Source organism: Xenopus laevis, chromosome 4S (genome assembly GCF_017654675.1).
Source record: "Xenopus laevis strain J_2021 chromosome 4S, Xenopus_laevis_v10.1, whole genome shotgun sequence".
Lineage (NCBI taxonomy): Eukaryota > Metazoa > Chordata > Amphibia > Anura > Pipidae > Xenopus > Xenopus laevis.
Window position 1 is genome coordinate 32,040,515 of NC_054378.1, and position 60,948 is coordinate 32,101,462.

Below are 60,948 nucleotides of genomic sequence, written 5' to 3' on the forward strand. Positions count from 1 at the left end.
CCTATAAGTTTGAATTTTAATGTCTTTTGTGAAACAAAACTATATAGTCAGTACTCTTAACAATAGTTAAGAAATTGTTGTGAGAAAAGCAAATTGAATTCAAACGTTAAAAATAAATTCTTTGTTTAGGAAATGCATATTTTTGAAAAATAATATGTATAATATATATGTATATTTATATGTACAATTCTTGACTAATTTACTTCTATACCAATATTTCCTTTATCTGTAATTATTTTGTGCACTGAGGGGGTCAGTATGAAATGTTGTACCTTCTAGAAGAACTCTGGTCAAAGGACTGACCATCAAGTGGGGCTTTAATTGAAAAAGTTTGACAACCACTGCTGTTGAACTATCACTGAATGCTGGGCCATACAATAATGGATTTTAAATCCAACAAGTTGGAAACAAATTGAAAACCAGTTCTTATCTGAAGTTAGTAATTTTAAGTTTCCATAATTGTATAATTTGTCCTATTTACAAAACAAAAAACAAATAGCAAAACAAAAATTCATCATTGCAATGTCTGGTGCAAAAAACAAATATACACTGGGGCAACAAAACCCATGAATTTCAGAAAAGCTAATTTTAGTGCCTTGAGTGATTGGGGCATTATGTTTTCAGCTAAAAACCCAGAACAGAAATATGTGTCATTTAAAATGATATTAAATCATTACTGTTCTCAATTTATTCCCTAAGGAGTAAACGTAGCAGCATTACAAACCACCCTACGTGGCTTAATATAGAAGCAAATAAGTAAATAGGAAAGAAGAGAAGCTTCTGGGAGAGAAGCTGCATTTAATGAATATGCACACTATAATGAATATTGTAAAACAGCAATCTGGAAGGCAAAGAAGGAAACAAGAAATGCATTGCAGCAGAGGTTAAGACTAACCCCAAAAAGTTTTTAAGTATATTAATAGTAAAAAGATGTGACTTGAGAGTGTTGCTCCTTTAAATTTTGTAACAGATACAGAAAAGACAAACGTGATTGCCTTTTATGATAAGGTAAGTAAAGGTGGCCATACACGGGCCGATAAAAGCTGCCGGCAGTTTATTGGCCCGTGTATGGGGCCCCCCATACGAGCCAAACGAGCGGATCTCTCCATGTATGGCCACCTTAAGATGCTGGACAGTTGGGGAGCAGTAGATGTGATCTATTTGGATTTTGTCAAAGCGTTTGATACTGTGTCCCACAAACGACTGCTTTCTAAACTAAGGTCTGTTGAGCTTAATGAAGTTGGTTGCACATGAATAGGAAACTGGCTACAGGATCGGGTACAGACGTGTTTGTTAATGGTACATTCTCTACTTGGATTATAGTTCTTAGTGGGGTCCCTCAGGGCTTGGTATTGGGTCCACTTTTATTTAACTTGTTCATTAATGACTTAGGGGATGGTATTGTAAGTAATGTATCAGTGTTTGCAGATGACACAAAATTATCCAGCCCAATTAATTCCATCCAGGATGCGGCATCCTTACAACAGGATCTTGACAAAATGGCAATCTGGGCAGCTAAGTGGCAAATAAGATTCAATGTTGATGTAAATTCATGCTCCTGGGATGTAAAAATATCCAAGCCACTTATACCCTTAGTGGGTTTGCACTAAGCAAATCCATAATGAAAAAGGACCTTGCAGTCCTTGTAGATGATAAACTTGGCTGTAGCAAGCAATGCCAGTCAGCGGCATCAAGGGCAAATAAGGTCTTGAGCTGTATTAAAAGGGGCATTGATTCACAGCAGGAAGGGATTATTCTTCCACTGTATAGAGCACTGGTAAGGCCCCATCTAGAATATGCTGTACAGTTTTGGTCTCCAAAAGATGGAATGCTATAACAATGAATATGCGTATTCGAGAACAATACGAATATATATCTAGAGATATACTGAAATTGAAATGCTGTATAAATGTGGGTGGTTACTTTTCCAAGGGAGCTCTATAACTTTTAATAATTAGTGATGGGTGAATTTTTTCACCTACCATGAATTCACAGTGAAATTCTGCATTTCACCATCTGCAATTTTTTTTCCGAGAAACTGTGGCAAAAATTTGCCCCAGAAAACTTGCAGCAACAAAAAAGTCTCCAAGAGAAATGGCCATAAAAAAAAAAATTCCCATTTTGCGTAGTTTTGCTAATTTTTCAGCAAAACAAAAAGGGACAGATTAGCTCATCACTATTAATAATTTGATACATTTCCCCTACTGATTTCACAGTGTAAGACATTGCAGGTGATAATATGCAGGTAATAGATGCATTTTCTAAAAATATTACATTTGATTAGAATTCTGTAATCTTACTTACTTTGGCTTGCCTTTGCTTTCACATCTTACTTTATGTCATCCACACAAAAAATGATAAAAAATACTGATCTGTTTTAAGGAAACTAGACCTTTCAAATAAGTGGTTGAGTTATTTAGCCTTTAAAAGCTACAAATAGTTTATAGGGGTTAGAAAATGACTCCCATGGCTGAGAACTCAGTTACAATTCATGCTCAACAGAGCATGAATTGAATTTATGCATATTGTATAGCGTCATCTTGGGCCCTGTCTAAATAAACAAATCTGGTTTTATGAGAAGAGCATTCTTGCAGCCAACAGGTGTCATTTTGAAGCCCCAAAGAGTCTGTTGAGAGGCTGAACAAGGCATACCTTGGCAAACCATTACATCTTTGTACCAATCTCATTATTAGGAACCTTTTGTAGTGAACCTTTGGATGCACAGGTGATCCCGACGCCCTTTTGGGGCCCCGGGCTTTCTGCTGCGGCAGCCAACAAGGAAGTGTGTAGCAAGAACGTAAACGAGGTACCGACAGGGACAAAGAGAAAGCATAGTCAGAGTCAGTCGAAGAGTTCAAGGCAGGCGGCAATAATTGTAGTCAAAAGATCTGGCAAAAGTCAAAACCAGTAAACCAATAACATGAATATGCTTGAGCAGGAACAGATAAACTGAAGCCTAGCTTGGGCACTTTAAAAATGGAGATTGGGCTTTTTATGAGAGATTTGGTGCCAAAGTTTGAAATCTGCACCCAAAGATGACGTCATGAGCGTAAGCGTCCTGACGCTCAGCGGCGAATGCCAGTGACATGATGCTGGAGACTATTAGCTCTTGATGACAGCGCTTGATGCCTGCATCAAGAGACGAGCGGAGACGCGCAAGAAGGTAAGAACAGAGGTAGATCTCACGGCGCGTCTTACAATCTTCTTAGAAGCAGAAATGGCTCAGTTACTCCTGTGGAATTTGTAGACACCCTTTATAGTATCAATAACACCAGAAAGAAAATAGTGTATACAGTTTGTATTGACATTAACTTAAAATGATACTGACAGTAAAAAACTACTTTTTAAAATATGAATGTACATTAAAAGTTACCTATAAGTCATGTTGATGGTTTTTTGCTGAGAGGTTTGTTTTTTACTTGTTAAATGAAGTTTATAAACCTGACAATTTTGCCAATATGACTGTCCCATCTCAGCCTGTCAGTTAAAGTTTCTAATGTTAACGGACTCCTGCTGCACAAATATGGCAGCCCCCTCATACAGGAACATAGGGCATCAGACAAGTAATGTAAAAGCATCCTGCAAATACTTCATGGCAAAGTTATAAGTAGCTTTCAAAGGCAATATTATGATAGTTGTAAAAAGAGTTTAATTTCTGGTGTCCATACCTCTTTAATATCTGATTTCTCCAAAAATGTTATAGATTGATCAATTACTATTGATTTAAACCAATTTGGATTTTTCAAACCAAATAACCCATCTGATCGAATCAGATCAATTTAAAATATCTGTAATAATATCTCAATATTTTTCTTATTAGCAGGAAATAACTTCCTTCTATAGAGGAGGGTGTTGTAAGTAATGCATCAGTATAACAGATGAAAGATGGCACTAAACTATGCATAGTGCAGCAGGATCTTGATGAACTGGCAATCTGCGCCATAATGAAAAAGGACTTTGGAGTCCCTGTAGATAATAAACGTGGCTGTATTAAAAGGGTCATAGGTTTGTGGGAGGAGAGGGGTCATTCTTCCACTGTACAGAGCGCTAGTAAGACCCCATCTAGAAAATGCCATGCAGTTTTGGTCTCCAGTGATCAAATCGGACATTACTGAATAAGAGAGGAACCAGAGAAAAGCAACTAAGCTGGTAAAAGGTAAGGAAAAGAGGGTTCGGGAATGGAGGAACAGCTTTTAAAGTCACTCGCTCTGTTCTAACTCGTTCCCTGGCCCCTAGGCAATAAGCAGAAGCGGCCCCTTTGGCACGATTGCCCAGGGGCCCCGAGGCAGCAGCAGACACATGTGATCTACGTGTCTTGCCACTGGATCCACTTCCTGGCCCTCCAACTCTGCCCCTTTTACTGAATACCGCAATGAAGATGCTGCCAGCTCTGCTTCCAGCCCTCCTGGTCGATCCTGAGCCTGCCACCCCAGGTTAGTGCCCCCACACACAAACACAAACTTATTTTAAACACACACATACAATTTTGGGGGATCAGGGGGGTCACAAACATTTACAGCACTTGCACGAGTGCACAACACGCAATTTGGCAATCGCATTATCTGTTTTTTGCCTGAAAAAAACTGTTTTATTGCCATTGCGAGTAGCTAATTGTACTGCGTAATACCCTTTGTATGTTATTTCTATGATTATCTTGCAATTTCGGTGATTCATTTTATTTTCAGCTCTGCGTAGGTGTTGTTCACTTGCAGTATTTCTGTCTGTAAAACCTATTTGGCCATGCTAAAATACTCAAACTGTGATTCTGACGGCTGATTACACTAGGTGACAAAAGAAACCATTGATTTTTGAGGTTTTGTTGGATTTTAGTGATTTTATTGCATTTCACTTTGTTCTTTGTTACTTAATTTTTCCCATGGAAATTTTGTCTGCTATATATCCATATGGGGGTCTCTGTATGCCGCCTAATAAATTTTTTCATATCATGCATCAAACTGTTCAGTATACACCTAGCATTCATATTTAGAATGCCTTTTGCTAGTACGTTACGAAAAATGGGGTATATAATTGGGTAAAATGCAAGCTTTGTGATAATTTTTTTGAAATTTCAAAAAAATCAAAACTTTTAGGGTAGCATCGCTGCTTGGTGCTTTGTCATACAAAGATACATTTACCCATTTTAGATTTTTCAGAATGTGTATTTTCTGAAAATAGGATATTTTCTTGGGACGATTTACTTATTTGCCAGTTTTACTACACACTAATTAGGCAGTATATTTTTTATGATTGTACAAATGTATGCCATGAAATGTGTATGCACTAACTTCATTTTGGGGCCTCTAAATACCAGATACTTTGGTAAACCTATGCACAATGTGTGTCAAACTGTTTGGAGGAACCCTGACAATCATATTTACGGTGTTTTTTCTTGGTATGTAATCAGGACCACCATCAGGGGGGTACAGGGGGTACAAGTGTACCGGGCCTGGGCCCGAAGGGGAGCCCGGTAGTGCTGCACTTTTCAAAAGAGCCAGGCCCCCCTTGACAGCCCTGTGCCATGCTGCCCTTCCGAAGTCCTGAACAGCCGCAATGCAGAAGTGCCAAGTCAAACAGCCGAAGTCCCGAAGGGCAAAAGACCCGAAGCCACGAAAATAGCCAAAGTCCCAAACCGGCGAAAAGACCCGAAGTCACGAAAACAGCCCAAATTGAAGTCCTGAAGTAGAGTAAAGACCTAAAGCCACGAAAGGAGACAAAGTTGAAGTCCGGAAGCCACAAGTTCAAGTCTACTGAACACTAATGTGTGTTTTTTTTGTTTTTAATCCCCTGGCCACCAATGTATTATTTTAATACTCTATAGTCCCCTACCACCAATTTTTTTTTAAAAAAATTTCTCTGGGGCCCCATTTTTTTTTTAACTTGGCCTTGGCGCCAATGTTTTTTTTTAAATATTCTCTAGGGCACCAATTTTTATTTTAACTTGTAAGGGGGGCCCTGGCACCAATGTTTTTTTAAACAATATTCTTTGGGCCCCAATTTTTTTTACTTGTAAGGGGGGCCCTGGTCACCAATTTTTTTTTACTTATAAGGGGACCCTGACCATCAATAACATTTTATAAAAATGTATGTGGGGGGTTACCTTTTATTAGCGCTGATGTCTGTGTGGTCTTTTAACTGTGGTGTAGCGTGGGGGGGATCTGGGTTGGGGCTTGGGTGAGCGGGGCCCAGGGGCGGCCCTATACATAATGATACATGGGCGATATGATGCTGGAAAGTTGAAGCTTTGAGGCAATTTTGAGGTATTTCCATAAAACAGCCAATTTTAGGAAAGCCTTGCAACTCAAAAGTTTGGAGCAGAAAGGCATGTACCCATTTTAGATTCTATACAATGTTTACTTCACAAAAATATATGGTTTTGGGGGGTAAACTTATATTTCTGTGTTTTTACCCCACAAAAAATGCAGTAAATGTTTTTGGATGTGCTTATTTATATTGGGGTCTCTAAATGCCACATACTTTGGTAAACCTATACACAATGGGCATCAAACTGTTCAGTGGACCCCTGGTAATCATATTTAGGGTGCTTTTTCTTGATACCTAATTCAGTGTGGGATATGAGGAACAGCAAAATAAAACCTCTGAAGTGATTTTTCAGAATCTTAATACATTTTTATAAAAACTGCTATGTTCAGACAAGCTTTGATGTTTGGTAGTTAGGAATAGAGAGACATAGTTACCCATTTTGGAATGAGCAGACATACGTTACAAAAATATATGATTTTCTGGGGTAAACCGACAGTTTTTTTGGCCTTGGAATCTAAAGTATGCCGATTTCTGTCTTAGTGCTTTCAAAATATACTGCCAGGAGTTTTTGCTGTATAGAAGTCCTAAATCTCTCTAAAAAATACATATCTGTTATTGGCACATTTATGAGATATGAGGCTTTCCAAATCAGTTGGATTTTCATGCATACAATTGAATATTTTTCTGGTATTAATTCATATATTGTGAAAAATAGGAATTTTTCTTTTTTTTTGGTATTTAGCGCTATAAATCTTTTTGAAGAGGTGGAAATACATAAAAGATTTAGAAATCTCAGGTTCTCCCCAAAAAAAAACCAAAATATAGTTTTCCTAGGTAAACTATAGGTTTCCCCTCAGAAAATGCCCCTAAAGGGAGAGAGCACAAAATGTTTCAAAAACATCTGGCACTTTGTGCAAATGAAATGCAAAATTCTGCTGGCACTTAAAGGGTTAAAGGGGTTGTTTACATTCTAAACACTTTTTTTCAGTTTAGTTGTTTTCAGATTGTTCACCTGAAGACATTTTTCAATTGCTTTCCATGTTTTACTAATATATACATCAAATATGACACACATGAAATATGATTACTTGTCATTTTTACCTATTTTATATACCGTATGTGCCTGCCCATATGTTGAATTAAACCAGCAATAGTCTATAAATAAACCAAAACTTAACTTACCTATTTTCTTTATATGTAAAAATTATGTTTACAATAAAATAAAACAGTCATGAAAATGTAAGTAGCAAAAAAATATGACAAATGTACGCTACTGACTAATTGGTTTCACTTGGGATATTTGCTATTAAATTGCTATGCTTTGATATATGATTTTATTAAATACATGTTAAAACTGCTTCATTTTAATGGACTTTGATATTTGCTGAAAGGTAGGCTTTATATAAAGTGTTTGAGGTGGGTTTTATTGCTAAATTATCTAATTAAATGATTTGAAAAGGAATCAACTCTGTAATAGCTGGTGAATTGTGCAGCTCTTGTTTTTTATATTTGCAAGAAAGTAAAGAAGAAAACAATTCAGAAATGATAGATACATTTGAACAACCCGCAATCTGAATTTTTAGTGGGAAAAAAAAACTCAAATTTTTTTACGAGATTTATTATACCCTGAGAATGGAAAAAGTATGAATCCAAAAATCTGGCAACTCAGACCTGCTGAGGTTGTATATAAATCAATGGGAGAGGTCCCTATCCTATTTGGAAGTTTCTGTGGTCTGCGCTGGAAGTAGCCTGAAAATCTGATCTAATTTCTTCTTGGCCGTAAGCGCAAGCAATTTGTTTTATACATACTTTTTAGAATTGTGTGCGCACTGATGTGCACACATCAAAATTATGCGTTTTCACAAAAAAAGTCTTTGTGTGCATCACAATTTATTGTGTATGCTAGCATTAAAACTTGTGTGCATATGCATGAGCGCACAGGTTTTTAAGGGAACAGTGTTTGTGATCCTTATGTGTTTTCTTTTACAGACTTTTTTTGTCATTTCTCATGAAACTGCAAGTTTTTTCAAATGATGGAGAATTTTCCTTCGAAAAACAGCTGTCCGTTAAAATCATAATTCTAATGCTTATGGATTTTACGCTCTGGAGGTAGATTGTTAGCTCTTAGAGGAAAAAAAACATAGCCTTTCAGGTCAGAAAATAATAGAAGTGTTGATAACTTCTATAAAGTGTAATAAAGCAGCCAGTTTCCTCCTCTTTCATTTGTCCTGGACACCCCCGCTATGTAAATAGTGTTTGTATGCAGAAGGATTACCAGCTCCTCACACAGCTTGCAAAATTCCAGCAGGAGATTCTAGCTAAAGAAAACAAGTGCAAACACAGAGTGATTCAAGAGGGAATAGTACATATTATTCCATAGGGGATGTATTATCAAAGTAGCAGCTTTGGTCTTTTTATATTTTAATTGCTTTTGGGAAAAGTTTTTTTTTAAGAAGTGACACATTTGTGCAACAATTGAAGAGAATGTCTTATGTTTCGGGTTTCTGAAGCAGTAGTTAACTTTTAAATAAACTTTTATAATGAGATTCTTTGCATTTTATAATGAGATTCTTTTTGTATTTTTTAATTATTCAGCTTTTTGTTCAACAGATCTTGAGTTTGGCGTTTCATCAGTTGTCTGGTTGCTTGGGTCCAATTAGGTTGTAAGGTCTTTACGGCAGGGCTTTCTTTACCTCTTGTATCAGTAATTGTTTTTGTATATATGCGTATGTTCAATGTATGCACATTGAACATACACATTTATTATGTGTCCTCTGCCAATTCTCCAAACCACCCCCAGTATTTTGCCAGGTTTGTCCAGAGCTATTTTAGTAAAAAAGTCAGATTATTATTAATAATAATAATAATAATAATAATAATAATAATAATAATAATAATAATAATAATAACACATATTAACCAACATACTCCTCAGTTTTGTACAACAACTAGTGCTTATGCTATTTGTAATGTATCTACTGTAGACCAATTTTCTTGTACTTGAATGAAAACACAGTGGGTCTCTCTGCATGAACAATTATCACCTGACCAGCTACAAGTAGTGCCAATTTAAAAATATTTTAAAATGGGGGCGTGGCCTTACCAGCGATGTCGCTAGATGTGGCAGCGTAGAGCTCCTTTCTAAGTGACCTCCGACAAACAAATTCTGAGGCTAAATCTTCCATTTTTCACACCTCACTGACCACCTGTAACAGTGGAGGACCACTCAAGCCCAATATCTCCTCCTAAAAAACAGGATATACGAGACAAACTTAAAAAGGCCAGAATGCACGAAGAAGATGTCAAGCGAGTGAAAGCCCCAGTATAAGAAACTCACAGGAAGAAGAAAGAAAGGCCAGCATACATCGCTTTCTCCAGCCGCAGGAGCAGACCTCAATATGGTGCTGGAAGCCATTAAAAACTGTCAAACTTCGGATGCTACCACTCTCACAACTACCTTTACAGCCAAAATCGAAGAGGTCAAAATAGACATCTCATTGCTTCGCCAAGTCTTAGAAAACATCCGAGCAAGAGTGACCGAGGCAGAAAACACTGGTAGGCCTTCCGCAGTGAGCAGAAGGGGACCACCTGGAGACCTTCCTGGAACAATTCCTGACTAATAACTTTGGCAGAGACGCCTTCTCTACAGCATTTGCAGTGGAACGTGACCACCAAATCTCCCCTAAACCACCGGTATCTGAGGACCCCCCAGAACCTTTATCTCCAAAATGCTCAACTACCGAGACCGGGATGCCATCCTACACCTGGCCAAAGAGAAAGGGCCCATCAGAGACTTCAGAAACACAACGTCTCCTACGCAATGCTGTACCCAGCAAAGCTTCAGGTCACCCACAATGGAAAAGCTTCATTCTTCACTGAAGATGTTCACAACTGACTCAAGACTACTTACAAAATGGCAAAGTCTCCCAGGAGGTTGTGATTATGTTATATTACATTGGCTAAAAATAACTTAGCCTCAACTCAAAATAACAGCTGAAAGCTAATGAGAGATATACCAGACTCTACTACACAAATATTACCAGCTGCCTCTCTTGGTGATCACAAGGAATATACCCCCCAACTGATATATACTCAGTTGATATTTACCTTGGTTCGGGTATAAGGCTGCACTGGTTTGTTAGTGTGCAGCAGAGTGGCAATTGGGAATGGGAACCCCCAGTTGGAAAGTTATTGGCAGCCTGTTCCCAAATACCTTACCCCCCATAAATTGTTACTGGTTAAATTGCTATGCCAAGATGGTGACAAACAGATATCGAGCAAGACATATAAGAATTTTTGACTTTTTGCCTGGCAAAATGGCACATGAACCAAATAGTATAGTCCCTCAACAGCTACGAGTGATGGGGCGTAATGTTAGGGGCCTCAATGACAAGGTTAAAAGAACCGTGGTATTCAAATTTGCAACACAGCACTCCCCTGACATACTCTGCCTTCAGGAGACCCAAGTCACTGGCAACAAGATTCTAGCTCTTAAACATCCCTGGGTGAGATGGACATCTAATGCTAGTTTCTCGTAGTAGGGGAGCCACGATTTTGTCTGGAGAACAGTACAATTCCAACTATCCTCGATACAACAAGACCCACATGGCAGATACTTGTTCCTTAATTGTGTGCTAAATTCTCACCCTTTACTAATACTGAACGTGTATATACCACCACCATAACATCCTGAAGTGATCCAGAAAAGCTGGAAAACATCCCTTTTGCCAGATTGATGACCAAGCTGGGCCTAGCTGACCCATGGCGCCTCACTAACCCGAACACACACCTATACACCTGTCACTCTGCAACATATAGAACCCTATCAAGATTGGACTATGTGGTCGTGGACAAACTGGCACACCCGCTCATACTCAGGATCAAGCATCTGCCAAGGGGTATTTCCAACCATTCCCCTATACTAATAATACTAAAATGGCATGAGATGAAGCCCTTGCTGGCTTGGAAATTTAATGCTTTTTGGTTAACTTTGTTTCCTGAACAGGAAGTGCTAGAACAAGAGTGGGAAATGTTTTTTAATGATAATAACCTTAACACCAATTGACGGTTAGTGTGGGACACATTCAAAGCATACCTTAGTGGGCTTCTTGATTGGAAAGGTATCAGCCATTAAGCATGAGAGTCAGGCCCGGATTTGTGGTGAGGCCGCATCTAGAGGAGTATTGGGAGCCACACTCGTATGCTCTTGGGGCCAGCAGTCACTAGGACCTGGTGGCCGGCACATGCACTCCGAGGGGCGTGCGTGCACACAGGCGGACGCTTAGGACCCAGGCGTCTAGGGGGGGGGGGCAGAAAAGGAAATCCGACCCTGATGAAAGTAAAGCCACTGAGAATAAGTGCCCAAGTCATGTAAGCTGAGGCTGTGCACGCACTGACCCACACAGGTCCACCTAAAGCTGTGTGATAGAGAACTGTGTAACAATTTACATGTAAAGGCTAAATGTAAACTATTCTTTGTAAAACAAAATTACATAGAACATGGAGACAGCACAGGTACATTGCTAGCACACGTGGCTAAAACATAAACTGCTCCCCCAGTGATCCCTCAGATCAAAGATGAAACAGGGGCCATTCTTACAGATCCCCTACAAATAAATTAATGCTTTTGGCAATTTTATCAAAGACTATACTCCACTACCTCTCCCATCTCCCAAACGGATGCTCAAATTTACCTGAGTGAGATAAATTTGCCTAAATTTACACTGGAGCACAGTGTAATAACTAATAACTTTGGAAGAGGTTAAAATAGGCATCTTTGCACTTCCCAATTATTATAGTCCCAGGTCTAGATGGGCTCCCGTCCGAAATCTACAAATGCCACATAGACTATTTGGCACCCAATCTACTAGAGCTATGCAAAGATGCTAAGCTATAAGGTTCGCTGTTGCCCTCCATGTCTGAAGTGCTAATTGTACTTATACCCAAACCTGGAAAAACAGACTGGACTGCGGCTCCTAACACCCTATATCATTGCTTACAACAGATGTTAAAATTCTAGCTAAGATATTAGGAAATAGACTTTCCTCTGCAATACATATAATACATGTAATACAGTATAATGTACATTATACTGTACATCCCAATCAAACGGTTTTTATGCCAGGGAAATCAACCACACTTAACATACGCAGGGTTTATGAAGTTATACAAACTCACTATGACTATGAGGATAGGGCCTTGGTGGCACTAGATGCGCCGAAGGCCTTCAATCCTGTAGAATAGCCCTTTCTCTGGGCAGCACTGGAGCAAATAGGCTGTGGAGCAGCGTTTATAGTCTGTCTCCAGTTGCTTTACTTTTTCCCACAAACCAAGAATGAGAGCGGCATAGCGGTGCATGTGCAGTTGGAGCAATTTTCTGTTTTGCTACAACTGCACATGTGCCAAAACTCATGAAAATTGCAGAAGCGCCAGTCTCATTCCGAAGATAACCGAATAGGCTGAAGATGGTGCCTGTTTCCTCTGCTGGACAGAATCTGCACGAAGGTGTAAGTAAAGAGTTAGTGGCATTTGCCTGGGGAAGCAGCTAGGCTGGGGGGAGGATGGAGGGGGTCTATGTAGGGTAGGGGGGTATGAGTTATTTTTATTAAGGGTTTGTTAGTCCTTTAAGACCAAGTTGCCCATTTATCTGCCAGGGTATGGGGCACAGCAATTGTTGTGCTAGTTGTATAATGAACAACACTGATTTATCTAGCAGAGACCGAAAACGGCAAAAAAGAGTTTTTAAATGTGTGAAATTTCTTTCCCTCTGTCCAAGGTCAACAACAGCAAAAAAGTATTTTGGGCACTCAGGTACAGGACAGGTGATATGAAAAACTCAAGAACCATTATTACTGGTGGGGTTGGGTCATTTGCTTGAGTTTTTATGAGCCTTGACACATCTGATATGTATGAAGGCACTAATGCTTAAACACAATTGTATGATGCACATCATGATGTATCCTTAAACCTTCTATTTTAAAAAAACAAACAGAAGGTAAATTTCACATATATACACTATATTATTATTACTGAGTACATACTTGTAAAGTGCCAACATATTCCATTCCATTTTAAAATTAATTCAGCCTTCATCAACAGAAAAAAAATGAATTATAATGGATGGCATTTATTAACAGCCACTTTATTGAACAGCTCTGTGGTGTTATTTATAATAAACTATTAACTATTAATATGAACAGTAATAGCATTTCTTTTGTGTACAGTGATGATCGTTCCAGCATTCCCAGGCTGTAACAGTAAATAATCCAAATAAAATGTATCTTTGGCAGCCTGTCACAATTTATATCTCCCACCCTGAGCCATACAGCGACAGGCCCTTGCAGAGTTGCAAGTCTTCAGGGTCAGTATTAAAGTTTTTTGATGCATCTGGTAATTCCAACCTTCCCCATTAAGGCTGAGTTTTCTAACTGTCCCTTGGTGATTGTTTGTGAAGGGCTGAGACAAGTAATACTATCCACAGGCATCGCTAAGGTCAAATCCTGGCAGAAAGCAGTTTGATGTTATCCTGGAGATTGATGCTTGTATCACCTTTATTTTGATGTCTAAGCTAGTGTTATAAAAAGTACTGATAACATGGGATCAACTGCTGACTTCTGAGCAGTTTATACATCGCGCCAGCTTTCTCCTCAGAGAAAAGCACTGACACCATATGCATTCTGCTTTTTCCCCTTTTGCAATTTAGGCCATAAAGTTACAGCAAAAACTTTTAGACAAAAATATATGTTTAAACGCAACACGTTAACTTCACATGCCAACTCTAAGCATACTTATTAATAGACCTCCCCCTTTAACAGAAAGTAGTGCACAAGACCAAAGGCTTTGGAGGTCATCTCTCTATATTTGAAATCCAGTCTGTATTTTTCCACACTCATATACTCAATCCTCTATCCTACCAGATATAAAAATGCATATATACTGCTTTGCACTCCAAAAGCAAGTGAGTTCTATTAAAATAGTGAATGAAAAAGTACATATTGCTTTGCACTCCAATAGTAGGTAGGTATAGGGCCCCTTATCAGAAAGCTCAGAATTACATGAAAGCCATTTACCATAAACTCCAATACTAAAAAATGATTTTCTCTATAATTACAATAAACATTTTCTAGTCCTTGACCCCAACTAAGCTGCATGAATCCATATTGCTGGCAAAACAATCCTACTGGATTTGGTTAATGCATAAATGATTTTTTAGCAGTTCTGAGATATGGTGATCCAAATTATGGAAAGATCCCTTATCCAGCAAGTCCAAAGCATTTTGGATAGTAGATCCAATACCGCTCTTAAACTGTCAAATTGAGTCCTCATAGAATAAATTACTGCATGTTCAATCTGAAATCTCTGTGTATAGAGTGGGCTTGAATAATATTAATAATATTTTCAGCAAAACTTAATGGGACAGATACACTCTTCTATTATATATATAGCACTGACATCACTTTACAGATAATATACATCTTTAAATGTGTCCCTGCCCCAGTGGAGCTTATAATCATAATGTGAATTGATTCAACTTTATTTACCAGTAGGCCCTTTCAGCTGACACTTCCTTTATGATTAGAAGAAAGGAGGTTCCGGCTAAATATTTGGAAGGGTTTTTTTTTTACAGTGAGAGCTGTGAAGATGTGGAATTCTCTCCCTAAATCAGTAGTACTGGTTAATACATTAGATATCTCTAAGAAGGGTTGCCATCTTAGAGTCAGAAAGGATTTTTCCCCCTCTGAGGCAAATTGAAGAGGCTTCAAAAGGTTTTTTTTTTGCCTTCCTTTGGATCAACTAGCAGTTAGGCAGGTTGTATATATACTTTGTTGAACCAACATAACATACTATGTTATTTTTCTCCCACAATAATAAAATCTTGTTATTTGTTATAAGCAAATAACTGCAGAAGTGGCCAGTTTAATCAACCCTACCATAGAAAAGTTGCTGGAAAGGGGTTCAGTTTAATTACAGGCTGAGAGCAACTTTCCTCACAGAATAACCAAATTTCAGAACTAGAAGAGAGAATCTCCTCTATTGAAGATAACTCATCTACAGTAAACGCAAAAGTTTTCCTTCTGCAGAAAAGGATTGCAAAACTAGAAACAAAAGCAGAAGACCTAGAAAATTGTAGGATAAATAATTTGGACTTTCTAGGTATACCTGAAATCCACAAGCAAGACTCTTACACAATTATTATCACAAAGGCTCCCTTCTGCTCTTGGAATACAAAATGATATTCCCTCAGCTCATAGAGCTAATTGAAAAAGCTCATAGAATTGGACCATATTGAGACAGACAGCACTGTGCAAAGACCTAGAATGGTCAAAGTAAGATTTTTAGACTAGCAGAAAAATACAAAATTTTGCAAGCATATAAAAAATCTAAAAACTTAATTGTTGGAAAATAAAAAAATATCTTAATTTTTCAAGATTTCTCTGCTACATTGTCCAAAAAAAGACAAAACTTCTCCAGAATGTGTAAAATTTTGTTTAAATCAGACATTAAATTTGCTATGCTATATCCAGCAATTCTAAAGATTTTCCTATGTTCCTATCTTTCCACGAACTCTAGGGCTCAAACAACTAATAACGTAGGGAACACCGATTCTCTATACCAAAAATCTCTTCTACTGCTAACCTGAATTTTCAGGTGCAATACTCTTTGTTGTGTGGGGTGATCTTGATCTTTGGCAGACAGTGTTACATTTGTTCTCTCTCTTTTTGAAAGGACTGACTTTTCTGTATAAGTTAGGAGGATGTTCTTGTATTTACAAGAACATCCTCCTAACTTATACAGAAAAGTCAGTCCTTTCAAAAAGAGAGAGAACAAATGTAACACTGTCTGCCAAAGATCAAGATCACCCCACACAACAAAGAGTATTGCACCTGAAAATTCAGATATGGACTCTTAATAAACTTACAATTTTCAGATATTGACAGCACCAGTCATGGATTCCTTTGCTTAAAATGCCTTTATTGAGACATGGGTTCAGACCCCAATACACTTGACAATGTTTCAGACCGCCATCGGTCTTTTATCAAGCTTGATAAAAGACCGATGGCGGTCTGAAACGTTGCCAAGTGTATTGGGGTCTGAACCATGTCTCAATAAAGGCTTTTTAAGCAAAGAAATCCATGACTGGTGCTGTCAATATCTGAAAATTGTGAGTGAACGGATACATGGTGGAAACCGTTGTACGTGCATCAGGCCCTAAGAATTGGGAGGCTACAGGTGCTGACTAAGAAACCTAATCTCTTAATAAACTTACACAACCATAATACAGGCTTTTTGACCTTACTTATCAAATCTTGAAAACCGTAGTTTTTCTTCTTTATTTTCCTTTTATTTTATAAAAGGGAGACAGGTTTAGGATTGTATTGGTTGAATACTAAAGAGAGTTTATTTTAGCCTCTAGGGCACGCCAGGAGAAAAGTGAAGTTTACAGTATACGTTTTGTTACTGTTATATTGTCTTTTACTGTCTCTTGTAGTTGATATATTCAACATGTTATAAATAACTGATAATTTTTCCCTATTTCATCTACTAAACAAACTTTACCCATTATTAGAGGGGAGATAATGACATTCAAAAGGGGATTCACAAACAAACTAAACACTAAAATCTTAGACTCAAGTAAACTCCAAAATGAAGCTTATACTTCCTTCAAAATAAATCCGACCAAGGAAACTCACATTCAATTTGAAGACTCCATGAAAGAAATGAAAACCTGGCTCAACATTTGAGAAAATATTAACCATGATTATCACAAAGTCAAATACTTGGCATTTTGGCCACAAAGCCAAAAAATTCCTGGCTAACTTAACTAAATCCTGGTCCAATCAAAACCAAATGACTATCATCAAAAATGAATCCAGAGAACCTATTCATAATCCTTTGGAGGTTGTTGAGTGTCAGGACTGCCGGAAGCACCCGACGGCGCTGCTTACCTTCCCGGCGGTCGTGATGAAAATCCAAGATGGTGGCACCCATGTTGAACACATGGGTGCAGTGTCGCTGCTTGATAACGCCATCACTGGTGCCGGGATTTTGTAATAAAAGGGCACCCTGGATGCTGAAACCCTGCTCAATTATAGGTCTTCAATCCTGTGATTACCTGGGTGTATTATTGTCTGTCTGATTCCTGGTTTTGATTCCAGCTGTGATCCTGACTCTGATCCTGATCTGCCTGCTTGTTTGAACTCTTGCCTGGACTTTAACTAACGATTGTGCCTGATTCTTATTTGTACTGCATACTCGGACTTTAACCCTTGTTGGGCTTCCTCCTCTGTCCTGACTACTCCCGCTGGTATCCGATAGGCCCCCTGACATTGAGCAATTTAGAAAAACTGTAAATAACTTTACTCACACTGACTCCAATAAAAGAGAGAAAAACATTTTAGCAACATAGAATTCCCAAAACTCTCAGAAGATGACAGAATTCTTGAACTCTCCCATATCCAAAAATGAGGTCAAATACAGTATGTTAAAACAAAATTTTTCCATTCTTATCACAAATGTTTAACCGTATTATTCAAAATAAAAAAAAATCTAACCTCCAGCCTAAACTCTTTAACCAAGTTATATATAAACAAGGAAGGATAGACCAATAGCATTTATAAATCAAGATATTAACATCCTAACAAAGATAATGGCCAACAGGATATAAACAATCCTTCCAAACATAATTTCACCTGAGCAAGCAGGCTCCATCAAAGCCTGATCGGGGACCAAGAATATAAGAACTCTCATCAAGGTCATTTACTCAGCCAAATCAAACAAGATTCCAACATCATTGGTCAGAATAGATGCAGAGAAAGCCTTTGACAAAATCCATTGGAATCGTCTATTTGACTCACTTAAGGCTTTTGGGTTTTTACGTCCCTTTGTAGATCTTATAGAATTAATATGCTCTTCTCCTACAACACAAGTTATAGCAGCAGGAGAAATGTCCCGACCAATTACTATGAGTAAAGGAACAAGACAGGTTTGCCCCTTCTCACCCCTGCTCTTCAACATTTTACTGGAACCCTTATTTAGAACCCTAAAGAACTAAAAATTTTGCCAAGATTTGATATAAATAACTAAATTAACAGCATTTGAAGATGACATTCTTCTGATTAAATGGTTATAAACCCAAACTATAATCTCCAAAATGTTTTTGCAACTCTCATCCAGTATGGTTCAATTTCTGGTTACTCAATCAACATACAAACAACTGAATTAATGGATATATATGGTCTTACTTCTGCTAAATTGCTTCACTCCATTGGTATAGAAAAATCAATTTATAAAACATCTTGGAATAAATTTACCAGCAGATCTTCACAGATTATACTCAGCGAATTACCCTCCATTGCTCAAAATCATAACCAAATTTTGTGACACATGGAGAAGTGTTCCTCTAAACTTGAAAGGTAGGATAACCCTTTATAAAATGCTAGCTTTCCCCAAATGTATTTATCCAATGATCATAAGCTGCTTATAAAACATCGTGACATTTACACTGACTAAATTCATATGGAATGCTAAGTCCCCAAAAACTGCATTAAAGTGGACCTGTCACCCAGACATAAAAAGATGTGTAATAAAAGTCCTTCAAATTAAACATGAAACCCAAATTCTTTTTTTATTAAATTATTCATAGCTGTTGTAAACTCATTTAAAAATCAATCAAATATTGCCTGTCCCTGCTCTATGCCTTAGGCATAGGTTTGATTTTGCATAAGGCAGGAAATTACTTTCCATTCAGCATTTCCTAGATGTCTCTGCACTCCCCAAATTTCCCCTCTCTCTTTACCATTTAATTGTGTAACCAGTGCATGGGGATAAACATTAGGACCCCCATTATGGTGCACAAACAAGATTTTGAGATGATGCCAGGCTTGCCTTAATAACAATGTCTACAAAATAGCTGCTGACTGCTTGCTATAATTATGAATTTCCAGACCAATATTTTATGTAGTGTAATTACATTTTATTTTGCTTGACAAGCATGATAGAATATGAGGTGGAATATTTTTTGGGTGACAGGACCCCTTTAAAGAAACTAAGAAGCTCAAAAATCTATGGCAGACTGAACATTCCACATTACAGATCATTCAACCTTTTAGCTCTAACACGATACATTATGAAAGGTTCTCAGACTCTAGAAAATATACAAATCCACTCCTGGAACCAAATCTCAGGAAAATATATTATATTTAATACACCGACAATGGAAGCTTCAACCAACAATCAAACTTAATCCAATTTATGGAGATGCAACATTCATGGTATGGAAGCTATTGCACAAGCTCTATAAAACAAGTTATAAAACAACCCCTTACTTACCTCTTCGTAACATAAAGAGTCTCCCAAGCTCATCTCACCCACCATTTTCAACCTCCTGGAAAGAAAAAGGCATACATTTTTTGCAAGACTTATTAAATCCACTAACACGAAACCTATTAATATGGGGAGATTTTTGGAAAAATACCAAATACATAACAAAGAAAGATTACCCTTCTATCAAGTCATCCATGTGTCCAAGAAACATTATCCCAATCAAATGATAACAATCGTTTGATTGATGGATTAAAATCCTTCGAATTGTTCGATTTGAAGGATTTAATCGTTCAATCTAACGATTTTTCCTTAGATCGTTTCATCGAAAGAATTGTAGTAAATCCTTTGACTTCGATATTCAAAGTCGAAGGATTTAACTTCGACAGTCGAATATCGAGGGTTAATTAACCCTCGATATTCTAACCCTAAGTAAATGTGCCCCTATGTGTTATAGAAGCAATCTCATATAAAATCAGTAATTCTAAGAAACGTTTCATATTCATGACAAAATGGAAAACATATATACAGTATACTCTAAACCGTACTGAAAGGACTAAAATACAAGCCATTCTTAAAAGACTAAAATACAAGACATTCTTAAAAGTGCTACTCTGACACATGACTCTACTTAACAAGGCCATAAGTCTTCCAGAAGCAAGTGAAATTTATTTCCATATTGTCATATTTAATGTATAGTATTTAATGCACTCATGTGTTCTATTCTGTTGTTATTATTATTATATTTTTTTTTTTGCTCATTCAGATTAAAAAAAAATCTTGATATTTAGCTAATTGTTCAAAGGTCCACTCTCTGGTTGTACGGTGCCCTTGTAAATTATTTTATGGCTATATTTATGACTTTTGAAGTACTTGACAAGTAATTGCATCTAGCCGGACCCCTGAGTACTTTTTATCTCTGCACTCACCAATATAAAAATGTAGTGCTGTACCATTATTTGGGTGCAACCCTGCATGATTAACCTGTCACAGTCAGCTTGTGTTCAGGATTAGTGTTTGCAGAAAAAAGACAACCAATCCAATTTTTCCTAAATGTTGCTTCTCTTATACACAACATAGCTTTATTTAAGAGACAGCAACAACCTCAATATATATAAGAAGCTATAGCAAGGATCACCAGATATTTATGCAGGGTGTTGGCATTTTTATGACAAGAAAATTAAAGTCAATACAATTTTTTCCAACTCTACCATCTTTCAACAAACAATTGTATTTTTTAGAAAAAAACAAACATTTTTATTTTGCCAATGGTCCTTTTGATATAGTAACTAATAATAATGATTATATTTTTAGTAAAATTCACAACAAACGTTTAAGGGGTTATTTATCAAAATCAGAATTTTTCTGATTTTTTAAATAAAAAAATCCCCAATATTGTATTGTTGCAAGTAAAACCAGAATTTTCGCATTTGGTGCCAGAAAACCATGGAAAATTTGAGTTTTTGAGGAAAAACCAGCATCCAACCCCAAAAACTCTGAACATTTCGTGAGGGTTAAAACATCTTAAAATGGTTAAGGGGACATCTGCCATTGACTTTTACATGAATTCAGCAGGTTTTAGATGGAGTATTTTCAGATTCAGACTTGGAACAGCTTCAGGGTATAATAAATAGTGAAAAATCCCTTTTTTTCCTTGATTTTCTCAGGTTTTCGCGTCAAAACAAACGCCGCAAAAAAGAATTTCCATTAATAAATAACCCCTTTAGAGTCTACAAAAAACAAATATATTTATAACAACATAGTTTTTGTTAAATTAAAGCCAGATTGAATATTCAATTTCATCTTTCTTCTCTTGTTTGTGTAACCTTCATGCATAATAAGATAGAATGAAATGAACAAAAGCTTTCTGTGTTTGTTTATTCTTTTATTTAAAAGGAAAAATGACAATACCCTCTGTTGCTAGGTTTCCAAAAATATTATTTTCAACCATGTAATGCCTTACAACATTATAAAAGACTATTCATGAAATCAAATCATCTTGCTGTCTACTGGGTTTTGTGAGCTGTTGTAAAACATTGTAATAAGTACAAGACGATTACTGGAAACCTTTACTATGAGAAAGAAATTATTAAAACTTGGAACTGAAATAGAAACTAGTGACCTCTTGCTGAGTTGCAGAACAGCACCTCATAACCTTTTTCCGGTGTGGGGGAATGTTACTAATTCATTCAAAAACCCAAATTTAGGACGCATATACGGGGCATGGTTCCTGGAAACCAGCAACATATCTGCATGACATTTTCAAAATGTTTCTGCATCTCCAATGGACCATTACAAATCATCACAAATGCGTAATTGTTTACATTAAATGCAAGGATATATTGTCAAGTACTGGTGACGGGTTTGACTGAGCACTGGTGATTTTCTTTAGCTGTTTCCTCTGTCTTAGAGTTCAACTTTCATACAATACAGACATTTTTAAATTACTAAATAGAGTTATGGGATACAATGAAATCTTAATTTGATATTCCCTGTTTTTCAGTTTTCCTGCATATTACACCACTTTTTTGTGGTACTGCCAATGTATAATGCATAATGAATTTTCCATTTTCCCATATTTTACACCATTTTTTTCTACTCCCCTACTGTATTTCCGTTTTGCAACCCAGCACTAACCCAGCACTAATCGTCAGCAAGTAAACAGTTGCTGTACAGTAGATTATATTTGGATCAGATTGTATTTATGGAAAAATGTTAATGTGTGGTTACTACTAAGCAGAAGGATTGAAGAAAGCATGCTTACAGTAAAACCCCCATTTTACTTTTTCAGAGGACCAGAAAAAAATGGTGTAAAAATCCATGAAAATGTAAAATCAGGGAAATGTATTATGCAAAATATATAGATGGGACCACAAAACAACAATGTAAAATAAGGGAAAACTTAAAATCAGGAGATGTAAAATTGAGGTTTCACTGTACAGTATTTAATTATCCTATGGAAAGTAGGAAAATGTGAGCTTTGCTTTTTAAAAGTCAACATCCTACTCGAATAAACTGCTTTATCATTTCTGCAAAATCATAAAGCACTGTAGTGAACAGAAATCACATCACTTCACATAACCTGCAAAATTTAATCCTAATCTAAATCCTTTCGGCATTACCCTTTGTTGAATAACAAAGTTGTGTCATTAATGCAGCCCATTATCCTTCTAATGATGCCATTTGCAGAAATATTGCCAGGGAAACCAAGATTTCAGCAAAGTATTACTTGTGTTAAAACATTGTTATGGTCATTGCAACAGTGTTACAACATGATGGCTTGCAGAAGTATTATTTTTTTTTCTAATAAAATCTTGGAATATCTTGATGGCTCATATACCAAAGAACGTCTTGCAATGTGCAAGATTTGAATGCAAATCTCCATTTTGCTGCTTAAAACGCAGAGTTTATTGTGAATTTGATCTGAAAACTACAATATAGCTTTTATAAATAAGATATTGTTCAGCCATTGAGGCTGCCATTCAGGTTTCAACAGCTGTGGAACCTAAATTGGCATAGCACTTAACAGATAATGTCACAATCTGTGTAGCATGAACCCAGGAAGTTACATAGTAACATACATAGTAAGTTGTTGTCCATCAAGTTCAACCTTATAACTTTTTTTTACCTGCCTAAATGCCAGTTGATCCAGAGGAAGGCAAAAAACCCAGAGCCTCTCCAATTTGCCTCAGAGGGGGAAAAATTCCTTCCTGACTTCAAAATGGCAATCAGACTAGTCCCTGCATCAACTTGTACTATGAGCTATCTTTCATAAACCTGTATTCCCTCACTTGCTTAAAAAACATCCAACCCATTCTTACAGCTATCTAATGTATAAGGCAATACAACTGACTCGGAGAGAATAACACATCTTCACAGCTCTCACTGTAAAAAACCCCTTCTGAATATTTAGGCGGAACCTTTTTTCTTGTAAACAGAATGGGTGACCTTGTGTCAGCTGGAAAGACCTACTGGTAAATAAAGCATTAGAGAGATTATTATATGATCCCCTTATATATTTATACATTGTTATCATATCGCCCCTTAAACACCTCTTCTCCAGCGTGAACATCCCCAATTTGACTAGTCTTTCTTCATAGCTAAGATTTTCCATACCTTTTACCAGCTTAGTTGCCCTTCTCTGTACCTTCTCTAATACAATAACATCCTGTTTGAGACATTTCCTTCATAAAGCCATGCTGATTGCTGCTCATGTTGGCATTCATTAGGGCAAAATTTTAAATGTGATTCCTTAACAACCCTTCAAAGAATTTCCCCACCACAGATGTCAAACTAACTGACCTTTAATTGCCAGACTGAGATTGTAATCCCTTTTTAAATATTGCAATGACATCAGCTTTTCTCCAATCCATAGGTACCATACCAGATGAAAGTGAATCTGAGAAAATCAGAAATAGGGGCTGGTCTAAACCTGAACTAAGCTTTCTTAGAACCCGGGGGTGTATGCCATCAGGCCCTGGAGCTAAGTTGCTAAGAAGATTTCACTTCCAGGACTGGTCTTCATCAACATGCGTTTGGGGACCCAAAACATTCTGCTGAGGTTTGTCAGGGAAAATTTGAACATGACAGAGCTTGATTCAAAACATTGTATCAGAAAAGGGTCAAACAGCATTGTGGTCAAGGACAGGCAAGGAGTCACGGCAGGCAGCTTAAAATCAGGAGTCAGGAATAGGGAAGGGTCATTAAACAAGAGACCAGGAACAATAACTAAGGCTTTGGCAGGAACTGTAGTAAACAGAGCCAGCTTGGGCAATGGTTACGAACTGAGAGGGCCTTATAATTAAAATGTAAAAAATCAGGGTGCATAAGCTCGTCCAGACGATGCGATGGTCCCATATATGCTTTGAAGCATACATGTGAAAGAAGGCTGGCATGCCAAGAGGTCTCCTGAAGCACTTTACAGATAAGCTATCTACAGTACAATGGTTTTGTTTTAATTAAGTAAAATGGAACTCATGGCTCTCTGCCCTCTAGGGCTAGGGCCAGATGAGTCAGATCTTGGCCTGCGGAGAAATGCAGGTAGAGAAGCCACTTCTCTGCTGCTGCTCAAATAAATTGCCTCTGCTTGGGTGCAGGCAGATGCAAAATGCAAAATCTTAAGTTCCAAAATCCACCATGACTGTCTGCACTTGAGTGTATAAGGGTGCAGGCAAAATTGAGGGCAGTACAGCAGTGGAGGAGCAGATTCTTAGCTCTGACTCATCTAGCCCTAGCTGAAGGGAAAGGACACACATTGCCTTTTTAACACTTCTCTTCACCTGTGGTTTGAAATCAGGCAGAGAGAACAGGATCCACTATATTGTTTTCCATTAAGGTTAGTACAATCACCAACATCCAATCACAGTGGTTCCATAGGACTTATTCAGGTAGGTGTTAGTGGAAACTATCAGAGTTGTGCAAGTGTGATGCAGTTAAAACAGTACCATGAAGCAGGTGTTAGGTTTTCAATTTACATGACTGAAAATTATCAGTATGAGTGGGTTTCCTGTATAATTCAGTATTCAGGCTCCCCCCACTCTTTGATGTATATTGCACAGTCCAAAAAAGCTAGTTTGTCCACTGAGTTTATGCATTGAGTAAATGCCCAAACTTTGTGTGTTTTTATTTTGTCCTATGTGTCATTTACATTTCTCAACTATTGACTTAATGTGGTTCCCTTGAAAGTGTTCAAGGTTATTTTTCTTACAAGTAAAAGTCGACTACCTTAGTAGACATAGGGAGATTTGTCAACTACATTTAAATCTGCTCTTCCGTGAGTGACAAATCTCCCCAATGCTTCCCAAAGTGAATAATCGTCATGAAAACATATGGGACAACAACTTTTAAACCTGTCCGATTGACTTTAGGGATGGTTTCCTACCACCAATTTACTTAATTGCAAAACATTTTGGGGACATTTATGTGTGGACTGCAAATCTCCATCTGCCAGTATCATTATCCAGCTCCTTTTATCTTCAGCCTACCCTGACCTGAGCCTATTACTTGCACGTATCTGCCCAGTGGCTACCTTGCCCGTTATTTAATATTTCTGTTTGCTGCCTACCCTTGACCTTTGACCTGACCTTGGCTAGCTGCTTCCTCATACTCCTGACTCTTAGTTCCAGAAAGGCCTTGTGTTTTCAACTACCTCTAAAATTTGGTGCAGTCCTGCTAGGGATACTGCTAGACGACTGTGATACATTCACTGGTGTGTCATTCTTTAGGGAACTAGGTTTAGTTCATTAGTTGTTTTTTAACATCTGTTTAAATGCCAAGAGAAAGTCGTCCCTTTGATATGCAGATTCTAATTTTACAAAATAGTAAAGAACATTTTTAAACGGATTATTTTTCCAGTCAATTACTGCTTCTGAAAATGTTTCTATTAAGGGGGTTATACAGGAATTAATTGCTAAGTATGTAGCTTATTTTTCTGTTATGCATTGCTGGGAAAAGTATTGAGAATGGAATTATCTCATAGAGAGAGGTCTATTATACAAACCTCTTGGTATTATTAATAATAGAAAATTCATGCATCTTACAGAACAAGAAGAGGTCCTGTAATGATTACTGCAAATTGGTTGCACGTATTTGTCTGCTTCAAGATGAGGGTAAAAGAAAGAGCAAAAGAGAGTGGCATTCACTGCCTGATGGAAGAAATTACAATCACCATCAGTGATAGGATATCAAAAACATGATACATTACAGAAATGGAATGGTATTTTAATGATAACTCAGAACATTAGAACTTTATCTTGTCTCCACGGAGTTACATTTCTGACTTTTTATGTGGTTTGGAGGGTGTATCTCTTGGGACTATTATCCAGTCAATGACTGGATTATAACCAATTTCATGAGTTACGACAAAAAACATGGCTCCCTTTATACGTTCAAAGGGAGGAGGAGATGAAATGGAGACAAACAGAAGACACGCAGCAAGCAGGTTGTTATAATGAGAATTGTGCAAGTTAAGTCATTGCTCAGTTACCCCTAGCACTGATGTATAAGTGATATGTAAGTTCAGTAACCTGTACATACACATACTTAGGTTATAATGGTTAAAGCCACAAGAGAGCAGGTAACACCTGTGGGAATTTTTAAAAATTTTCACACTGTCAAAAGGGTGTCATTCGTATCTGAATCCATTAACAAAAATGTAATTAAATAAATGAATTGATGTAATTTAGTTAAATTACATGTGGATTTAAACAGTTCTCTCATGTTTTCTGCATTTTTTTGCAAGCAGGTAGTTTTAATGTTTTTGTCATGGCCGGCACCCGATACCAGAACAAATGCCAAGCACCCTGGTCTCTGCTCGGCTTCACCAGTAGTGTGACCACCGTTGGGCTTCGAGAGGAGCCCTCAGCTTACTTGGGTGCCACCTGGACTTAACGAGGGGTGCAAGGCGAGATGTTCTGGCTGGCGAAGGGGCACGGCTGTTAGCAAAGTCTTTTTGGGCCGAAGGTCACGGTACAAAAGGATTAGGCAGAAGGATGGTCAGACAGGCTGGGTCAAGGCAGGCGGATATCAGAATCGTCAGGCAGGCATGGGTCAAACCAGGTTGTCAATCAAGGGGTTAAGCAGGAAGAGTTGTCGTAGGCAGGCAAGGGTCAGCATACAGAGTTCAGAGTAGTCAGGATACAGGCAGGGTCAAATACGGACAATCAGGATACAGAATAACAGGAACAGATGCACTAGGCTCAGAAACCACTTAGAAACAAAGTTCTATCACGGGCACTGGCTGGGAGTATGAATGGGCCTTAAATACCTTCAAATTTCGCGCCAAAACGTGCGCCAATGTAATCACGCCAGCGCGCCTGTACCTTTAAGAGGCGCACAGGCGCGCCGCGAGCGCCCTAGAAATCAAGATGGCGCTGGCGACCCCGCCGCACAGGTAATATTATTACATTAACCCCCCCTCTAGGGGGGGCCATTGGACCCGCAGGCTTCTCAGGAAATTTTCGATGGAATTTCTTTCTGAGTTGATCAGCCTTGATGTCATCGACTGAGACCCAGGAGTTCTCCTCTGGGCCAAAGCCCTTCCGCTTAATAAGATACTGGAGCTTACCCCGTACCAACGAGAATCAAGGAACTCCTGGATCTCAAATTCAGGCTGACCTTCGACTAACACTGGGGGAGGAACCAGAATATGACGGACTTGAGTGGCTGGTTTTAGGAGAGAGACATGAAAAGAATTAGATATTTTAAACTCTGCAGGTAATTGGAGACGAACAGAAGAGGAATTGATTATTTCAGTTATTGGGTATGGACCAATGAACCTGGGCCCCAGTTTGAGAGAGGGGACCTTCAACTTAATATTTTTGGTAGATAGCCAAACAGAATCTCCCACCTTGTATTGAGGAGCCTCTCTACGAGATCTATCTGCAGCTTTCTTTTGAGCAGAGGAAGCTGCAAAAAGAGAATGATGAACTTGGGACCAAATTTTAGAAAAATGATTGACAGAGGAATTAGCAGAGGGTACAGAGGAATCTAAACCAGAAAAAGAAAATGCTTTTGGATGTAGCCCATTTACAATAAAGAAAGGAGACTCCCCAGAAGAGGAGTGAGTGGCATTATTGTAGGCAAACTCTGCCCAGGGCAACAATTCAGCCCAAGAGGACTGGTTATCAGACACATAACACCTGAGATATTGCTCAAGGGATTGATTCACTCTTTCAGTTTGTCCGTTGGTTTGGGGATGGTAAGCAGTTGAGAAGGATAAATCAATGCCAATTAAAGAGCAGAAAGCTCTCCAAAACTTCGAGACAAACTGAACTCCTCTGTCAGACACAATGTTAACAGGAAACCCATGTAACCTGAAAATATGAGAGATAAACAGATCGGCTAAGGTTTTGGCAGAAGGGAGGTGTGGAAGGGGAACAAAATGGCTCATTTTACTAAACCTATCCACCACCACCCAAATTACATTCTACCCTGAGAGGGAGGCAGATCTACAATGAAATCCATCGAAAGATGGGACCATGGCCTCTCAGGGATTGGTAACGGATTTAACAGACCTTGTGACAATTGACGAGAGGATTTAGACCTTTGACAAATTGGACAAGAATTTACGAAAACCTTAGCATCCTGTTTAAAAGAAGGCCACCACACATGACGGGCTAACAAAGAAATAGTTTTGGCAATGCCAGGATGCCCAGCCATTTTGGAGTTATGAACCTCTTCGAGAACTTGTTCCCTCAGCTCCTCAGGCACAAACATTCTCCCAGCGGGAGTGTCTGCAGGAGTAGAAGATTGGACAGGGGACAACAAGGTGGAGAGGTCAGAATCCAATGCGGCTACAATCAACTCCCTAGGAATGATGGGGATGCACTCACTAGAGTCAGAGGTAGATTCAAAACTCCTAGAGAGTGCATCAGCTTTGGTGTTTTTAGATCCAGGCCTGTATGTTAAAGAAAAGTTAAACCTGGTGAAGAACAATGCCCATCTAGCTTGCCTAGGGTTTAGCCGTGTGGCCGATTCTATGTAAAGCAGGTTTTTATGGTCTGTATATACTGTTACCATATGTTTAGCACCTTCAAGTAGATGCCGCCATTCCTCAAAGGCCCACTTGATAGCCAACAATTCCCTGTTCCCAATATCATAGTTTGCCTCTTTTAGAGAAAAAGGCACAGGGATGTAACTTGTTGGTTATCGGGTGCCTTTGGGAAAGGACTGCCCCAGCACCCACTTCAGAGGCATCTACCTCCACAATAAATGGTAAGGCAGTATCTGGATGCTGCAAAATAGGGGCAGAACTGAACTCTTTTTTGAGGCGTTCAAAAGCTTGAACTGCTTCTGGGGGCCAAATACCAGGGTCAGCACCCTTTTTGGTCAAGTTGGTGATTGGAGCAACTACCAGGGAAAAATTCTTGATGAATTGGCGGTAATAATTTGCAAAACCATGGAATCTTTGGGTTGCTCGTAAAGAAAGGGGTTGGGTCCATTCCAGGACAGCTCTCACCTTCCCTGGATCCATCTCAAGACACCTGTTAGAAATGTTAAACCCCAAAAACTGAACAGAGGTCACCTCAAAAGTACACTTCTCAAGTTTTGCATACAGATTATTTTCTCTAAGTCTACGCAAGACCTCACAGACATGATTCCTGTGTTCACCCAGATTAGAAGAGAAAATAAGAATGTCATCTAGATAGACCACTACGAATATCCCCAGCAGGTCCCGAAAGATGTCATTGACAAATTCCTGGAACACTGCGGGGGGGCATTACAAAGACTGAATGGCATCACCAAATATTCGTAGTGGCCATCCCTGGTGTTGAACGCTGTTTTCCACTCATCCCCTTCCCTGATACAAATGAGGTTATAAGCCCCCCTAAGATCAAGTTTAGTATAAATCTAAGCATACTTGATCTGATCAAACAACTCAGAGATCAAGGGAAGAGGATAGCGATTCTTAATGGTGATCTTATTGAGACCCCTATAATCAATACAGTGACGAAGACCCCCATCTTTTTTCCCCACAAAGAAAAACCCAGCCCCAGCAGGGGAACAGGAAGGCCGAATGAAGCCTCTTTCCAGGTTTTCCCGAATATATTCTTTCATAGCCTGGGCTTCTGGCAATGAAAGAGGGTAGGTTCTCCCACGAGGGGGTGTAGACCCTGGGGTTAGATCAATTGGGCAATCGTATGGCCGATGTGGGGGTAAGGTCTCAGCAGCCTTTTTAGAGAAAACATCCTCAAATTCAGCATAAGCTGCAGGTTACCCTTCTAGAGAGGTAGTAGCTACTACCTGAGGAATAGAGACCCCCTCACACTCTGAACCCCATTGAACTACCCTCTTTGAAACCCAATCAATTAGAGGGTTATGCCTCTGGAGCCATGGTAACCCCAAGATGAGAGGAGAAGTAGCACCCTCAATGAGGTATAGCGCTATCTCCTCACCATGCAGATGATTAACAGACATAGAAAGAAAAATTCTTAGACACTATACCCGACCCTAAGGGTCTTTTGTCCACTGCCCAAATTTTCAGGGGGGAACTTAGAGGAACCAATGGAATGCTATGTTTGGCTGCAAATGCAGCGTCCAAAAAGTTCCCCTCTGCCCCAGAATCCACGAAAGCGGACACCCTGACAGAGCCCGTAGGCCAGGTTAGTTTGACTGGTAACAGAACCTTAGAGGCAGATTGGGGAGAGGAAATTCCTGCACCCAAATGGAGCTCCCCATCTCCATTTAGGCTTTAGGTTTCCCGGCCTCTTAGAAAATGTCCCTTTTCACCACAATACATGCAAAGACCCAGGGAACGCCTGCGTGCCTTCTCCTCAGGAGATAGATGGGATATGCCTAATTGCATAGGCTCCTCCTGAGGCAAAGGCACAGAGGGATTAGAAGATTTTACATTGGTTACCATATTAGAACTTAGATCAGTAACCCCAGAGAAGTTTGTACTCCTCTCACCCCTTCTCTCCCTTTGCCTTCTATCTACCTGGATGGCCAGGGACATGAGATCATCCAGGTTAGAAGGTGAGGGATAATTAACCAGACTATCCTTTACAGAATCTGATAACCCCAAACGGAATTGACTCCGTAGAGCCAAATCGTTCCACCCAGTTTCTACTGCCCACCGGCAGAATTCGGTGCAGTACACCTCCGCATCCCTTTTCCCTTGGCGCAATTTACGAATCGCAGAATCGGCAGAAGATGCACGATCCGGGTCATCGTAAAGAATTGCCATGCTGTTAAAGAAAGTATCAAGGGAATAACAAGCAGGGTCAGAGGAAGGCAGCCTGAGGGCCCAAATTTGGGGATCACCCGAAAGCAGGGTCATGACGAATCTTACTTTCTCCTCACCTGATTGGAAAGAGTGAGGAAAGAAACTAAGGTACAACTTGCATGCCTCTTTAAAGACAAAAAACTTGGTGTGATCCCCACTGAACTTTTCAGGGAACATAATTTTAGGTTCATGGTGTTTGGTTGAACCCACAGGAGGAGGAAGAGGAGCCGGAACAGGAACAGATTGCTGCTGGGAAGCTTGCGTAGTCTCCAGCTGTCGGGTTAAGTTGTGGAAACCCTGCAGGAGATAATTTTGCTTCTGTTCATGGTCCTCCAAGCACTGTAACAGGGTGGTAAGAAGCGCTTCGGTGGAAGTTGGAGGAGCAGCAGCAGCAGCTTCATCGTGACTTTCGTCCTCCATGGCCCGTGATAATGTCACGGCCGGCACCCGATACCAGAACAAATGCCAAGCACCCTGGTCTCGGCTCGGCTTCACCAGTAGTGTGACCACCATTGGGCTTCGGGAGGAGCCCTCAGCTTACTTGGGTGCCACCTGTACCTAACGAGGGGTGCAAGGCGAGATGTTCTGGCTGGCGAAGGGGCACGGCTATTAGCAAAGTCTTTTTGGGCCGAAGGTCACGGTACAAAAGGATTAGCCAGAAGGATGGTCAGACAGGCTGGGTCAAGGCAGGCGGATATCAGAATCGTCAGGCAGGCAAGGGTCAAACCGGGTTGTCAATCAAGGGGTTAAGCAGGAAGAGTTGTCGTAGGCAGGCAAGGGTCAGGATACAGAGTTCAGAGTAGTCAGGATACAGGCAGGGTCAAATACGGACAATCAGGATACAGAATAACAGGAACAGATGCACTAGGCTCAGAAACCACTTAGAAACAAAGTTCTATCACAGGCACTGGCTGGGAGTATGAATGGGCCTTAAATACCTTCAAATTTCACGCCAAAACGTGCGCCAATGTGCGCTGGCGTGATCACGCCAGCGTGCCTGTACCTTTAAGAGACGCACAGGCGCCCTAGGAATCAAGATGGCGCTGGATCCGGCACCACGGAACCAGGCGGCAGGCGTCCCCGCCGATGGCGCGGCGGGCGACCCCGCTGCACAGGTAATATTATTACAGTTTTTTATTAAAAAACATTTTTTACATTTTTTTGGCATAAACTTTCATTCAAAAAGTTACCAGAACGTTTTGTGCAAAACTATTATTAAAAGTGCCACTTGAGTGCTACCATGTAAAAATATTCAATGTGATGGACACTTTACAAAGAAGTGCAGTATGCAAGGCAAGTGTGCTGCTTGTTACACTCTTTTGTTTAGTTTTAGTTGCTAAACATGCCATATGTTGCACATGGAGCATTAAGCAGACAGTAATTATAGGGTTCCATGTGAGCAACCAACAGAGATTGTTTATTACCCAACAGTGTAAAGGACCAATGCACAGATGTAGCAAAATAAGTGCTTTCTGGTCCACTTTGCCAGACACCTAGGCTAGTGCCATAGCAACAATATTACAGTATCCTGCATAGTAAAACTTAATTTCATAATGTAGAATTGCTGTCACTGTTCCCTGTGGGTAGAATAAATTGTGCATGTTACGTCCTACTCCAATGTACTGCATGTACATATGAAGGTAAGAGTCCCATTTCTTTCTCTATGTTGAACCACATTGAATGGATTTTTTTGAAGGACAATGTCTTAATATGATAGATTATTTTTCTAAAATTACTTATATTTTTATTACATCCCACATCTCAGCAGTGGAGGGTGACTTTTTATTATTTGAGATGATTACCTATAGATGGCCTTCCATTGGTGAGCTTATAAATAAATTTATAGCAATATGCTTTTTGGGGAGGCCAATCAAAATTCTTTACTAGTCTACACTTATGCCTCCCCTACTCATCTCCTAACTTGTCATTTAACCCACCACAAAACCCAAGAAATGTATATGCCAAACTAGAGAGAAACCCCCCCTTCCCAACTAGGACATTGCTTTGGAATTCCCCTCTTATTTCACTCTTAATTAAGGGAAAATATTAATTTAAGGCAACTTGCAAACAGATCAGTAATGTAAGGGTCACATGGCTATAGTCTGACATCAATATTTCTCTTTATTTTTTTAGTAAAAACATGTATTTTGCATCAGCTCTAGGCTATTGAATATATCAAAGTGTTTAATGTAAAAATCTTGTAAACAAACATTGTGCTATCATGTAACTCTGAGTTATGATGATTGCAGACATTTTATAGGGCAATAGGGTCTGAAAATATACGTTTTTGCATCTACATCTGAAAACCAAATGGAATTGTTTGAGGGTAAATGCAGGTTTTATTACATTACAATAAATGTGGCTTGTTTAATGTGCTTGTCTGGTAAAAAGCAGCAGTGCAGTTTCTCAATTATCACACATTTGCTATTAAATAATAACCTAAGCCTTTCTGACTGAAATAATCCATACTTCAAACAATATATTAATGTTGTACGCGAAAATAAAATTACAGAATGATGTGGCCCAGCAGTAAAAGCAGGGATGTGATTCTGAATAAAAAAAAGTTCAAGCTATACAGGCTTGTTACAGTGCTCTGGTTTAACTTTGATTTCATCCACAAGTAACATGACTTTTGTCGTCCGCATCTTATTTCTTGAAATAGCTCTCAGCAGAATTGAAGCAGGAATAATTAGTAGATGCAGCACACTAGCCATATGTAATAGTGTGGTCTGTAAAAAAACATGGACACAGTGATTAAGGGCACCATTCATTGCAACAATATAATATTTATTTATAGATAGAATAAAGACCTTATGAAATTTCATAAATTTTTTCTTTAAATGTGAAAATAAACTCATCTTTTACTTTTATGATATAATGTACGTAGATGGTTTTACATACAGTAATTACACAATTAATTTAAAAAGAAATAAGTCCATCAAGTTCAACCTTTCCAAACAGCCCCCAGTGCACATTCACATATATACACATCTATAGACCCATCTATGCACTCATACATAAAAACTACATGAACCTTACCTGAATACCATATAAGAGTATAAATACGTTCACATGGGGGACTTTTGTATTGGGGACTAGTGGGAATGAACTGGCAGATGGGCAACTATGTACAAAACAAAATAGTCATTGTAAAGGTCAGTTATTCCTTAATTTTTTCCCTTCTGAGTTTATCTAAAATAAATATTAAGCAGTGAATGCAATGTTCAGCCTTGCTTTAGCGCCATTCAAGCTGTTGCAGGCTGACAGCCTAAAGCTACATCAGCACATCTCCTAACCCCTTATTGAGCTATAATACCCTTATCATCTGCCAGAAGAGGCTTGGCTTAAACATTAGTTATGTGCAGACTGGTCCAATACCCTTGGGAACATTTGCAGGTCGGGGGTGGGTTTGAGTTGAGCTCTTCTGCCGGCTCTCCCCAGCTGTGACTTTACACTGCCGGCTCCTGACTTCTGGCTTCCCTTTTTATAAGCGCACCTTTTGTGACATCATCAGCGGGGCAGGATAGTGTGGTTCTATAAATGGAGGGGGGAAGCTGGGTGAGGGCAGGTGCAGGTTCAGGTCAGTGCAGGTTGAGTTTTTTTTGACCCGCACATCACTACTAAACATGTCCATAGCAAGGCCATCTGTATCTCATTTATCATACCCCATTTAAAGGCCAACAACAAAACTATACCATTATATCATACTAGTTTGCAGAAAATCTGAGCAATAGAAGAATCATACCAATAAAAAATGTATATAACTTCACACAGCTGACAGTTCTATTGCATAGTTATATCATAAAGCCACACTTCTCAGCCTACCCACTCCAGGCCTGTTGGGACACATGGAGCATCTACATCTCCCAGTCTAATCTTATGCTAAAGCACATGGAACACTTCATTACTGTGACAAATTCAGTCAGTATTCCACCTCTTGTTCCACCACTTACGTCTTGTACTAACCAGATTATATCTTCATGCCTCCTTAGATGATGGTAGCTGGTAATTTGTGCTTGAATTCTGCAGGTATTCTGAAATTCTGAAATTGCTGACACAAAAAAATAGTGATTAGTACAGGTTTCTGCACTAATTTAATTAATTACCTACATGTTCTATCTTCTACTAATTTATAACTATTTCAGATGGTATTAAGTTATTATTATATTTTTTTGTTACTTGATGCATAATAAATACCTATAATTAAGCTCACTTTCCCTGTACATTGCTGTTGGCCTCTAAATGAATCCAAACTAAATAAATCTCTAAAATGAATATCAAATAATATATATAAACAATATCAAACATGAACACTTTCAGAAAAGGCCATTGCACAAACTGTCCACCTCAAATGGAAACAACATGGTTAATGCTTTCGTAAGATAAAACAAGATTTCTTGCTAGCAAAATAGTTTACAGAAACCAAAATAGCATGTACCAACCATGCATTTAAAGCACACAGGTACTATTTAATTATGTGGCAGGAACCTGAACTGTAATTATACAGCCATCTGCTCCAGGAATATTCAAATTCATCTGCTCTTAAAAATATATTTATGCTGCCATATCACTTGTGAACCTGTAAGAGGGAGAGATCTAACAGTTTCTAACTGTACAATGAATGGGAGGTATAGAGGAGGGTAGAATATGTCAAAATATCATGGTGTAATACAATGAAATAAGCACCTATGAACTGCATTTATGCACACTAATGAATCATTTAAATACTGTGAGCAAAGGTAAAGCTGTGAAGTGTTTATAAACTCATGCTACATTACAGCTGTGAAGGAATGGAAATTAAAACTCTACACATTCAGTATATCTTACTAGACAGACAGTGTATAATGCACAAATGTATGCTTTGACATTGTGTGGGTTATTTATTAAAGTCTGAATGCAAAAGAACTCGAAAATGTTTAGTTTTTTTTTACTATAAATCCGAATTTTTGGTAGGAAAAAAAACTAAAATTTTTCTGGAAAATTTTTCTATACAAATAACCAAATATGCACCTGGGACAATTTTTAATCTAAGGTGTGTGCTCACAACAAAGTGTGATGTGCACAAAGAAAACACAACATTTTGTACTAAGTCTGACCTGAGCACACAGTTCTTAAAAACTGTGTGCACAAAATAATTTTTTTCGCACATAGCCGAGAAGTAATAAGAGGAACACTGACCTGGGATGCTCAAAATAACCTTGTGTTCTAAAATATAAAATTATGAAAATATTAGAAATAAAAAATACTTTAATCCATCATTCTGTGAATCTGTGTATTCAACTAAATAACACCATGGGGCATATATATGGAAGTGTGAAATTACAACTCACCACTGCCACTCTCTTCATTTCTATGGGACTTTTATTGGTCTATTTATTAAGTGGTGAAAGTTAGAAATCACTATTTGACAATTACACCACTATAAATCCCACAAGAATAAATAGAAAGTGGCTGTATTTTCCTGTATTTTACTGTAGTGAGGTCTAATTTCACACTTTTATAAATCAGCCCTCATGTATGTATGCAGTGTGTATGGTTTTAAATTGGGCAACATGAATATGCAGCATTAGTGTAAACAGGAGGACCGACGATGCAATAAATTAAAATACATATATGGAAAATATAAGCAGTAACAAATATTTAAGAAGCATCATGTGTTAAGACACACATTAGCACAGAGGTCCTTGGCCCTCAGAATTTACAATCCAAGTAGGTGGGTTTCTTGCATGGGTAACTTACAGGCACAAATAGGAACAATATCATCATCCATTGCATGCTATTCAACCTGGGAATTGAAGGATAACAATGAAAAATAAATGACATGTAGAAATATAAATAGCAAATATGTGATTGGGTCCTTAAACAAGGAATGTTTATTCTGACATGTTGGTGTTTTAAGTTTTATATAAAAATGTACATGGATTGCCCATAAACTGTGAATTAAATCTAGAGTGATTTAAAATATGGAGCAATATGGAAGCTCTCACTCATGTCTAAGTAGAAATATGTAGAGAGAGAGGAAATTGGTCTGGTCTCAAAATAAGCAACTACTTTAAGGGAGTCTATTTACCCTTTAAGACATAAGGTACCCAACATATGTGAATAATCTTTACTCGTTACTTATTATTTTTCATGGAGAAACAAGAAAACTTAAAAAATGTGTTGATGATGATCTGTACAAACAGCTGGATATAGTTATTGATGTCACCAAAAAAAGGCCTAGACAGTAGAATGCGTAGGAAATGATAACGTGAAATAAACATTGTTTTCATACGGAATTTGTCTAATCATAAAGCTAATTACATATAATGGACATATGTGTGTGTTTGGATTGTTTGTTATCAAAGGAGAGGAAGTGTGACCAATCTGGTATGATAAACACCTTCCGTTCATAGGCATTGCTCAACTCTTGTCATATGTAACCATTTAAACGCAGGCCGAAATGAGCCACACAACAAACAGAGAGAGACTGCAAGTGGGGTAAAACCACAGAACAGTGCATGTCCTGTGTAATAAGTGGAAATGAACTAAATAAATTATTTATGTAGCATTTAAATGAAAAATTTGTAAGTTGTGTCACAGCCATGCATACTCGTATTCTCTACAGACTAGGCAGGGCTGGTCTTACTAAGGGCACAGATGGCATTTGTTCCCAGGAAGGTGGTCCTCTTGGGGAAAACACAAAAGTACAAAGGAATATAAATGTTGTGTAAGGTTTGCCAAACTTTTGAAATTGTCAGTACATACAGCAGGCATGTTCAAACTGGAATGCTAAAGCTAGGATTCTAGGAGTTGTAGTCTAACAACAGTTTGAGTGCTGAGAGCTGGGCAATCTCACACAAAGGGCCCACTGCATTGTCATTTAGAAAAGGATAGATAGGAGAAGGGAATGTTATAGGGAGGAAGTGGTAGAGAAACCATAACAGTCTGCATTAAGCTCATACAGATATATGTGTTTTCACCAGTGGGCAACGGCAGCATGAAATGTAAATGAAAAGGCACCTTAATAAATAAATCCCAATGTGATATATGAACCCTCTTTCATTTAGGCAAGGGCTGAATTGGCCTAAAAAGCTAAAACTTTATTTTTAAGCAGTTGTTTCCATCTTTGTCGAATTTGCATCCATATATCTGTCTTGTTTAATTATAACTCTTTATATTCAAGTACAGGCAGATACTCCCAAGCACTGTGGCACCTTTTAAAGACCCGAGATCTTCTATGCAGCTGTGTTTTGATCAATTCCTTTTCTTTCCTGGCAGGAAGAGAAATCACCTTTAAGACATGACAGGACGCTTGCAAGTTATATTCAGATGCTCCCCCTGCCAAAGAACAAAGGAGGCAGCCTTTTAGTGCAAGAATGAATGTATAAAACACCACATCTGCAAACATAGCCTTAAAATATTCTCATGCTGAATTAGAATGAGCTAAAAGTAGACGTGTCTGCTGCTGAAACCCTTTAACAAACAAAGTCTGATATTTCCTTTAATATTTTGTCTAACATGTGACTAAGTTATGAAACATGCAAGGGACAGGATATCTGCAATGAAGAGGGGAAACAAAAGTAATGAAAAGTACAGGGTGTACATATATTTATACATATCTCAAATCCTTCAAATCTAGGAAGAATTGTAGTTGAGTGAATAGCTCCAAATAACAGATCACACACGCCTGTATAACATGCCAAACATGATGTTTTGCGAGTTTGCAGTTGGGCGTCATGAATAATAACAATATTACATAAATTAAAATATGTTTTTCAAATTGCCATATCAATTACCTGTCTTAAAAGGCATGTTTAGACCCCTTTTCACATGATAAAAGAGGCTGTTATGTGTTACCTTTGAATTAATTTACTCTCTTTCTGCCTTTTGTTATGCAATTGTTTGTTATGCATTGTAAATTCAAGGAGATAAATCTTGTCTTTAAAAAGGGTGTATTTAATTGGCCAAAAACACAGTACACATACACAAGCAGCTAGGTAAAAAAGGGAAAAGATGCCCATTTGGAATTAGCATATAAAAAAGGTTACAGCAGCAGAGGAATTTTAACAAGTTATGGGTTGAGCTCAAAATATCAGTAAATAAATGTAACTCTTAATAACATAAAATAAATTATTGAATAAAGTAAATGGCATAGTGTGCCTTTAACAAATTAAAACCACTTTCACAGAATTGTTATGGACTTGGATTTCAAAATACATTGGCAATTTAAACAATACTCATTAATATTATCATTAATAATAATAATAATAATAATATGTGTATGGAACCAAATACCTGTATAGGAAACCCGTCATTCAGAAAGTTCAGATATACAGCACTGAAATTTTTCATAATGTCATATTTAAGTACACAGCTCATCCTTTGGACAGTTCATACTTGATGCTAACTAATCTATACTACATCCACGTTGATAATGATATTGTTTTCTTTTTATTATTGGCTTATTGAAGCTTTGAGGCATCGTGTCCCACATTACAGAAAGATCTGTAGCTGGAAAATGACAAGTTCTAAGTAATCTAGGTAATAGATTCTCTATAATTTATAACAATTATGCTCCACAAATTTACTGACATAAGTTGAAATTTATTATTAACCATATTACTATATTTACCAAATGATTAGAAAAAAATATATTGAGCTTCCACAATGTAGCAGACCCCTCAGATGTTGAAGCACTATTGAATAAACAAAACATGGATTTAATTTCATTACAGTTGGGATTTTTGCATAGATGATTTTGAGAACACAAATTATTTTCCAAAGGGCTATGCGCGCACACTGTACAAACATCAGTCACATGCATAGGGGGTCACCTCTAGGCCATAAAAAGAATTTACATCAAATAGGACTGCTATAAGTATTGATGTTTTCAGCACAATGTACACACTTGAAGGTAAGATTTTACGTAGTTGGGGGTGGGTGGGATATCCTATGACGGCTGTCCACTGTCAATTTCCATGAACTGTGATTTAATACAGACTGAAAAAAATTTTGATATTTTTGTTAGCTTGTTGGTTTTTTTTTTAGCAATAACATTGGTCCTAGAAAAGTGAGAAAATAACTGAATGGTGCACCTGTGTTGAAATAATAAGTATCCAATTCCAGAAAAATAAATGCTTAAGCAGGACAATAGCACCAGTCCGCACACTGACCTTACAGTGCTCTGGCATTCAGAGATACAGTATATGTTTTCACAATCTGATAGAACATAATACATACAATGCTTTGCATGCAAGCTTTTACATAGTAGCATAGTAAGTTAGGTTGAAAAAAGACACACGTCCATCAAGTTCAACCTTTTAAGTTTTTTTAACCTGCCTATCTGCCAGTTGATCCAGATGAAGGCAAAAACCCCATCTGAAGCCTCTCCAATTTGCCTCAGAGGGGGAAAATTCCTTCCTGGCTCCAAAATGGCAATTGGAATAGTCCCTGGATCAACTTGTACTATGAGCTATTTTCCGTAACCCTGTATTCCCTCACTTGTTAAAAAGCCATCCAACCCCTTATTAAAGCTATCTAATGTATCAGCCTGTACGACTGATTCAGGGAGAAAATTCCATATCATCACAGCTCTCACTGTAAAAAACTGCTTCTGAATATTTAGGCGGAACATTAGATCGGAAAGACCTACTGGTAAATAAAGCATTTTGAGAGATTATTATATGAATTCCTTATTTATTTATACAAAGTTATCATATAACCCCTTAAGTGCCTGTTCCAGCATGAACAACCCCAACTTGGCCAGTCTTTCCTCATAGCTAAGATTTCCATACCTTTTACCAGCTTAGTTGCCTTTCTCTGTACCCTCTCTAATACAATAATGTCCTGTTTGAGAGATGGAGACCAAAACTGTACAACATATTCTAGATGGGGTCTTACCAGTGTTCTATACAGTGGAAGAATGACCCCCTTCCTGTCGTGAATCAATGCCCCTTTTAATACAGCTCAAGACCTTATATGCCCTTGATGCTGCTGACTGGCATTGCTTGCTACAGTCAAGTTTATCATCTACAAGGACTCCAAGGTCCTTTTTCATAATGGATTTGCCTAGTTCACCCATTAAGGGTATAAGTGTCTTGGATATTTTTGCATCCCAGGTGCATTACTTTACATTTATCAACATAGATCAAATGTTATTTAACTGCCCAGATTGCCAGCTTGTCAAGATCCTGTTGCAAGGATGCCTCATCCTGGATGGAATTAATTGGGCTGGATAGTTTTGTGTCATCTGCAAACACTGATACATTACTTACAATACCCTCCCCTAAGTCATAAATTGGGCTTTTGTTTGGGAATCCCTGTGTCGCTGCCATTGTGCTCGAAGATAACTACATTCATACCTTTACTGAAAGTTACTATTGCTTTTTTCATTTATGCTTTAATTTTAGTGATGGGCATGGATTTGCTGTGAATTACCCACAAATGTTTTCATGAAACTGCGGAGAAAAAATTTATGTCCTATGGAAGTATTTAATCTGTCCCTACTGAACTGCTTCCATTCTAATTTCTGTTGCCACTACAGGCAGAGCAGGGCCGAGGCGTCAACTGGGCAATCGTGAATGCATGATTAGATGCTCGTGCGAATGTTCGAATAGATGCACGTGCGCAAGCGGACATAGAGGGGACTGGAATAGGGGTAGCAGCCAGAGAAGGCATGTGCCTACTCTGCCTATCCCTAGATCCGGCACTGGCGTCAGGTATTTTACTATACTCACACACACACTAAGGTCTGTAGATACTGGAGATACTAGTTTTTAAGAAAGCTGACTGCCACATAAAAATAGTAGCCTAATGCGCCATAGTCTAAGCTTGAAAATGCTAAGTATATTTTCACTGCAGTCAGCTTTTTTAAAACTGCTGCACGGACCACACTGAAAATGAGCCGAAAAACCGCAAATTTCTCACCATTTCACAATATTTTTTTTGCCGTTACAGGAATTTGTTGAAAATGCTTAAAAATGCTAAGTATATTTTCACTGCGGTCAGCTATTTTAAAACCGATGCGCACTGATGCACACTGAAAACGAGCAAATAAACCGCATTTGTGTGTCCGGGACTTTAGTCTTTTGTTTTTTATCATTAAGGAAGAAAATAATCACCACACAGTAAACCAAGGAGCAAAACAAAAATAAAGATTATGGGGGTTTATTTATCAAAATCCGAAAAATTCGCAGAATTTTCTGAAAACAACTCCAACCATATCCGGACTGTTTTTCCCCCCTTATTTATCAGTACATTTTCCCGAAAATTTCATGTTCTGGATAAAACTCATGACTTACGTATGACTTGATGCCGGCCCCAACACATTCCTACTCCCAAGAATACTCAAAACAATAACTTTGGATGAAAAGGCTGCAGCTTGTTTTATTACATAACCTTAATCAAGCTTAGGTAAAATATCCTCCAAAACAAACCATCATTATTATTATCACACAAATGAGTAAGCACTAGGTTTAACGCTTAGCTTCCATCACTTCCTTCCATGCCTGCTATGCCTAAGTCTAGTCCCAGGTCAATCTTACCTTAGCACTACAACGCCCTTTTGGCTACCCAGTAGGGGAGCCCCACTACGCCACTGCGCTGTCAGCGTAATCCCCTTTACGCAGGCTGTGCCACCCCACTCCTCAAATGAAAGGCTCTATCCACCCCAATTACCAGATCAAGGTTAAATATATCCAGGCCGACCTCATATGAACCCCATCCCGCCTGTAATATCCCTGAAAAGGCTTCTCCTGCTCCTTATGCCTGACCACAACCCCATCGGACCTTCTAACGAAGACACTGAGCAATTTGTTAAATTTTATCCTGCTCCTTTCCATTGCATTAGGATCCGGGGCCCACCGCCGTACAAGTCAGGGTACCATTTCTGACCACACTATCACCTCTCTAGAGAAAAATTAACGAATTTTGTCGATATCCAACTTCATTAATCTACCCAGATCATTCTGGCTCATTACTCCCATGTTGTTACCACCTGCACGCAACACCAGAACACGGGGGTGCTCCTGTCTTGCTGCCTCTTCCATCAGTCTGTCAAACAAACCAGGCCACTGTAGACCCGGAAAACCAAACAATTTAACTGTAACCTGACGTTCCGGAAAACCCAGCTGGACACCTCTCCTCCGAACTGCGGCTCTCCTTTCTGCCCAACTCACAAAGGAGTGTCCGACGATCCATATTCGTCACCTCTACCTACCATAAATTATCACAGCCATCTGTGAAATAACACCATTCCCTTTCCATATAACCCAGCCTTTCCTTGTAACCAATTGTCCCTCATTGTAACCGTGCAGGACGTATGTAACTCTGAAATCTCCTTGATTCCCTTCGGCCAATCCTTTTCACCACCACATCGCTCAGGCTGCTTGGAACCTGGTGAACGATGTGCCATCCTCATGTATAAACAAGGGGCCCTCAATGTTAGGCTGAATCATTAAGAATTGTTGTACATTGACGTATGGGCTAATTGCCCCAATTCTTATGGCATATAACACCACTCTGCGACCCTTGTCGGTCTTGGACCTACTCAGCCATTTGTCCACCCTCTCCTCGCTCAGCTCAACATCATTCCTCTGAATTCCCCCGGGGGCCGCTTGAAAAACCAAACCATACAACGTGTCATCCAACAAAAGACTCCTAGAGTCCTGTCGAACGCGACTCCTCTTAAACCCTTTTATCACCTGCCTGACGACAAAACCCTTGTTCAAATCTTCCCAACCACGTAACTTGAACAAAAAAACAAGAGCTCCCATACCCTTCTCGATCTGCACAACCGTCCTTCCCTGCTCTGCCATCCAATATACCCACCAAAACATAGGCTCCTGCCTGTCCTGAGGAGAATGTGTACCCCCCACCCAATTGCCCAGCTGCTCCCACTCTTTCCAGACCTTACCATATGATGCCCATGTGGACTCTGCCACCAACGACCTCACAAACCCTCCAATCCGATCGTCCCCAGCTGCCACAGATGCTCCGGGATTTGGTGGCCTTCCACTTCTGCTGTCGGTGCCAATTGTCGAATTCGGCTCCCACTGGAATCGAGACAAAGAGTCATTACGTACTCCGGGAAGGTGTACTACCCGGAAACCCACATTAATTTGCAAGCATCACAAGACCAGGACTTTCAAAAGTTGCACCACCTCAGCCGAGGAAGCCGACTGCTTGTTTATAGCCTGCACCTACCCCATATTGTCCATTACAAAGATCACTCTCCTGTTGCTCAAAGTGTCACCCGAGATGAACAAAGCAATTATAATGGGAAACATTTCCAAAAAACAGAGGTTCTTAGTCAATCCCAAGTCCGTCAACTCCCCAGGCCATTCCTCTGCACACCACCTTCCTTCCAAATAGGCACCAAAACCATGGCTGCCCGCTGCGTCCGTTAAAAACTGTATTTCAGTGGTGACCTCACTCTCAGGGAACATCAATTTCCCATTAAATGTGTCCAGGAACTGACACCAAATCACTTCTTTTGGCAACGGTACGTGGTGATGGGGTGCCACTGCCCCTATCAGCAATTTTCTCAGACTGCGACAAAATACTCGGCCCTTCACAATCACTCGGCAGGTGAAATTCAGCCTGCTCAACAGTGACTGTACTCCCTCACCGTCGCCTTGCGCCTACTTTCTAACCTATCCACCCAACTTCTTAATTTGCCCAACTTGTCAAGTGGCAGGTGACATTCACCCGCCCGTGTATCAACCTCCAGCACCAGAAAACAAAGGCACGTCACAGGCCCCACGGTCTTTTCTGGTGCTAAAGGAACCCCAAATTACTCTGCCACCTCCTTTAAAGTCTCCAATACATGTTGGCACTCGTCTGAAATCGTGGATCCCACACATAGAAAATCATCAAGGTAGTGCACCAGACCTTTGGAGTTAGACCTATTTTATACCACCCACTCTAGAAAAGAGCTAAACTTCTCAAAGTAAGAGCAAGAGATAGAACTTCTCATCGGCAGACGTAAGTCCACGTAAAACAAACCATCCAAAGCACATCCCAATAGATAATGACAGTCCGGATGAACTGCTTTGGCTAACCAAGCACCCACTCCTGCCTTCTAGACTAACGCCAATGCCTGGTCAAAAGACAAAGTTCCGGGTCAGTATCATCATTCACTGATGAGCCTTTTGGGTAGGATAAATGATGAATGAGGCAGAACTTCCTGGGCTTTTTTCTTTGGAACCACCCCCCAAAGGAGACACTCTCAAGTCCTCCAATGGAGGGGCTGCAAATGGGCCCGCCATATGTCCCAATTCCACTGACTTGTGGATCTTCTGGTGTACTTCCTCAGGATTTCTGGCTGCCGATCTAAGGTTCCCATGGGGCCTAGGGCGGCTGGATTTTAGGGGGGCGGCATGCTGCCCAACCACACCCACATTGGTTCAAAAACACTGGGTATGTGCTGGAGATAAAATAAGTTTTTTACATTTCCCATGCGCCAATCCCCATTGCTCCAGTCCAGATGATGAAAATTTGCATGAATAAAGGGGAGGGGACAGGGGCAATGAACGGCAGTGGGCCTAGGGGTGCCCACTATGTAAATCCGGCCCTGGAGCTCTAGGTTGGAACGGTATCCTGAATCCCCACTGAAACCCCTCCTTCAACAGGACTGCATCCCCCCACCTAACGTACCGGTCTAGCCATGGCCACATCGCGTCGAGGTTCACCGGAGTCTTCCTCTTTGTGAGCCTCGGCCGACTTTGCCACCCCTTTATGTCTCTTGAAACATCTAGCATGAGGGTGTTCTCTGCAGGAGGCTCCCCACTTGCACTGCCCTTCATTGAATTGCCAGTAATACCCAGGCTTGTTGACCGCCGGGGAGGTCCCCTGTTGTGCCCCTCTCTGAAAGGGCGGTCATCGACCGCAACCACAATGGCATGTCTAACTGGTCCCATCACATAACGGGGTTGGCCGCCAGCCTCTGACGAAACTGCTCGTCATAACACCACCATGCCAAGCCACCGTACACCCTATAAACCTCCCAAATCGCATCTACATAACAAAAGAGGGGGGGGAACTGTGCTCGGGGTGTTTTTCACTGATTATAATGGCTAAGGTGCAGAATGCCCGAAGTCAGTTCCCAAAAGTTTTGGGAATCTTCCTATATTGCTTACTCCGCTCTTCCCCTTCATTCTTCCAATCTTTCTTATCCTTTCTTATCCTCATCCTTCAGCTCTACAAACTCCTCTAGTGGGAGGAGGTAAAAGATCTCAATAAACTCCCCTTTTCATATCTTCTCTTTTACTTCCTTTTTAATGTGAGTGCCTAGGGGGCCTGCAAATGATGCGTAAACTCCCCTCTGCGCTGCTTCGGGAATAACTCCTGGCATGGGCTGCTCGACACTCCCCTTCTCTGTTGTTTCCCCTTGACTGTCCTGTTCTGTCCCTCCCACTGCCGTCCCTCCACCACCGTGGCAGGTGGTCTGCTTCCCATTTGGCCAGTCCTCCCTTCCTGTAAGGACACCCCTTTCCCCTTCCTGCACCCAGGCCCTGGCCAATCCCACCTGGGGTTTCCAAGTTTTCCACCTCCCCAGTAATTCCTTTAACCCAGACAGCAATCTCTGTGTGTCATAAGTCCCCACGGCGATCCTGGAGCACTCACCGTCTGACCCGCGTAAGGCAACCTTCTGCTGTGCCTTCGCCCTTCTGCTGGCTGTAGCCCCGTTTCCTCCTGGTCCCTAGACCGATTGTGTTGTTGACTTCTCAACCATGAGTCCCTTGTCATTGTTCTGTCACCATTGCCGTCTCTCAATCCCAGTTTCCTAGGGGGAGATAAGCAACCAGAAGAAAAGGCACGGACAGGGGAACATTCCACCCTCCCCCGTCTGTGCCCCCTCTGATGCCTGCTGTCACCCCTGCTAAATCTGCTCCCTGACCGGCTCCTAGACCTGGTGCGATCCCTAGGTCTGCTCCTCCCCCTCCTAACCGGTCCACCCCCTGTGTCTGCCGCCACCCTTAAAGCACTGCGACCTGCTCCCTGCGGAATCACTTGCCTGCGAGTTCCTGTACCGGTGTCCCTGCCTGGGCCACTCCTCCACCCGCTCCGTTCCTGGACGGTCCTGGCTCAGCAGAAGGGCTTCTCCTCCGCCACATCTGGCTTCCGGTCGCTGGTCTGGGGGCCTCAGTCCGCCCCTTCTCACCGCTGCCACGATGTCTCCCGTGTTCTGAACCGATCCCAGCAGTGCTCCTGGATCCGCTCTCTGTCATGGCCAGTCATCGCCATCCTGAGGCCCTGGAGCATGTCTCCTGCCTGTGTCATCCTGGGTAGAAACACTATTACCCATGTAGTCCCCGATGTAAGACTGTATTCCCTCCTCTCTCACCTCTATTTATAGCCTAAGCCCAACCCTTTCATCCATGCATGCCATTTCCTACAATCCCCATAATGCAAAGCATTCAACCTCAATTACGATCCTACTCGTCCCTCAGTCATGCCCCTTTCCGATTCACTTGTTCCAGGGTTGGTCTATGGGTTTATTTTCCCCTTTAAAAGGCCAATGAAAAAAAATTGTACTTTACTAAATAACCCCCTGTATGTTAAATTCATTTTTATTTTATTTTTTTCCGAGCTACAAAAGTGACATGCAAATAAGCCCCATGAGAAAAAAAGCAAATGTAAGTGATCTTATCCAGTTATCTTAATTCTTAATAAATACTAATACCTACATGTTTAGCTCTTTCAAAGTGTGAAAACTTTGCTTATATACATACCTGTTGTTATCTGTCTTGGTTATTCATGCTAAAGCTAAATCAATTATAAAAGAAATATGCTAAGGAATTTTGTTTTAGGGCATAAACATAAATCCATGATGAATATAACAATATTATCTCTAAGTAGCGTATTTTGGCAGAACACGTGATTTAAAGCTGTTTCATCTGTTGAATATCAGAAATATTTATTCATGTACACACACTGCTCCCTGTTCTATAGTAATTGTGAGAGATATATTGCTGAATGATTCCTGATGTGGCACACTGGTTCCATCCATTTTATCCATCCTCTCTCTAGCTCCAGGGAGAATGAAATATGCATTAGATCAATACAATGTCGCCCACAGCAGAATAATTTCTCAAGGTGGACATTGATGCTAAAGAGCCAAATTGACCCTTTCTCTGCCATTAACAGAGTAGCAGCTTCATGATCTTTTATAATAACATTATATATTTGTTTTTTGTTTATATCTTTGTGTTAAAAAAACCCTCAGACTTTCCCTTTTAAAATGATTGTTCTTTAACATGAGGAAGGGTTATCAGTATGGGATGCTCCAAAGAACAGTGGCCCTGGATTCCAATATTACATTGTTTATTGCATTGCTTGGTCATGGGGAAATGACCCAATACTTGTTCCTCCCTATTTTCTGTTTTCACAGTAGTCTCAGAATTATTTGTTTTTAACTATAAAGGTGTCCAAAATACCGTATATACTCGTGTATAAGCTGACCCGCGTATAAGCCGAGGTACCTAATTTACCTAAGAAAACTGGAAAAATGTATTGACTCGTGTATAAGCCTAGGGGTGAGAAATTATTTTAGGACATGGCCAATTTAAAGCTTTAACGTTGCTGCTTACTCACTGATCTGAATCATGCACTGACTCCTCCATGCTTCTGCACATACTTCTCCCCCCTCCTCGCTTAATTCTGCTCCAGCCCCTCCCCTCTCAGCTCTTGTCAATCAGTCCTCCCTCTCAAATGACAATGGTAGCTCACAAACTTACACGGAGGGTTAAAGGAGAAGTAAACTGCCGCCTCCTTTCCCCCTATTACGAGGCTGCAGCGTCCCAGGGCACGTCAGGGAGAAGACGCGCGCCTCCGCTCCCTGTACAGGTGCGTGCTCGTATCACAGAGTGAGCGCGCACCTCATCCACGTCTCAAACGCTCCTCTTCTAAACTCTTGTGCGCTCCTACGCGCAATACGGTAATGCGCACACAGTACTGAGTGACGAGAGCTGAGAGGGGAGGGGCTGAGGGCTAAGGAAGCCACGAGCGGGGAGAAGTATGGGCAGCACGGAGGAGTCACTGCACACTTCAATCAGTGAGTAAGCGGCAACCCTTTTTAGCTGACCCCCGTATAAGCCGAGGTAGAGTTTTTCAGCACATTTTGGGTGCTGAAAAACTCGGCTTATACGCGAGTATATACGGTACTCACCCCTACAATGATTGAATAATTTTTTTCATTGGAAGATTTAGGTGGTTTCCTTCTCATGCTCTGATATGGGCCCACTCCATTGTGTTTAGAGTACACAATTTTAATGCCTCGCTGTTTACACATTCTTCAGTGGCAGAAGCACAATTAAAAGTTCCTGTAATGTAAAGTGAATAAGTTTAGTTCACTTGGACATTCTCAATAGGCTCTAACAGCAGGCACAGCATTACCTGTGTGCTTGGAGGCAGCCACTCTGTAATGAAAAGCCTGGTCGCACTACGACATGAGAATCTAGCTGTACACTCCCCCTCCCCTCTCTGCCCATGCGTGTGATGTTTGGAGGAGAGAGGTCACATGGTTTGCAGGGAAGCAATTACTTTCACTTTCCTACGTCCTGCTCTACAGCTGCACTAGCAGCCCCTCCTCCCACAGACACTATCAAAGCTCCTGCCATTCTGGAAGTTTGTTCTCTGCTTTCCTTTCTCTCCTTGCTGCCTTCCTAGTTTGTTTTACTGGTTACTAGATGAGGTAAATGAGCTGTGAGTTCTCTCTGCTATCCACCTCACACACACCTTGCTCCTTTCCTGCCTGCAATACTTCTTTTTACATTAACTACTTACTGCCTCCTTTTAATGAGCTATTTTAACCCTTCCTAGACTTCCTCTTAAATTTTCCTGGTTTTCAAGTATGTCCTCCTTATTTTATCCTTTTTTTCTATTCCCTGTCATCAGTCCTGGGAGTGTACTTCTGTGTTTCTGCCATTCATTTTTGTGTAAACAAATATAATAAACTATCTATATAAAATATTTTTCCCAGTGCCCAAAATGAATTGTGTGTGTGTATATATATATATATATATATATATATATATATATATATATATATATATATATATATATATATAGATTTATTTTTTAAACGTAAGTGGGGGCAGTGATCACAGGACTATCTTATTTCAGTCCTTCTGAAGTGGTGTCAGTGGGAGTTTATCTTGATTCCTGCCTATTGTTCAATTGACAGGCTCAGCAGACAAGGCTCTATTTACATTACAGCAGCTTGTAGGAGGGAGGGGTAATGACATCACTCCAACTTGCAGTGCAGCAGTAAAGTGTAACTGAAGTTTATCAGAGCACAAGTCACATGACCTGAGGGCAGCTGGGAAATGTCAAAATGTCTAGCCCCATAGCAAATTTTAAAATTAGATATAAAAAAATCAATTTCTTGTTTTGAAAAACGGATTTCAATGCAGGATTCTGTTGTAGTAGCACTATTAACTGATACATTTTGTAAAAAACATGTTTTTCCACGACAGTATCCCTTTAAGTGAAGAAAGCACCGAATTTTTATTGGCCATATTGTGCCATTGCCTTTCGCATGTCATGTTCTTTGTACATTCTGGATTAAGACAGTTAGAACATGCCTGCTGTTCATTTTTGTAACCTAGACTAGAGAAGATTTATAAGGACCTCAAATAAAGTTGCCATTTTCTAAGGTAATGATAATTTATAGCCCTAATGAATAATTTTAATCTATTATGCTGGGGTCGAACAACCTGCAGAACCTTTGATCCGGGAAAATTAGAGTACGGTACAGGTATTTGAAATGATATCCGGAAACCTATTATCCAGAAAGCTCTGAATTATGGAGTGGCTGTCCCATAGACTCCATTATAATTAAATAATCCAAATGTTTAAAATGTATTTCCTTTTTTTGTAATAATAAAACAGTACCTTGGTCTTGATCCAAACTAAGCTATAATTAATCCTTACGTTTACATAATTTTCTAGTATACTTTGAAGATCCAAATTACGGAAAGATACATTATCTGAAAAAAACCCAGGTCCTGAGCATTCTGGATAATAAGTTCCATACCTGTGTAGGGATGTGAAAATCTTAGACACCCTTAAGGTGGCCATAGACGCACAGATAATATCGTACTAAACGAATTTTCGTCCGATATTCGTTGCGTGTATGGTGGAAAAAGAGCCGACTGATATCGGCAGAAGACTTGGATATCGGTCGGCTCGTCGATCGGGCTGGATGGAAAATTTTGATCGGGTGCCTTTGAAGGGACCCAAACATCGTCCATTGTTAGTGCTAAATCGTCAGATACAGGTAGAATTCTATTGTTTCATCCCGTATATCTACCTGTATATCTGACGATTCAGCTCTACATGTGTGTATTGAAAGATCTTTTCCAAGAAAGATCGTAATAGTTACGTCTATGGCCACCTTTACACATTACAGACAGGCACATCCCTAGTTAAATGGACAGCTCAGTGGGTCCTTATGGGGACCTTGTGCTTATGTAACCCCTGTAGTTCACAAAGTGTACACCAGATGGCACTGTGCCAGAGTATAAAGGGTTTAGGTACCATGAGGTCTGGGTCCATTGCTTTAGCCCAGTGATCCCCAACCAGTAGCTCGTGAGCAACATGTTGCTCTCCAACCCCTTGAATGTTGCTCCCAGTGGCCTCAAAGCAGGTGGTTATTTTTGAATTCCAGACTTGGAGGCAAGTTTTGGTTGTATAAAAACCAGGTGTACTGCCAAACAGAGCCTCAGTGTAGGTTGACAATCCACATAGGGGCCACCAAATGGCAAATCCCAGCACTTATTTGGCACCCCAAGAACATTTTTCATGCTTGTGTTGCTCTCCAACTCCTTTTACTTCTGAATTTTGCTCACGTGTTCAAAAGGTTGGGGATCCCTGCTTTAGCCCAACCAAGCAGGCTGGAAGGGAATGGGTAGTGTCGACCCTAGGCGCCTTGGCCCTAGTAATTAGACAGTTCTACTCAATTATAGATCACTCTAGGAATGATAGAGAGGTTATTTAGTTGAGCAGCTCAAGGCTCCGCCGAGGAGATTAGAGGGATTAAGATCCCAGGGTATTACTGACCCGAAGTAAGGACTAAAGTGTTGAGATAGGGATGATAGGAATTCCCCTAGTCTGCCACTGGAAGATATCCTGAAAACTGGGCAATACCCATCTCATGCTGTCAATTTACTCTCTGCTGTTTATTCCCTAGCCTGTGGGGATTCAGCCTATACTTGCTGTGAGTATATGCTTCCTTTATGCTGCTGTGTATGTTCTATGCTCCATTGTGGATCAATGTGCTGAATGATCTATGTGCTATTGTTCAATAAATACAGTTCTATGTTCAACCGTTAAAGAATACTGGCACCCATCATTGTGCTATCGCACCCAGTTACAGTTACACTACACCCTGCCTCCACCGCGTTGCGAGGGCTTGCCCCTGAAAAAGAGAGCTCATCTGTGGTATCAGCCCACAAAGGAAAGTAGCTAAAACTGCCCTCACGTAAAGCAGTTTACTATTTTTTTTACCAAGGGGTAGTCATTATCATCTCATGGTAAAAATGTCCAATGATTTGTAAAACTGACCCTACATGTCTCCTTCAAAGGCAAAAATGTAATCACTGAAGATCCTCTTTGAAATCTCTAAATACCTGCCCCTTTGGTTGTTCAAAGGTTAATAGTAAGGTTGCAGCATCTTCTTAATCACTTAAGATTCCTTCTGCTCCTCTAACACACTCAGTCCCATCCCTCAGGAATTTCCTTTGCCTGTTGGCTGCTGAGCATGCTCAGTTCTTCTCTATTAACACACCCTCCAGTCTAGCAGCCAATTTAGAGATGGCATTGCTGGTTCCCATAGAAACTTTGCTCTAGCTGTCTGCTCTTATTTTTAAATTATAACTCCTCTCCTGAGCTCAGAGTAACCATTACAGTGCTCAATACAAGCAGGGCTTGTCATCATAGTAAATTATGCCTGTGTTAGCCTGCATTCTTTAACTGAACGAACTTTACATTGCATATGTGCTGTTTGCACTGATGAGGAAAATGGAAAATGGCCCTTGGGTGAAAGCTGCTATTTGTTTTAGGGAAATGTAAAGAAGCTGGCAAGCGGAGGGGATGTGTGCAGTACAAATAATGCCATTTGGGTGGGGGAGATGTTCCCACCTTACAGTCATATGAAAAAGTTTGAGAACCCCTCTCAGCCTGCATATTAATTTACTCCACTTTCATCAAAAAAGATAACATTGGTATGTCTTTTATTCCCCAGGAACATCTGAGTACTGGGGTGTTTTCTGAACAAAGATTTTTAGTGAAGCGGTATTCAGTTGTATGAAATTAAATCAAATGTGAAAAACTAGCTGTGCAAAAATTTGGGTACCCTTGTAATTTTGCTAATTCAAATGCATGTAACTGCTCAAAACTGATTACTGGCAACAACACGTTTGTCCATGCTCGGCAGCCATCAAACTTAACTGAACTGGAGAGATTTTGTATGGACGAATCATCAAAAATACTGCTATCCAGAATCCAGACACTTATCAAAGGCTATAGGAGGTGTCTAGAGGCTGTTACATTTGCAAAAGGAGACTCAACTAAGTATTGATGTAATATCTCTGTTGGGGTGCCCAAATTTATGCACTTGTCTAATTTTGTTATGATGCATATTGCATATTTTCTGTTAATCCTGTAAATTTTATGTCACTGCTGAAATACTACTGTTTTCATAAGGCATGTTATAATGTATATTAAAAGGAAGTTGATACTATGAAAGCTAAGCCAGTGATAAACAAAACTACAAGGAATTGGAGTTCCCAAACTTTTTCATTTAACTGTATATACTTGGTAGGAAAATGTAGGTTTTACATGTCCTTTAAGGGAGTAGAATACCACCACATTGAAAACAATTGCAATGCATAGGGCTTGTTCCGAAAATACATTTGCCTATTGTTTTAATCAAGTGAATGTATGGTTTTTGTTATTTCTTGAGCTAAGCAGAGTAAATACAGAAAATGAAGCTATTCCAAGCATAGCTTTACAAGGCATCGTGGTGGCTTAGGTTTCTCTTTGGCTTGCAGTGCTAGGGTTCAATTATGAACAAGGAGTTTGTATATTCTTCCTGTATTTGCACAAGATTCCTCCAGGTAACAAGCTAAAACAGAAAGGCTGTTTAAATGGCTCTTGATTAAACTGACCTTAGTGTGTATGTTGTATGAAAGCGACAAGTAAATTACATTGTAAGCTTTGTTATGGACTGATGTGATATTTGAACACTTGAATATAAAACATCATGTTAAAAAAATAAATGATTTAACATGGAATTCATGCAGGCTTTCTCAAAATTTTCAAAAAAAAAATATGTGACCACCACAGTAAACTAGAAATATTAGATAAGCAAGAAAGCTGTCTTTCTTGGACCCCAGCAGTGATATCCTGGAGCTTGGCAGCAGTGAAACCTATTACCATCCACAGTGGTTAAACTCATGTTCTCATCACTAGAGCAACAGTAGTACTATCTAACTGCAATTGTACTTGCCTAAAAGTTTCTAAACAAGCATTTGAAAGCTGGAAAGAGTCAGAAAAAAAGGCAAATAATTAAAAAAAACTATGAAGAAATAAGTAACGCTAACTAATTGAAACATTGCTTAGAATTGGCTATTCTATAACATACTTAGGGTTTTTTTTTTATCAAAGTCTAAATTTATCTCAATATTTTCTGCTACAAACTCTGATAAAATCCGCCCGTGTTTTTACACTTATTTATTATTACATTTTCCTAAAAATTTGATTTTTTTCTGGATTTTCATGACTTTTTCTGAATTTTCCCCGAAAACTTCGGGGTATTGCACTAAACCCAGCGCACATGAAAAAATCATTGGGACTTCTCCCATTGACTTACATGCAACCTCGACAAGTCTGAGATGCAGGATTTTCAGATTTGGACTTTTCCATCCTCTGGGTTTAATAAATTCCGAAAAAATTCTTGATTTTTTAAAAGTCCAATTTTATACATATAAAAAAAAAATCACGAATAATGATTTTTGCATTTGGAGATTAGTGAATAACCCCCTAAAAGTTGACTTAAGGTGAACCACCCCTTTCATCACAGTGGTCAATAATAATGCTGACATCTTATGGGTAGATTATTACAAGAAATGCAAGAAAAAAAATAAGTCTACCCATGGTTAACTTGCAAACTGACTAGCTTTATAGGAAGATTATTCCTATTGTAGTATACTGTAATATATCAGTCACTATAATAACAGTTTTCACAAACAAAATTTTTTAACCAACATGTCTAAGAGAAACTTTATAAACTTCTAACTTTATTAGAAGCTTTAACCAAAAATAGGGATCTTCTGGGTTTCTGATCTCAAACAGAGAGCCTATTACATGTTCAAGTAAATGGAAACCTTAAGAACAGTGGCCATAATACAGTCTCTTTTGATATATATCAACATAGACACTACATTTGAGGAAAGCTGATTTAACCATTGCCCAGGATGAGGTGTTCTAAGATAAAAACGCCTGACATACAGTAACTAGGTCCTTTGATACAGTCCTTTGCCACTGAATTAGATAAACATCATTCTGTGTTGGGGCCTCAGTGAGAAAGATCACATTCTGTTGCTGACTTACCAAAATAGAAAATCTCGAAGACTGTCAGTACATCTGCCAATACAGAGCAGGATAAGGCCACAATGTTATAATTTTATACAGTATTTTATGAATTTGGCAACACTGTAAAAATTTTACCTTCCTGCCTGAGAGAAAAAAACAATGAAGATAAATACAATTGTTGTAACATAGATAAGTTAAAAAAAATAAACGTTTTGCAAGTGTGATCAATCCACAATAAAATATGGAAAAAAAAAATATGTAACCCCATTACTAAAAAAAATTAACCTTTGCTCTTTGCAAATGTTTTAGTTCTACACAAAGTGTTTCTGTTTTCTGAGGCTTGGATTACTACTACTACAGTTATGGGACTCTTTATCCAGAAACCCATTATCCCAAAAACTCAGATTTATGCGAAAGCCATGTCTCATAGAGATGGCCTTCCATATTTCCTTTTTGTCTGTAATGATAAAATAGAACCTCTTACATAATACCAACTGAGATATAATTAGTTCATATTGGTGTCAAAGCAATACTATTGGGTTTATTGAATATTTATTTATTAGCATTATTAAGGTATCCAAATTAAAGAAAGATCCCTTATCGAGAAAACCCTGGATAATAGATTTTATACCTGTAGTATATTTTTCTCTAGGAATGGATCAGTCAGCATAGTATACTTATGGTTCATTAGAATACTAAGTTTGGCACTCAAGAAGCCATTACTCAAATAAATGTTCACCTTGAGCATGCTTAAGGAAGGAAAATACAGAACTGCTAAAAAAAAAAAAACAGAATCGTTGGCAAAATGTATGTTTCAGCAGGACAATGATTCCAAACATGAGGCCAAAGTAACAGTAAAATGGCTGAAGAACAGAACAGATCTCTGTATAGTAGAGAATCTGTGGCACTGTTTTGAATCTAGATTTTCATACCTTGGGGTATATTTATCAAAAACTGAAGTATATTCTGGATATTCTGCACCAGGAGTTTTCTTGTTTGCGATTCCCCACAGAATAAATTTTCAAGTCTATGGGGTATATTTATCAAAGAGTGAAGTTAGAGATCACCACAGTCCTCTAGAGTGAATTACCGCCTCTCTTCTTTCATTTCTATGGGATTTTTAAAGCCGTATTTATCAAAGGGTCAACTTTCACCCTTTGACAAAATACACCTTTAAAAATCCCATAGAAATTAATGGAAAGAGGCAGTATTTCACTCTAGTGGACTGTGGTGATCTCTAACTTCACTCTTTGATACAGTCTACGAGGAAATCATGTAAACATTAAGGGGGTTATTTATCAAAATCCAAAAAGTTCAAAGTTCAAAAAAGACAAAATCTTCTAAAAGTTACTCCGACCAAATTTGCAAAGTCTTCCCCCTATTTATAAAGACATTTTCACAAATTTTTATTACGCAGAAAAAGTCACGATAAAATTGCTAAGAAAAATCTGAATCCTATGATTTTTCGGATTTTGCCATTGAAACTTACATTTTTTTTTGTAATATTATCCGGAAGCTATAATTTTTTTGGAAACCCAGCGCAACTCGGAAAATCCTCCAATTGTTAATGGCACATCTGCCATTGACTTTAACATGTTCTTGGAAGGTCTGAGTTCGAGTACTTTTTTCATCTGGAAGGTCTGAGTTCGAGTACTTTTTTCATCTGACTTTTTACACCATTGGACTCGAAAAAATCACATTTTTTTTCTAAAAAAAAAATGGTATTTTCCCCTTTGGAAGGTCTGAGTTGGAGTACTTTTTTCATCTGACGTTTTACACCATTGGACTCGAAAAAATCACGTTTTCTTTTTCTCAAAAGAAAATATGGAGGTTTCCGGATAATGGGTTTCCAGATAATGGGTCCCATACCTGTATTTTCATTTATTTTATAGATAGATGTTATCTACATGCGTCAGGATTAAGTACATATGACATAAGAGGTGACATCTTTTCTAGATACAGAGTTATTTCTTTGACATCAAACGTGGTATTATAGGGCATCCTTATAGCATACAAAGTGGTGTACAGTCAACAGCCACAGTGGGATTTAAGCATTTGGTCACTTAATTTCATATATAATTTAGATAAAAATTTTCAGAAATGATTATAGTGCTAGCAACATGGACATGGATATGGACTTGTTTTATGGCTCTTTAACTTTACATTCATGCAAAAGATGTGCTAATGTTCAAATGACTGCCATATAAAGAAATAAGACTACCTTGTTAAAGGCATGCATTTAAACAGGCCTTGGGAAGTGTAGTAGAAAGTTTCTGTAATGCAAACAATAGAGAGATGTTCAGTTACAATTTATTTCGGTGATCATTACTGCACAATGCCTCTGGTTAAAGGAGGCCCATATGAGGATGCTGCAAGAATAAGGTTATGGAGGACAACCTGAAGTAGCACATAGAACACTGCACTTTAGATCCAAACTTTCCCAAATGGAATCCAATACTGAGGATAAAAAGGAGTTCCTTGACTTTGAAGACCTTGAGCAATGTTGTATAAAAGATAGTTGTCCCAGGAACAAGTGATTAACTATGAAAAGTTGGTACTTTTTGTACTTGCATAGAAAGTGCCTTTCCAAAAATAAGCATGAATCCTATAGAAAAATCCAATAATTGTACATTTTAGATACAGACTAAATCTGAGCACAACTCATGGCAAGAACAGTATGATGCAAATTTAGAGCACTGTTGCAATAATATTTCAACTAGAGGAATGGGATTGATAAAAATGTCTTCTAAAGCAAAGAAAACAGACCTGCATTTTAGCTGATGTGTGAAACCGTGCCTCTTATTATAGAGAATGATTCCACACTACTTTGAGCTTGTGCAATATAATTGAATAGGACTATTAAACAGAAAGTAGGAAGCAATTTAAATTTTAGTGATTGAAATCAACTTCAATCTACTTACACACTTTTGACTTTCTCTTCTTGCTCACCATTATCTACTGTATAACCTACAGGGTCCTTCTTCTTACTTCTGAATTGCTCTACATTATAAAAACTGCTTTTATTCACTCAAAATTGTTCCTTTGCAGAGCCACACTCTCCACTATTCTCTTACACTATAGACCTCCCTCATCTTTTATGCCATTGTACAACAACCTACATCTTGGTAAGAGCACAGCACTTAGCCAACTTGTGCAAGTCCACTTTATTGTTATATATCTATGTATCCCCCTTCTTTTTCTCTATGTTTGTAGTTAATTTGGCCAGATCAGTAGCACTTCCATTGTATTTAAATACATTTTTACTTAGCCGTGGAGTGCTCCCACAACCCCCCCTACCATCCATTTTTTTCATATATCTATGTACACCTATCTCAAACTGTAAGCCCTTAGGGACTAATCTTATTCCTTTCATGCTCCTGTTGTGGGGTTTTTTTTTTTATTGGTGTAGACAGCATAGACTGTGTACAAAAATGTACAATACTACCATAGCATTAACCTACTATAGTATATCCTAGTCACTAAATGCAGTAATTCAGAAAATGCTAACAAATGCAGACAATGTTGTATTCATGGGGGGTTGGCCACAGGTCTCTGTGCTCCATAACAGCAATTCATCTAGCATAGAAGGCAGGATGCAAAGTGGAAAAACATGGCAGATTGTCCACATCGTAAATAATCCCATTTGTTTTCTACAGTATCCCTTTAATAGAAGCTGCAGACATTATTTACATACTTTGAACCTTAAGAACATGATGCCATTAACTGCATTGGGAATAATTATGTGCCTTACTATGTCAGATACTGACAAATACAGTTATGTTCTAACAGTAAGTAAGGAGTAGGATGGGTGATATTTCCAAAGTAGCATTTATATGTTAATATATTCATATTCATTAATATATTCATCTAGAGACATTTCTCTAAATATATTTTTTACACATAACCCTGTATGTGTCTCATGTTTTACAAATCCCTCTCTTTATTCCAAGTTAGAGTGGCCTGTTTTGCTCTTCTGAATGTGTAGATCAATTAGAGAATCAAAAATCAACCTATTTAATAACCCAGCACTAACCCTTTTTGATATATCACACATTTATGGAGAAGGTTAATGTAATATTATAACAGGTTATACAGGTATGGGTTTCCTTATCCGGAAACCTGTTATCCAGAAAGCTCCAAATTATGGAAAGTCCATCTCCCATAATAAAATGGACACAGTATCTGTGCAATCTGTTATCTCTTCCATCTTTAAAAATATAATTTAAAAAACTGATGTTTCACTAATTTCCTGGAAGGGTAAAATATTGTGACTGTATAGATCTAGCGAAGTCTGTACTATGGTAAGGAAAAAATTGAAAAAGTTGATTGTGTGCAAAAAGGGATAACTATCTGTTTGTAAACCATATGCAGGCACCAAACTTAATGGTTATTTGTGTGTGTTTTTTCTGGTGGGGAGTGTGCTCGTTCCCCTATATCCTGCTAACAAAAGCATTCCCTGCTGAATATCCTTTAAAGTTTTCCCCCATCCAGTCTGATTTACATCTACTGTATTACACCGCCGTTTAACTTTTATATGCCATTAATTTGCAAAGGCAAAAAAAGACTCAGAACTTGCATTTGTAGCACAGTAGTGATAATTATAACTTGTTAAAGTCTGAGATGTTTCCTGCTAAATAAAGTTAACCAAGCAAGGCTGGATGGTGTGTCTGCACTAACCCTAAAAGCAAACCGAGCTTCTGTGTAAAAACTACCATGCAGCTGTGATATATTTAATCTTAGTCAAAGGTATTTATGTCTGCAGAACTAAAAGAGGAAATTTATTACAAAAGAAATAAAATAATAGTTCATTTGTTTTCTTGATTCATTTAAGGGGATTTTTTTTCTAAACAATTTGAATTATGAGAATTATTGTCTTGATTTTATTGAAACCAAACTTACAAAAATGTGTATGTTATGATTTAAGTGGTTCCCCATAGGGAATAAAAAGTTAAGAAGCAGGGCAAACCTTATTAAATCAGGTCCAAGTGCTAGATGGATTAATGTGTTAAAAAATACCACCATTCAAAAGCTATTAACTTGGTAACCGTGCCTACCATTGAGCC

At 39.1% G+C, this 60,948-nt stretch overlaps 1 protein-coding gene and 1 long non-coding RNA gene across 3 annotated transcripts; both read right to left on the reverse strand.

The window, feature by feature from the left end:
• Positions 1–33,415: 33,415 nt before the first annotated feature.
• On the reverse strand, positions 33,416–39,407 carry LOC121393216. Of its 2 annotated transcripts, none has more exons than XR_005960859.1 (5): positions 38,503–39,407; positions 37,046–37,091; positions 36,485–36,511; positions 35,273–35,357; positions 33,416–34,035 (listed from the first exon to the last, which is right to left on the reverse strand). It is a non-coding gene; the product is annotated as an uncharacterized LOC121393216 (long non-coding RNA). The 2 variants fall into 2 exon arrangements; XR_005960860.1 differs by lacking the exon at positions 33,416–34,035 and adding an exon at positions 34,128–34,840.
• Positions 39,408–41,314: 1,907 nt separating this feature from the next.
• Positions 41,315–48,443, reverse strand: LOC121393217. The gene is made up of 2 exons (XM_041561122.1): positions 46,913–48,443; positions 41,315–44,340 (listed from the first exon to the last, which is right to left on the reverse strand). The coding sequence occupies exons 1-2, from the start codon at positions 47,033–47,035 to the stop codon at positions 43,666–43,668; spliced, it is 798 nt and encodes a 265-aa protein (XP_041417056.1). The 5' UTR covers positions 47,036–48,443; the 3' UTR covers positions 41,315–43,665.
• Positions 48,444–60,948: the final 12,505 nt, after the last annotated feature.

What these genes read in the sequence shown, in the direction of transcription:
- LOC121393217 (XM_041561122.1), bottom strand. Translation starts at nt 47,035, where the DNA reads ATGACAAGGGACTCATGGTTGAGAAGTCAACAACACAATCGGTCTAGG. An exon ending in TGCCTTACGCGGGTCAGACG is followed by an intron (nt 44,341 to 46,912) that starts GTGAGTGCTCCA and finishes TCTCGATTCCAG; the next exon opens with TGGGAGCCGAATTCGACAAT.